This window comes from Phoca vitulina, unplaced genomic scaffold (assembly GCF_004348235.1).
Source record: "Phoca vitulina isolate PV1807 unplaced genomic scaffold, GSC_HSeal_1.0 scaffold30, whole genome shotgun sequence".
Classification (NCBI taxonomy): Eukaryota; Metazoa; Chordata; class Mammalia; order Carnivora; family Phocidae; genus Phoca; species Phoca vitulina.
The window spans coordinates 737035-809123 of record NW_022589733.1 but is presented as its reverse complement, the minus strand read 5'-3'; the positions used below and the strand labels follow the sequence as shown (position 1 = coordinate 809123).

Below are 72089 nucleotides of genomic sequence, written 5' to 3'. Positions count from 1 at the left end.
GGACAGACAGGTGAAGAGAAGAGTCGCTGCAGGACTAAGCCTAATCTCCTGGCCTCAAGAGCTGAACCTTGCCCACCATACCAGGTTGGACCACCTCTTTGGCTGGATATCTGTTCTTTCCTCTCCCCTCTGTGCCTGATCCAAGTCCTTGCTGACCACTGGGGCTGGTGTCCAGCAGCAGGAATGGGTCCCGTGAACTTTGCACAGTGCGAGAGGGCTCTGTCTTCCCCACTGGGGGACCCTGACCTCAGCCTGTCCAGCTCCAGAAAATAGGAAGGATTGGGTTGGGGGGATACACGCCTCAGGAGAGTGACTGACTGAAGCCACATTCCACAGGCAATCCTCTTCTGGCACCGTCTGTGCCTTCTGACACCAGGAAATGGGAGTTTTTGAGAATTTGTTTATTGTTTTAGTAAATAGCATAAATAAGTTTCCACCAAGCTCTGAACATTGGCTGGTCAGTCAGGATGGGCATGAAGCCACTCTTCGCCAGGGCTGTTCTTAGTGTGTGCCCTACGACCCTCACCTAGAGCAATGGTACCACAGGACCAGACACAGAGGGTCAAACTTCACAAACCACATCCACCTCCAGGTCCCATCCTAGTGTCCCGACCCTTCCCACTGCCCCCTCACTGTTCCTAGGCTACTCTGCACCGGGGGGCAGCGATGGGAGGAACTGGGCTTTTGGAGTCATAGACCATGGCTCAAGTCCATCCAGGGCTGCTGGGCCTGGTTGTGTGCCTTGTACCCCAAAACACCTGGCAGATGGGGTTCTGTTTCCAGCTGTGTGTCTCCAGGCCAGAGTTCACCCAAAGGTTCTGTATGGGCAAGTAGGAGACCCGGTCAAGGCCCTGCTGTTCCTCAGCTGTGTGAGCTCAGAAAAGTCATGGCAACTTCTCAGAGCCTTGGTTTTCTCGCCTGTAAAATGAGGGTAATAGTGACATTTGTTCTGCCCACCTGGCAGGTGTGGGTCAGCGACACATGGGACCGGACAGTGCTTCATGAACTACAGAGACTTTGGCCCATTCGAGGAGGCGCTCCCCCAAGGCCCTCTGTGGCTACATCCCGACCGCCGGGCATGCCAGCACCCTGGCCAGCTCCTCTCCTGGGACCTGGCAGGGCTTCGGGACCTCTCGATCCTTTTATTTCTCCTTCAAGACCTCTTCTCAGGTTGCTGTTAAATGTTTTGTTTTGTTTTGTTTATTGATTGATTTTTTTTAAAGGTTTTTATTTATTTGACAGAGAGAAAGACAGTCAGAGAGGGAACACAAGCAGGGGGAGTGGGAGAGGGAGAAGCAGACTTCCCCCAGAGCAGGGAGCCTGATGCGGGGCTCGATCCCAGGACCCTGGGATCATGACCTGAGCCGAAGGCAGATGCTTAACGACTGAGCCACCCAGGCGCCCCTATTGATTGATGTTTTAAAAATTATTGTAAAAAGAATCAAAAGAACTGGTTAAAAAAAATCCAAACAGCTTTCTGAGGTGGAAGACAAAAAGGAGAGGTCTCCCTCCTACACTGTTGGTGGGAATGCAAGCTGGTGCAGCCACTCTGGAAAACAGTGTGGAGGTTCCTCAAAAAGGTGAAAATAGAGCTACCATATGATCCAGCAATTGCACTACTGGGTATTTACCCCAAAGATACAAATGTAGGGATCCGAAGGGGTACGTGCACCGTGATGTTTATAGCAGCAATGTCCACAATAGCCAATCTGTGGAAAGAGCCAAGATGTCCATTGACAGATGAATGGATAAAGAAGATGTGGTATATACATACAGTGGAATATTATGCAGCCATCAAAAGGAATGAGATCTTGCCATTTGCAACGACATGGATGGAACTGGAGGGTATTATGCTGAGCGAAATAAGTCAAACAGAGAAAGACGTGTATCATATGGCCTCACTGATATGAGGAATTCTTAATCTCAGGAAACAAACTGAGGGTTGCTGGAGAGGGGGTGGGGTGGGAGGGATGGGGTGACTGGGTGATAGACACTGGGGAGGGTATGTGCTCTGGTAAGTGCTGTGAATTGTGCAAGACTGTTGAATCTCAGATCTGTACCTCTGAAACAAATAATGCAATATATGTTAAGAAAAAAAAAACAAGAAGAAGATAGCAGGAGGGGAAGAATGAAGGGGGGGAAATCGGAGGGGGAGACAAACCATGAGAGACGATGGACTCTGAAAAACAAACTGAGGGTCCTAGAGGGGAGGGGGGTGGGAGGATGGGTTAGCCTGGTGATGGGTATTAAAGAGGGCACGTTCTGCATGGAGCACTGGGTGTTATGCACAAACAATTAATCATGGAACACTACATCTAAAACTAATGATGTAATGTATGGGGATTAACATAATAAAAAATTTTTTTTAAATAAATAAAAAAATAAATAGCTAAAAAAAAACTAATGATGTAATGTATGGTGATTAACATAACAATAAAAATTTAAAAAAAAAAGGAGAGGTCTCCCTTCCCCAAGCCCCTCAGCCTTACCCTCCCGCAAGCCAGCTCCTGGCTTGGACGCCCCCACCCTGTCCCACTCACAGAAGGCAGCTTGCACACACACCACTGAGTGCACACAGCATCCCCCTCAGCATAGAACGCCGAGCCCCCTTGGTCATCTGTGGGCCCCAAGATGAGTCTGAACCCACCTGCTAGGCATCTGGGGCCGTTACCTGTGTCCTCCCACCTGGGGATCGAGGTGGGGGGCTGCTGGTTGCTGTGTCTCTGAGGGAGGGAGCTGACTGGATGGCTTGATGGCTTTTTCTGAAATGTCAATAAATCACAAATCTCTGCCCGATTCACCAGGATAGATTCAGTCACTTCACGAACTCTAATCCTAAGAAACATAGCCCCCTACCCAGCATCATGCCCTTCCCATGGCAGTTACCAAATATAAAGCCCCAGTGGGAGGCATCTGACTGAGGGGGTGGGCATGGGGGGGTCGGGATGGGGGGTGAGCGCAGTGTTCTCTGGAACTTCCTAGGAGCTAACCCGCTGGTGGTGGGGGCTGGCTTCTGGTCCCAGCCCTGTCCTGACTGTGACCCGAATGTGACCTTGGAGGAATCGCTTTCCTTCTTTTTACCTCAGTTTCCCCACCTTTACTAACCAACATTGACTGAATTCACTGAGCTCGGCACTTGGCTTATATTAGGCCTTTGAGTCCTAATACTCATTCTGTAAGGTAGTTACTTACTGTTATTGTCCCTTTTTTTGTTATGGATTTAGAAACTGGAGGCATGGAGGGGTCAAAGAATGTCCCTACAGATCACAAGACAGAGCCACAATTTGAACCTCAGCAGCCTAATGGCAGCCCCTGTGTGCCAACCCCTTGTGGTACATGCCTCGGGCTGCCCCCTCAGGAGGCCGGACTGGGGGGATTCTGTGGCCCAGTAGGAGCCTGGGGCCAACTTTTCACAAAGGACTTGGGAAATGGGGAGGAGAGAGATCCTGAAGAGCACCTGCTGGATTCCTGACATTCAGGGAGGCCCTGGAGCAGGGGGAGAAGGCAGGGAATCTCTCCATGCTGATTCACAGAGTGAGAGCCCCCAGAGGCATGGCCACAGGCTGGGGTCTAGAGCAAAGGCCAGGCCCTTCCCTCCAGCCCCAAGATGGCCATGGCCTCCTCTTTCTCAAAAATTCAAAGCCCCAAATGGCCAGCCCTGCCAGCCCTGTCCAGAGCACAGGGGTAGCATGATTGAGCCTGTGCCATGCTAGTGCATTGCTTGAGGGTTCAGCTGAAGACTCAGCTTCAATGCACTTTCCCTTCACTATGGTTCCCCTGCAGGGCATGGGACCTACAGACCCCCACTGCCAGGGGACCATCAAAACTAGAGGTCTGCCCTGCTGTCCCCCATCCCAGACATGGCTGGAAAGGGGAGGCCCAGGAGACCCTGGGCACCATGGTGAGGAGGGGACAAGACTGCAGTCTCTGCCACGCCACGTACTTCCTGGGGGACCCCAGGCAAGGTCTTAGCTTAGGACTCATGGTTTCAAGAGACAGAAACCCGAATCCAGCCAGCTCAAAGAAAAGGAGTTCTACTGGGAGGACACTGGAACTTCTTACCACCCATGTGCCTCAGGGACAGTTGGAAGGACTCAAATACCACAGGGTGCTGCCCACCCCTCCCCGCCCCATCCCTGCATCTGCCTTCCTGATTTCTTGCATGTGGGAAGAACCGGGCTGCCATGGTGCCAGCCTTCACCAGAGGGGGGCTTTTCCCTGCCTTTGTTCCAACCTGACAAGTCCCAGAGAAGGGCTTTGATTGGCTAAGTTCGGGCCAGCTACCCATTCCTGGCCCAATCAGGTCTGCCAAGGGCCACATGACAGAGGCAGAGCCACTGGCCCCATGTGTCTAATCATTGCCAGAGAAGGAGACTCACTAGGGACAAAGAAGCCACTCCAGTTGGCGTCTGGAGCACCTCTCTGATACGATCTCCTCGCCAGTGAATGAGGCTGATGTCAGGGCCTCGTGGGTGGCTATGAGTTATTGTTGAGATAGTATGTATGTAAAGTGTTTGGTGCCTGGAAGTACTCAACAAATGTTAGCTTTATGATTGCTGCTGTTGCTGTTAATAGGATTTGCTCTGGCCGAGGAAGACCTGAGGTTCCCACTGAGAAGGCTGTTGGTCCTGCCTGAGCTTGGTTCTCCTGAGACCACACCCTGGCCCTGACTTCATGCACACGGACATGCCTGAGGCAGGCAGGGAGGCCCTCCCTAGCTGCACACACCTCCCAGGCCTCAGCTGCACTGTCCATCAAACAGGACAATAATCCGGACTTGCTTTCCTCTGCTACAGTTGGTGAGGAACAAGCAGGACAACATGAGTGGAAGGGAAAATTGCAAAGTCTTATTAGCAGTTTATTATTGCTGTTATTAATTATCATCTCTAGAAAACTGCTGGGATTATGAGCCTGTGTTTTCTTCACGTTTTCTCTAATGACCATTACAATGGGGAAAGCCAAGCAGACTTAATTTGCTAATGCCAACTACTAAATTATGCAAAAGCAGATCTACTAATGAATTTCTCCCCTCTGGCTGCTGATGCTGATTAGTTTTTTTCTGGTGCCTCGTTGGAAGGAGAAGGAGGGAAGGAGCCCCGGTGTGTTCATCGTTGCTCCTCCACATCCATCAGCCTTCTGCCTGCACACGCCCCCGGGACAAGGGCCTCATAAGATGTGACTCCCCATCCTGAGAGGCATCAAGGGGGCAGAATTGACTTTTTGGTGACACAAGGTAGTTTTTGTCTTTTTCAGTTTGTAGAGAACCAAATAGCTTGTCTCATCAGGAAGAAAAAGGTCACTATTGAATTAATGTGAGCCCGCAAATGACTTCTCTCTCTGCTCTATTTCTGATGACTATTTATAGATCCCAGTCCCATCGTTGCAAATGAGAGACACTTTCCTCCTCCCCCATCCTCCACTGCTCCTGCCCCAGCTCCTGGAGCATGACAGTCATTGGGGAAGCTCGGATGAGGCTTTGGGTGCTGGAGCTCACATGCCCACACCCTCTCATCAGCTTCCTCCTGAGGACAGCTGCTTCTTCCCCTCCTGCCTGTGAGCTCCTCCAGGGCAGAGGCTGGGTCTGCATGCCCAGGGCAGGCCTCAAATCCATCTATTAGTTGTAGTTCTTCATGGCAAGCTAAGAAACACCTTTGGCTTTCCAGGCCAAAGAAGGTAATTTACCTGAAAGATCCAGGCAGCTTATAGATGAAGAGAAAGGGCTAAAAGAACTTTTCCAGCTTTGGAACAGCCTGGGGACCCAGGTGACAGGAAATGTATTCTTAGGGCACAAATCTTCTCCAGGTGTTTTTTAGGCCAGGTAGTTCAAATCCCATGGTACTCAATGTGTGACTGTGGACAAGTTTCTTAATCTCTCCAGGTTAATTTATTCTGTGAAATAGGGATCACAGAGCCTTCCTATAACCCAGATGCCAGTTGAAGCCTTGCTATTCTTTGAAATTTAAATTAAGTTTGTGGCTGAGGGTTGCTGGAGTGGAGGGGAGTGTGGGAGGAATGAGGTGGCTGGGTGATGGACATTGGGGAGGGTATGTGCTATGGTGAGTGCTGTGAATTGTGCAAGACTGATGAATCACAGACCTGTACCCCTGAAACAAATAATACATTATATGTTAAAAAATAAAAATAAAAAAAGTTAAGTTTGTGGGGGCCTCAGATCTCTTGTCAATGAGAAATCCGATATTTGCCCCCACAATCTGTGACTCCTTGGGGATGGTTGCCCTCAGGGCCACCTCCTGCCCCTGCCAGTGTCTGCAGTTTGAGTGAGACTCCTGCCTCACTCCCCAGTCTGTTCTTGTATCTCTGCTGAGTGCTGACCCCAACATGCAACTCAACCCCTCCCCAAACACTCCCACCAGACAATCTTTACTGAAGTAGAGGTGGGGGGAAAGGAGGTTTACACTGCCCATCACAAATACCCATATATGGATTAAATGATTTTGTAAGGTGTGTGTGTGCACTGTGAAAGAATTTAGGACAGTGGCCAGTACAGAGTAAGTGTGTCTAAGGGTTACTGATTATTACTAAGAAATCAGCCTCTTGCCATTTTGTCTCATAGTGCCCACTGTACACTACTCTTCTTCACTCTTCTCTACACTATCCACTCCCACCCAAAATCCCCTGGTATTTCTTATATAGAGCAATGGATGATTTCTTTGCTTCATTGTCACCTTCCAAAACAGGATATTACCTTCCACCTCCAAACCACTTTATAAAAGAATCTCCTCCCACAGCCAACTACATATTCAGTGGTGAAAAGCTGAAAGCTTTTCCTCTAAGATCAAGAACAAGATAAGTATACCCACTCTTGCCACTTTTTTTTTTTCAACATCGTATTAGAAGTCCTAGACACAGCAATTAGGCAAGAAAAAAGAAATAAAAGACATCCAAATTGGAAAGGAATAAGTAAAATTGACACTATTTATAGATGACATGATATTATATAGAGAAAACCCTAAAGACTCCACCGAAAACTGCTAGAACTAATAAATGAATTCAGTAAAGTTGTAGGATATAAAATCAATATGTAAAAATCTGTTGGTTTCTATACACAAATAACCAACGATCAGAAAGGGAAATTAAGAAAACCATCTCATTTCCAGTTGCATCAAAAAGGATAAAATGCCTAGGAATAAATTTAACCAAGGAGGTGAAAGACCTGTATCCTGAAAACTTTAAAACATTAATGAAAAAAATTGAAGACAACACAAATAAAGGAAAGATATACTATGCTCATGGATTGGAAGAATTAACATTTTTAAAATGTCCGTACTAACCAAAGCAAGCTACAAATTCAGTCCAATCCCCATCAAACTGCCAGTGGCATTTTTCACAGAAATAAAACAAATAACCCTAAGTTTGTATGGATCCACAAAGGGCCCCAAATAGCCAAAGAAATCTTGAGAAAGAAGAACACAGCTGGAGGTATCACACTCCCAGATTTCAAATCATAATACAAAGCAACAGTGACCAAAACAGTATGATACTGGCATCATCAGAGATAATGGAACAGAATAGAGTCCAGAAGTGTACCCACAGTTACATGGTCAGTTAATCTATGACAAAAGAGTCAAGAATATACAATGGGGAAAAGACAGTCTCTTCAATAAATTGTGCTGGGAAAACTGGACAGCTACATGTAGAAGAATGAAACTAGACCAGTTTTTTTTTTTAAGATTTTATTTATTATTTGACAGAGAGAGACACAGTGAGAGAGGGAACACAAGCAGGGGGAGTGGGAGAGGGAGAAGCAGGCTTCTCGCCAAGCAGGAAGCCCAATGCAGGGCTCGATCCCAGGACCCTGGGATCATGACCTGAGCTGAAGGCAGACGCTTAACAACTGAGCCACCCAGGTGCCCATGAAACTAGACCAGTTTCTTACACCATACACAAAAATAGACTCCAAGTGGATTAAAGACCTAATTGTGAGACCTGAAGCTATAAAACTCCTGGAAGAAAACATAGGCAGTAAGATCTTTCACACTGATCTTTAGACAACAGAAGCAAAACTAAACAAATGGGACTTCATCAAACTAAAAGCTTTTGCACAGCAAAGGAAACCATCAACAAAATGAAAAGGCAACCTACTAAATACAAGGAGATATTCGTAAATGATATATCCAATAAGGGGTTAATATCTAAAGTATATAAAGAACTCATACAACTCAATATAAAAAAAACAATTCAATTAAAAAATGGGCAGAGAACTGAATAGACATTTTTCCAAAGAAGACACACAGATGGCTGGCAGACACATGAAAAGATGCTCAACATCACTCATCATCAGGGAAATGCAAATCACAACCACACTTGAACACTAAGAGGCCATTGTAGGTTATTAATTGGCCTAATTTCAATATTATTGTGTCTCAGGGAATAGGGAGGCCCAAGGAGTGGGAGAGAGATGGGGGAATGACTGGTCAGTGGAAAGTCAGAACAATCACATTTATCGATGAAGTTTGCTGTCTTACATGGGTGCGTTTGGTGGTGCCCCAAAACAGTTATAATAGTAACATCAACGATCACTGATCACAGATCACGTAATAAGTATAATAATAATGAAAAGATTTGAAATATTGCAAGAACTACCAAAATGTGACACAGAAACATGAAGTGAGCAAATGCTGCTGGGAAAATGGCACCAACAGACTTGCTCGATGAAGGGTTGCCACAAATTTTCAATTTGTGAAAAACACAGTATCTGCAAAGTGCAATAAAGTGAAGCACAAAAAACAAGGTATACCTGTACCAACATCCTACAAAAGATGGTCTAGAACAAAGGAAGTCAGCGTCTCGCTCAGGAGATGTGCAGAAATTTGAGAGACCCTCTCTTTTACTCTTTGCCTCCCCAATCTTATTCTCTACTCCCCTGTACCCTCTCTCATTTTATTTTATCCCTCTTCATTGTTTCTTCTTGCTTTCTCTGTATCTCTCCTACTTTCTTTCTTCCTCTCTTGATGATTTTATCTCTGGGGCTGTGAGCAAACTTTTTTTTCATTTAAATTCAATTAGCCAACAAATTAAACAAATATGAGCCACAAATGTGAGGAAAGAAACAAGCGAGGCTCATCCACAATCCCCCACCCAGAGATAACCACAGTGAACATTTGGGCAACACCCCCCAGTGTTTTCTCTCCACGTGTGTGGATGTATATCCATGTGCTTCCCAACAAACTGGGATCCTATGTAGATGGAGCTCACACACCCTAGATACTCCAGAGAAGGGAAGGTCTGTGGAGGGGCTGGGAAAAGAAAGACTTTCTCCCCCTTGAGAAAGGGAATGAGAGCCAACCTGGGATCATTGCTGGCTCCCCAGGGCCTTGATCTTCCAGGACACCAGCCGCTCCTTGGTCCCCTTTCCTATCACATTGCTGTCAGCGGAGAGCTTAGCTGTGAGGGTCCTCAGGGACAGGGCCTGTGGCAGAGAACACATGTGCATCCCCAGCTCGGAGCGGGCTTCCAGGAGGAGGCAAAGTCTGCAGACACAGAGAAGCCTCTGGATTATGGAGCAGAGGTCAGATTAGGGTGTGTGTGTGTGTGTGTGTGTGTGTGTGGTGGGGCGTGCATGTATGTAATATGTTTGTGTGTGTGTGTGTGCACACTCACAAAGACTCTCAGGTCTAGTCCCAGCAGCCACTGTGTGGGCACTGCCTCAGCCACACAACTGTCTTTCCTTTAACTAGAATCTGGACTGATTCCCGTTCTTGGATGTACATCAACCTTTGATCCCACCCTTGGTTGAGCTGGGAGAGCAGCCTGGCCAGATGCATTGGGAGGACCTGTGGGGTTGGTGAGAGGCATTTAGGTTGTTTATAAACTTTCATAATACAAACAGTGCATTTCCAAAGTCTTTAAAGTATAAGAAACCCAAGTAGCCAAGATCATAGAATAATGTCAGACATTCTCCCTTATCCTGCCCCACTCCAAGTCCACTGGCTGCAGGGGTGACCACTAAAAATAGTTCAGTTAGTATCCTCTCAGAGTTATTTTTTACCTAGAAATAGAAGCCCATAAGAGATTTTTTCAACACACCAGTCTGTAGTGTTCTGTAACTTCCTTCTTTTATTTGCTCACTCACCAAGGCGGCATAATATGACTAGGTGGGGTAAAGACCATCAGCCTTTCTACAAACATCCATGAATATGTACAAGAGCTAGGCACTGCTCACCATCATGACCAAGAGAAGGCAGTTTCCTGAGTCAGAGGGCCCCGGGCTCAGAGCCACCCTCACCACCCCCCCAGCTGCAAGACCTTGAAGGATCAGTCGATCTCCCTGAGGAGAGATAGAGACTTACCTCTCACGCTGTCGTGAGGGTTAAGGTTTGGCAGAGTGCCCAGCACACTGAGGGCCCCAAATTATGGAAGCCACCATGATGATCTCAAAACCCGACAAAGCCCTGAGAACAGTGGGAACAAAGCCTTTTGTGGTCCAGAGGTGGTGAGCTTCTTTACCCCATCAAGCATCAGCTTGTTTCCAGTTTTTCTTCTGTTCTTTCATTTATTCCACAAACACGATCACTTTCTCCTGTATATTTTTCAAATCACTACATTTGAAGCATTGTTTGAAAAAGAGGCCAAACTGATGAACTCAATACTGAGTCACTCTGGGCAGCACGTGGGATCTCTGACCTTGCTTCCTGTCTCTAAATCAGAGAAAAATTAACCTGTCTCTGCACCTGCCCTCGGTTGCCTAGGGGACAAATAAGAAAGTTCCTATAAAAATGCTTTATAAACTCTGAAGCCCTACAGAGACCCCTGAGGGAATCTTGTGATGTACATGCTGTGGCCCTACTAGAATGTTCCTCCCAGGATGGCAGAGACCTTGGGCTCAGGAAATGCTTGTTGAATAATAAATGAAACGTCCCTCCTGAAAATAAGAAAATGAAGGCCCTAGGTAGGGTCTCTAGAATGTTTAACAAGGGAAGAGGAGGGAAGAGGGAATGCTGATGACACCCAGTGTGCTCTCTTGTCTTCTCGTCTCATTCTTTCCTTCCTTCCATCCTCCTTCCTTCCTTCTTCCTTCCTTCCTTCCTTCCTTCCTCTTCTTTTATTCAACACATACTCTGTCCCCTGATTTCTTAGGGGGAAGAGAGTTACAAGGACACTGACATCAGCTCATTTTTGTACACACTTCACAGTTTACAAAGCACTGGCCCATGATCACATCTATTTTCTCACTTGACCACTGAAATTCAAATTGAATGGAGCTGTCATGTGTTTCATTGGACAGCCTAATACCCAGTTTCTGGGAGACCTCCTTTGGCCCAAGCCCTGCACTCAGACCCTCCCAGTGACCCCTTCTCTGGTCTCCCTGAAAGTCTTCAGAAATGGCCCGAGCACCCACCCTGGAGAGAGCCCCATGTCAGACCATTTGGGGGTGAGATGAGCTGGCAGGGTCAGCTCTGGAGAACCTCCACTTGTTCAGTGGGAGAGAGGGGGACACATCCATCTGCAGCATCGTGACAAGGTGGGAAGTACATCCATTATACAGATGTGGAAACTGAGGCCTAAAAAGTTACACAGTCTCTCCAAAGTCACAAAGCACCATTTTCCCATTACTTCCACCATCCTGCTTTGTTCCTTCTTGTCCCCTCCCACTTCTTCCCAGGTTTCACTGCTGACCAAATCTCAATATCCTGAATATTTAGGAACGCCTGGGTGGCTCAGTCAGTTAAGCATCTGCCTTCGGCTCAGGTCATGATCCCAGGGTCTTGGGATCGAGCCCCATGTCGGGCTCCTTGCTCCGTGGGAAGCCTGCTTCTCCCTCTCCCACTCCCCCTGCTTGTGTTCCCTCTCTCGCTCTGTCTCTGTCTGTCAAAAAAATAAATAAAATCTTTTAAAAAAACAAAAAACGCTGAATGTTGGGAAGGAAATGCTGCTAAGTGCTTCCCTTCCTAGGGGCCATTCATTCTCTTTTTCAAACAGTATTTCATCAAGAGTCTTTTGTGTGTCAAGCCCTGGGCTGGATACACTTAAATCACCTGCAGTCGTGCCCTTGGCCCAACAAGGAAGTCTTCCCCCTCCCTCCCTCCTTCCCCCATCCCTTCCTTCCTTCCTCCTTCCCCCCTCCCTTCCTTCCTTCCTCCTTCCCTCCCTCCTTCCTCCCTACCTCCCTTCCTTCCTCCTCCCCTTCCTTCCTCCTTCCTTTCCTCCCTCCCTTCCCTCCTCCTTCCCTTCCTTCCTTCCTCCCTTCTTTCTTCTCTACCTCCGTCTTTCCTCCTCCCTCTCTTCTCACATTTCTTGAGCACCCTCAGAGAGGCAGGCCTTGCACTAGTTGCTGGGGATTCTCCTCTGACCTTAGAAAGTGCCGTCCTTGCTCCCATGGGCCTTTCAGGAAGACCCTCACTGTCAGGGAGGAGGGTATGTGCCCTTGGCTTTCTCTCCTCTTTGACATAGTTTCAGAGCAAAGAAAAAGGGAAGCTCTGCCCAGCGAAGCTCAGTCGGTTTTCTTCCCCTTGGTGGAGGGAGGAAAATCATTTCATAAGCCAGCCCGCCCTCTGGTGGCCACAGTTGGGGACCAGCCGTATTTATTTCTATTCACAAAAGCTTCTGGCAGAGACTGTGCCCTGGAATGTGGTCCGGAGGACCCAGCCCTCACTCTCCCGGACCTCCAGGTGCTCAAAGTCCCCTCCAAGACCACGTCCTCCCAGAACCGTCCACCCAGCTCACATCAAGTGTGTGTACTTGGTACTTCCCCCTTGTCACGATGCTGCGGATGGGTATGTCCCCTCTCCCACTGAACTGGAGGGGGTTCTCCAGGGCTGACCCTGCCAGCTCATCTCACCCCCAAATGGTCTGGCATGGGGCTCTCTCCAGGGTGGGTGCTCGGGCCATTTCTGAAAAATGGATGAATGAATTTCAGGGAGACCAGAGAAGAGGTCCCTGGGAGGGTCTGGGTTCATGGCCTGGGCCACGGGGCTTGGGGTGCTGAGGGTGATCTCCCAGAGGCTGGACATTAGGTTGCCAGATGAAAACACTGGACAGCCTAGTTAAATGTGAATGTCAGATAAACAACAAATGAAAAATTCAGTATAAGTATGTCCCAAATATTGCATGGGACCTAATTAAACTAGAAATGTGTTTGCTGTTTATCTGAAATTTGAACGTAACTGATGTCCTGTATTTTTACTTGCTAAGTCTGGCAGCCCTCCTGACCCTCTAGCAAAGGCCCTAAGGAGCCCATCTGGGCAAGGCAGAGAAGCTGGGACAGGCAGAGGGGCTGGTCGAAATCCGTTTGCAGCCAGAGAATAGTGATGCAAACTTCACATTTTTACCTGGAGTTTCCATTCTCATAATGGGGATATGAGGGGTTGAACACAAGGAGAACCTTACCTGTTCTCAAGGCTCTGGTCAAATAGGGGCGCCTGGGTGGCTTAGTCAGTCAAGCGTCAGACTCTTGGTTTGGGCTCAGGTCATGATCTCCTGGTTGTGAGATCAAGCCCGATGTTGAGCTCCATGCACAGCGAGGAGTCTGCTTCAGATTCTCTCTTCCTCTGCCTCCTGCTCACTCTTTCTCTCTCAAATAGATAAAATCTTTAAAAAAAAAAAAAAAAAAAGGCTCTGGTCAAATATCCCCAGGCACCAGTCTTCCCTGGAGCCCCTCCAACCGCAAAGGGCGCCCCCTCCTTGTCTTCAAACTTGTGTCTGCAGGACATAGCAGCAGACCCTTAAGGGCTGAAGTTGGGTCTCCTTCTGTGTTACCCCCAAAGGCACTTAGAAGGCGTCAATATCTGTGTGAAATGGATTAAAGAAAGTTGTGACCCAGTGGTGCCTACCTGTGCCGCTTGCCTGCTATTTCCCGCCTACCTTATAAGGTAGTGAATTGATGTCAAGTCCCTCGAAGGAAGCCTGGCAACAAGGCTTGCGCTGGAGAAATGGTAGCTCTCACCTTTAGGATTCCTGCGGGAACACTGCTTGCTGAGAGCTTACCACCGCTGACTTTTCTCTTGGAATGGTACTGCATTCCAATTCTTTCCCACATTCGAGGGCACCTGTAACAACCACAAAACATTTTGGGGAGATTTCCTTCACTTCCTGAGCAAGGGCTCAGGCTGGTCTCATGAACACGATGTGATATCATGTTCCCTCAGCGACACAATCTCTTGGCCCCATTTCCCCGTGACCATGGCCGTGTGTCATGTTTCTAGCAATATTAGATCCCATTTATAATGATTTATGGTAATTAGACTGGACAAGAGTTTGATGGCCATTAGGCCTCTCCATTTGGCTGAAAAGCATTTGTAGTGTCAAGCCACAGGAGACAATCAGCGCCAGCACCATTACAAAACATCCTTGTATTTGGAACCAATTTAGAGTGTCATTTTTGATATCACAGATTATCCATCTTCGGATGCCAAGTCCTTGGTATCTGTGTTCTCCCGCTCTGGTATCAGGAGGACAGAGAGAGGCAGCAGGTCTGCCCTGGGAACGGGCAGCCAGGCAGACACCAGCCCCCAGGAATCGCGTTCCCAGGGGATGCCGGGGGAACCTAATGCTTTCCCCCAGCATCATGTCACCTGTGGTTTACAGCAAGATACCAGGACAAATGGAAATGCCACCTAACGTTCTGCCTCGATGTCCCCTCTTCCTCCCTTCCTTCCCGAGTGAACAGGACAGCAGGATTACTATTGGGCCTGCACACACCAACACCACACACTGGCTATGTGGGGCTGGTGTTCGTGCCGGACCTGATGCTCAAGATTTGAGTATCACCCCGAGTAAAACAGGCATGAAAAGATAACAAATAAGAGTCTCTTGGGCAGTGTTTATGCCAAAATAGCTGGATAAAAAGTAAAAAATTAATGAACAGGCTAGATTTTAATTTTCCACAATAACAGAGAATACGTTCATCTGCATTTTTGCCACTTTCCATCTAAATGTTCTAACACAGATGCGCACTCTGGCTCTGTTTCAAATCACTTCAACTGGCCCAAACTAAACCCTGGGAGGCGGTTTCATGTATGTACAGTCTTTGAAGCACAAGAAAAGTAGAAAGACTCTGAAACCAGGAAGACCAGAAGAGCATGCAAGATTGAGGCCCAAGCCTGTTCCCAAATTCGCCACCCACCCCCTCCCCGTGGGCTCCTGGGTACCTCATCACCTCCCTGGCCCCCTGGGGAGATTTCTCTCCCTAGAAGGGGGAACACTGGGTGCCATGTGATTTGACTTTTGTTTTAATGAGAAAGAACAATAAGGAAGCGATTACTGGGCCCAGGAGCCCAGGGGCTGCCTGGGCCTGGCAGGTCCAACTCATTTATCCTCCTCTTTATTTAGAAACTCAGATTGACTTTAATGGTGACAAATAAAGTGGCTTCCAGGAGCCTCTCTTGACACAAATGGAGCCTGGGCACCCTTTCTTTAAATAGACATTGAAATATGCAAGAATGCCTATGTCATCGGGACGCCCACACACTAAGTTTTGAATCGTTAACTGCTCCTGGTAATTAGATTCCGTAAAACTCCAACCATCGCAATGTCACCATTTGGGGAGAAAAATTCATTGTTTTAATAACCATTGGTGAACTTAGGGTTTTATCTGCACAGAGAAAACCCATGAAACAGAAACTGGAGATAAGGATGGAGAACGACTTCGGTGTTTGTACGGGTGATTCTAGGACTTCCTTCTCCCCCTCTGGCCACCCCTGGCCTGGCTTGGGGAGTGTGCACAGGGGAATGACGTTGATGGTTTTAGAGGATCTGCTCTCTGCTTCTACCATGGCTGGGACAAGAAGCCACTTACAGGAGCCTCGGGAGGGCGCTGGCCCCAGCTGCCCCCTGGAGAGGGGGCAGAGACCTGGAGGGCCATCACTGCAGGTGTCCACCTGGCTGCCCTGGCCCGGAGGCTGGGGCCTGAGGAACAGGGGCTGAGGGAGCAGATTTAGTTAATTAAGTGCCCCCAGTGCTGGCCTGTGGCCTGACCTCAGCCTGTGGACTGCAGATACCAGGCATCTCCTCAGCCTCCTGCATACCTTCCCCAGGCACTTTTGTCCACACCCATAGCCAACCTTACTTTTGAGCCTAACAGCCAAAACTCCAACTGCCTTCTTAACAGCTCCATGGGAATGAGTCAAGCTCACCACATTCAAACCAAATTCAGTTGCTTCCCTGACCTGCCCCCACCTGCTCCCCTTCTGGTGCTCCCTGTCTTTTTTTTTTTTTTTAAGATTTTATTTATTTATTTGAGAGAGAGAGTGAGAGAGAGAGCACAAGAGGGGGGAGCGGGAGAGGGAGAAGCAGACTCCCCGCCGAGCAGGGAGCCTGATGCGGAACTCGATCCCGGGACTCCAGGATCATGACCTGAGCCGAAGGCAGTCGCTTAACCAACTGAGCCACCCAGGCGCCCATGTTTTTAAATTCTTAATAATTTATGAGCAACAGGCCTCACATTTTCATGTTGCACTGGGTTGACAGGGCACCGGCTGGCTGCCCTCCTTCCTTCCCTATCTCTTCCCCACTTCTCTGTCAGTATTTCCTGACCCCCAAATACTCTACTTGAACTCAAATCCTTGTATCAGAGTTTGCTTCTGGGGGAAGCCAACACATGAGCCCCTCATTCCCATTTCTCCAGAGTCTGTCTGCTGCCCTGTGTTTATCTTCACCTTGCCACAACACTCCCTGTTGCATGGACCACTGCAGTGGCCTGCCAACCATTCTCTCCATGTACACTTTGCTCCCTCCAATTCCTTCTCCACAGTAGCCAGAGTGGGTAAGATTGGTTGGTTGGTTGATTGGTTTGAACATAAAGCTAGCTAATCATGTCACTTTCCTATTTGAAACATATAAATGGCTAATTGTTGAAGCTGGGTGATGCACTAGGGGTCTGTTATTTTAACAGACAAAATCACTGTGGTCTGTGAGGCCCTGAGTGATCTGGTGACTCTTGTTTGCTTGTTCTCTGCATATCAGCTATTCTGGCCTTTCCTTTCCTCAGATGCACTGTGTTTCTTTTTGCCCCAGGGCTTTTGCACATGTTGTGCCCTTTGCTAGGAACGCCCTTTCTCTTCATATTCCTCACTCCCCTTCAATACTTCTTTGTCTGGTTATTTAACCTCTGTTTCTCAGTTTTTCCTCATCTTTAAAATAAGAATGGTAACAGTACCTACCTCACAGGGTTTCCTCATAAGATTATTAGGATAAAAGTGCCTGGCACAAAGCAAATACTCAATAAACACCAGCTATTATTAGTGTAAAAACAGTGCTGCTTTCTCTAGGATTTGAATAAAATTGACAATCCAGGAAGCCGTGTTTATTCTGTGGCTACAGACACCCCTGAGTTCCCTGTTTCTGCGCTCTGAAGAAGATCTTAGGTCAGTGAGGTGCTGTCAGGGGGTTAGCAGCTGCAGGCCACCTTCCCCAATTACGGTGAGAATCAAGTGAACCTTGAAGATATTGAGGGCCTATAAGCATGAAGCGTGATTATCAAATGCTTGGGGGACCCAAGACAACAGCTGTCCCTCAGTGAATCAGAAGCCTCGGGGCTTATGCCAGCCTGCTCGGCTGGTTGGGTGGCCACATATTTAAGCAGGTTCACCCTGAGGTTATCAAAACTCACCAGGATGTCAAACACTTCTCTGTGATTCAGCCAGCTTCTTGACCTGCTATGTTGTCATCTAATTATGCTTTAATTGAGTATCATCATGTCCACAGAAATCCCAAAAGCCGTCATGTGCTGAAGTTAGGAAGGAGAGGGCAGCCCACAGTTACTGCTATAGACTAAATGTTGGTGTCCCCACAAAATTCATATGCTAAGATACTAAGACCCAAAGTGATGGTAGTAGGAAATGGGGCATTTGGGAGGTGATTCGATCATGAGGGTGGAGCCCTCATGATGGGATTAGTGCCCTTGTAAAAGAGGCTCCAGAGAGCTCCCTTGCCCCTTTGGCCAATGTGAGGTTACAGCAAGTAGACTGCCATCTATGAACCAGGAAGAGGACTGCCATCAGAAACCCAATCTGTTGGGGCACCTCGGTGGCTCAGTCGTTAAGCATCTGCCTTTGGCTCGGGTCATGATCCCAGGGTCCTGGGATCGAGTGCCGCATCGGGCTCCCTGCTTGGCAGAAAGCCTGCTTCTCTCTCTCCCTCTGCCCCTGCTTGTGTTCCCTCTCTCGCTGTGTCTCTCTCTGTCAAACAAAATCTAAAAAAATAATAATAATAAAAATAAGTAAAAGAAAAAAGAAACCCAATCTGCTGGCACCCTGACCTTGGACTTCCCAGCCCCCGGAACTGTGAGAAGTAAAAGTTTGTTGTTTAAGTCTATGGTATTTTTGTTATTGCAGCCCAAATGGACTAAGATGGTTACCAAATACCCAATAAAGTCTAGCCTCTGTGCCAACTCTCTGAGATCTTTGGCATCTCATTGATTCACACCAAAGTTGTTCTTCTTAGAGGTTCTGATGCTTTAGAAGACTCAAAATGTGCTCAAGGTCACACAGGCAAAATTCAAAACCAGATCTGCCTAGTCCTAAGCTTGAACACTTTCTCCAAGGTCCAGTGTGTCCCAAACTCAAAATTCCTGGGTCCCATCCTCCCACCCTTAATTCAGTAAATCTAGGGACAGGCCTAAGAATTTGTATTTTAAAAGTTTTCTGGGTGACTGAAGATCAGCTAGGTTTGAGAACCATTTACAAAGAGCCACTGTATTCCCCAAATCCAAACAGAATGGCCCCCAAAGCCTCAGTTTGTGACCTTGGTCCAATTTCACCACTTGCTTTTAAATAAATGAGTTAACCAGTTTATTTTAGATCATGCCAGTCCTATTTCAAATCAAGCCTTTTACCATCCCAATATAGAAAGTCCTTTATTGACTAAATCTCTGCCCCAAGAGAGCATTTATTCTGTGACTACATGCGCTTGTAGACCCCTCTAGCCCTGTGCCCCCTCTCATACCATAACCTTCTAGAAGCAGAAATTGAGCATCTCTCATCTCATCTGCAGAGACACTTAACACACGCTTCAGCCCAGCGCACGTGGCTTGAGAGGAAAAGACCGCCTTGTTGTCCTTCAATTTTACAGCAACAATTTTGGCTCCTGGAGATTTGTAGGCTCCTTTCTGGCAGGAAGGTTAGACCAAGAGCTGCATTTAAGATACAGTTCTGTGCTCTCCACGGCATTAATAGACTGGAATCGTGCTGGCACTTTCTAGAGCAGAACCATCTCTGCCCTAAGAGCTGTGAGTCTGAACCAATTCAGGAGAGAAGTTGCTGCTTATGAAAAGGAGAGTTGCTGAGCTTATAAATGGATTTTTTATGAATTTCTTGCCCTGCTTCTGATTTCAGCACTGGAGCATGCGGGATTATGCTTCTAACAAATGCCTTTCCCAGTTCAAAACTTGGGCTTATGATAAGAACCACTTTTAATAAGTCAAGAAATCTATTTAAGCAGTGGTTTATTTTATACAGACTGTATTTATCTCTATTCAAAGAGTATAACCCTCTTGTGTTCCACCAACATCCACAGAAAGCCTTTAGGAACAATAACTTAATAGCTAAAATAAATGTTTAAATCTTCTGTTAAAAATAATAATAATATAGCTGTACATAAACATTAAAAATAGATTGTTGGCTCTCCTGATTTGTCTCTTTTCTTCAGAGTTGGCCAGAAGAGATATTAAAAAATGTCCCACAGAATCAAATTTTTTAAAAAACTGCTGAGAAAGGCAGACAAAATGATTACAGCAGTGTAAATGATGCCAAACATGTTAATGAAGAACAGAACTTAGTCAATTAACTCTTGTCTATACCATGTTAAGAAACCTGTTTGATCTCTTCCCACTGAATTGTGATTTTTTTTCTTTTCTTTTTTTTTTAAGATTTTATTTATTTTTTTTATTTTTGACAGAGAGAGAGAGCACAAGCAGGCGGAGGGCACACAGAGGGAGAGAGAGAAGTAGGCTTCCTGCTGAGCAGAGAGCCTGATGTGCGGCTCGATCCCAGGACCCCGGGATCATGGCCTGAGCCGAAGGCAGACGCCTAACGACTGAGCCACCCAAGCGCCCCGAATTGCCATTTTTCTTAATAGATTGATCCAATTTGCCTGATTGGCATCAACTGTATGTGTATCAACTTCTATTAGTGCAAGTGACTTAACCCCTGCCTGTATGGCACTAAGTGAATAATGGCTGGAGTGTGGGAGACTTGCTTGTCTGGACAACCCATCATTTGGCCCCATGGGCCAAAGTCACACCAGGTCACTAGGCCTTTCTGTTAGGGTTACCAGACAGAAACTCTATGGACATGAACCAAAGGCACACTGAGGAAGGGGCACAACCAAACCTGGGATGGGGGCAGGCAGAGAGGTTACTCCAAGAGGGGACTTTGTAGCCATGTCTTGAAGGATGAATAAGAAAACAAGTAGCAGATCATATTGTCTCAGGGACCAAATTAACCAGCTGAGGCATAGTCACGTTATATGCAAAAGAGCCCGTGTAGTGTTGAGTCTTCTCTCCTTACAAAAATCCTCTTCTCTTGAGGAAAGTGTTGTAGGCACACATCCTCAACTTCCTGTCCTCAGTTTCTGAGACTGCCTTTGCTAACCCAGTGGACTGCTCCACGTAGCACAGGACTAAGTGGGCAGCTGTCTGGTCAGCTCAGCTATATCCCTGCGCCCAGTACTCATTTTTAGTTCTCATCCTTCCTCCTATGTCAACCCACAACCACTTAATCCAGTGTCCTGTGCAGACATCCAGGGGTCTGCCAAGCCCTGGGGGATAGAGTCCTATGGAGGATTCTTTCAGGTAATAGGGATTTCTGTGGTCTGAGTCTTTCTTTGTCCAGGCATCTAGAGAGGGGTGGCTTCTTTTATCAGGGCTGCCCAAAGGCATTCCCAAATCTTTCCAGATGGCACTCTGTGTATGGTGGGCTCTTTACTTTAAGAACACTCAATTTATGAAAACTTGAGCTGACAAAAAAAAACACCTCAAGGGTGCATCAGGTTTGTTCATCCTGCTCAGCATCCAGGGTCCTTCTTCAACCTGAAGATTTATGTATTTCATCAAGTCTATTATTTTTCCTCAGGGTCATTTCTCACATTGCTTAATTAATCTCAAGTTCTCAGGGGCACTCATTCTTTTGATGCTGTGTCTGCTGATATTCTCTAACGGTGTATCAATTCCCCATGTGAGCTCATCTTTTCCAGGTGTGTGTGTGTGTGTGTGTGCATGCATGTGTCTTGTGAGCTCTGACATGTGAAAATGACACCCCCCCCCCCAGAGCAGGACTGAGTTTGCTTCTGTGGAATACCCAAATATTTCAACTGTCTATGATTAGTTTTTATGTTAATGTATCACTCTGTATTACAACAAACAGGAGGAATAAATTTGGGTTTCACGTGTTGAAATTTGGGGTTGAACTTCTCAAGTTGGTCTTTTTTCTTTCACCCAGAGCCCTGACAAGATAAACTCCCATGCCTGGGTAGGTGGGCAATGTTTTTGGTCCCCTAATCACAGAGGTGCAGCCATTCCAGACCCCAGGTTTATCCAGGGGTCAGGTTCAACCCCCTACCACTTGTGAGTGGAGGCCTTGTCTCCCATCCCACTGTGGCAATAAAACGTTTGGGCTAATATCCAGATCCACTGTCTCCTGGGCCATTGTGGCACTGACTTGCATGAGCATCGCTCTGATATGAGTTTTCCTTCATAGTTGGCACTTGGGGAAATTATTTTGAGCTTGGCCTTGGATTTGAACTTTAAAAAAAAAATATTTTAATCTACTGTTTACAGCAAAAGGGAAGTCCACATTCATTCATTATGTCATATTCTGGGACCCAAATTGGTTAATATTTTTAGAAGTGAGTTAAATTATGACCAAGAAAATGTTTGAGTCGGCCATATGGACCTGTGCAATTGTTACGTTGAGCTTCCTAACAGGCAAAGGGAAAGGGGAGATACATAAGGTTCTTTTATTAAAAAAAAAATTTATTGTACTTGGTGTTGTAAAGGCATATATTAGAAAGGACAGTTAGCATCAGTATGAACTCATGGGTAGCTTAATATATTCACAGATGGATAGACAGAGATGTAATTACAGATTTGGGTACATGCCTGCGTTAGTACCCATCTATATTTTTCCTAGATCTGCCCACTCAAAGAGCCTCAGTAGCAATGAGCACATCCTATGCTGAGATCTTGTTTTCTAAACACCATTCTCCAATAAAAGAAACCAGGGCCCTTTGGAGAACTGGCTGATTCTAGGTCTGGAGCAGGGAAAATACAAGGTAAGTCTGGAGCATCTTGTAATATCAGAACATATTCAAAAAAATAGAGTGGGAACTTGTCAAAGTGACACAGACACCAACCCAAAAGAGCTCCCAATGGCCAATGCTAGAACAATTTGAACAACAAAAAAGAATAATATTGAATTATAACCCAAAATATACAATAAATATATGAGTCCATAGTGATATAAACAACTGAAAAAATAAATAAGTAGAGGAGAAGAGACAAATTTTCCCTGCAGAATTTACATTGATAACCATCGCTCTTAGGAAGTAGAGGATAAAATCCACCCTTCCCCCAGAATGGGCTGCATTTTAATGATTTTCTTCCAAAGAAGAGAGTATGGGGGCGCGGGAGAGTAATCTTCCAATGAAGAAACCCAACAAACACTACCTGAACCAGGTAATCAAGTTTAACATCACCAATGATAAGTGATGTTGGTGGCATGTACCCTGATAGAATGTGATGAAAAGGGTACTTCACCTCTGTGATGTTCTTCCTAAAAACACATAATTCTATATCTGAGAAAAACATTAGACAAATCCAAATTGAGGGACAATCTATAAAACATATAGTCAGGGGCGCCTGGGTAGCTCAGTCGTTAAGCGTCTGCCTTCGGCTCAGGTCATGATCCCGGGGTCCTGGGATCGAGCCCTGCATTGGGCTCCCTGCTCAGCGGGAAGCCTGCTTCTCCCTCTCCCACTCCCCCTGCTTGTGTTCCTTCTCTCGCTTTGTCTCTGTCAAATGAATAAATGAAATCTTTAAAAAAAAAAAAAACACATAGTAATTCTCAAAACTGTGACAGTCAGGAGAAAACAAGAAAGATCGAGAAACTGTCATAGACCAGAAGAGAGTAAGAAAACAGGACAACTAAGTGTAATGTGATATTCTGGGTGTTACTTTGGAACAGAAAATGACATTAGTAGAAAAATAAGTGAAATCAGAATAAATTCTGGAGTTTAGTTTATAGTAGTGTACCAAGTTGGTTTCTTAACCGTGACAGATGTACCATGGCAACGTAAGATCTTAGGGGAAACTGGGGGAGGGGTTTATGGGAACTCTCTGTGCTATCTTTGCAACTTTTCTTTAAATCTAAAACTATTCTAGAACAAACAGTTTATTAACCCCACCCTCCCTCCAAAAAAAATGTGGCCAAATATTTGTTTCCTTCTGGGTCTCTGCTCAATTAGAGACTCACCATGGTCTGTTCCTTATTTGAGCATTTGGGTCTTTAACAAACACTATGGTAGGGTTGATGACTACTGGGTGCTCCCATTACTTGCCATTTATCAGGGTCCTTCCATTTATGCCCTTTGAGCCATTTTTCAATTCCTGTGAGCGTTTTTATCCAAGTTATATTAAAATAATTCATAAAATAACTTTGAAACATCTATCATGTGCTTAGGTACAAATACCTTTTTCCTTCATACATATATTTTATAATTCTGATGGAAAGAACTATATCATTGTTTGCAAGTGGTTTGAAGCCATATAATCCTAATATTTGTTATGCACGATCCTATTGTCTTCTAGACTTTGGCACTTGATTTATTATTTAATTTGAAAAAAGTAGAAAGTGGAATCCAGGGGCGCCTGGGTGGCTCAGTTGTTAAGCATCTGCCTTCGGCTCAGGTCATGATCCCAGGGTCCTGGGATCGAGCCCCGCATCGGGCTCCCTCTCCCTGTTCAGCGGGGAGTCTGCTTCTCCCTCTCCCACTCCCCCTGCTTATGTTCCCTCTCTCATTGTGTCTCTGTCAAATAAATAAATTAAATCTTTAAAAAAAAAAAAAGAAAGTGGAATCCATAATCCCTCATTTATCAGTTCTTGAAGAACAATAGAAATGCAAAGCAACAGTAGTCTGAGGTCTGATGGAAAGACTAATAATAAATCAATACTACATTTGCTAATTTGCCAAGATTTGGAGTGGATTTTTTTAGTTAAATGGAAATTATAAAAACAATTTTTAAATCCCATTAATATTCTCAAATGCATTTCCTCTGTACTTAGTGGCTAGAATGCATTCAGATTTTCCAAGGGTATCTTAAGTAGCTTTTGTCATGTCCTTTTCTAAAAGATGTGCACATTTTTTTAGTGAAAATTTTTCCTCTATTCTTATTCTCTGAAGAAAGGTGTCAATATTGCCACCATTTGGAAGTTTTTAAAAATTATTTATTTATTTATTTATTTATTTGAGAGAGAGAGAGCACAAATGGGGATTGTTTGGGGAGGGGCAGAGGGAGCAGACTCCCTGCTGAGCTGAGCAGGGAGCCAAGGGGCTCACTCCCAGGACCCTGAGATCATTTAGGGATCCCAAGGCAGATGCTTAACTGACTTGGCCATCCAGGCGCCCCTGGAAGGAGTTTTAATTTCTTACTCTCTTTCCTGGATTAAACATAATTCTTCTATTGTCTGTATTGATTTGATACATGCTACTGAAACTTGCCTATAGAGTCTCATGGTTTTGTTTTTATAACAAAAGGAGTGTTAACCAGAAAGTCTAAAATAGAAGTTGCAACCTGGTGACCCATAGGCCAAATATCCACACAGATTTGTTTTGGTAGGTCCCATATAACTTAAATTTTTTTTTTCACATAAAAATCTAGACTTCCATATTCTTTTAAAACAGCAGTTCTGGCAACATGGGACTCACATTTCCATCTGGCTACAATTAGCCAGACCTGAAAAGGGGCTTCCTGATCTAGTTGACGTGCAGGTCCTCCAGAATGCCATAATCCAAATGGTAAGACACTGAGTTTACCCCATTCAAGTCTCTCTGCAGCTAATTGAATTTCCAAGTCCTGATTTAGAATATCAAATATTCTCTTGGTCTAAATGATTTTCTTTGAAGTGTCATAAAGAGAAAGAGAACATAAAATAACTAAGCTATGAAGCAAAATGAACCTTGTGCAAACCTTCTGTAAAACCAGCTTAAAGTCATCACTCTACACATGTTTAAGATAAGTAATAAAGAAATTAACACCATTTTGTTTTAAGCGTGCTACCTTTGGAATAATTTTTTTTTTTTTTTAAGATTTTATTTATTTATTTGACAGAGAGAGACAGCGAGAGAGGGAACACCAGCAGGGGGAGTGGGAGAGGGAGAAGCAGGCTTCCCGCTGAGCAGGGAGCCCAATGTGGGGCTCAATCCCAGGACCCTGGGATCATGACCTGAGCCGAAGGCAGATGCTTAACGACTGAGCCACCCAGGTGTCCCTGGAATAATACTCTTGAAGCTGCCAGCCAAAATCTGGGGTTCTTGGTACTCATGGCAAGAAGTAAAGCTACTTCCTAACCAGCACCCACTTTTGCAGTTGCCATGGGATGCTATGCATTCCTAGTGACTTCAGATTACATGCTTAGACTTCCTAAATTTTAAGGGTAATTGTGATTGGAAAACATCAATTCTCAGATGATGTAGTGTGATCAACGGTATTGAAGGAGAGAAAGAGAAGAGTACCTTTCCTGCATCCTTCACCGCAGTGATAGCACAGTTAGAAAGATGTGAGACTTTGCTGGTAAGAAGACAAAGCCAACCCGGAGCAGAGCAGCACCAACACAAGAGAGATGCATAGTCTCATCCCAACTTCTCAGACCATGTTGGACATTGACTTTTTTCCTTTTTCAGAGAGGGAGGGAGGGAGGAGGGGGCTGGGAACAGAGGGAAAGAAATCTCACAACCCTGAGATCATGACCTGAGCCAAAATCAAGAGTTGGACACTTAACCAACTGAGACACTTGGGTGCCCCTGGACATTGACTTTTTAATGTCTATGCCATGATGAACAAAACTGTACATATTTTCACATTTTCCTGAAAGCTTAATCTATGATAATACTATACAACAACAACAACAAAAAGGAACTGATTGTTTTTGGCCTAATAGGATGTACATCCTGCTTTTTCTCTATTTATTATAATAAAATTCATTTTGTCTTAAGTATTTCTAAAATTATCTGCCACATCTTAGAGCCCTGAATCAAGAGTCATATATACTATGTATCAGACTCATGATTTTTTATATCCCTCTGTCTAAAGTCAGCAGGAGTTGGTGGAGATATATCTGGAAAGTTGGTTTGAAGGCAGGAAATCACAAAGGCCAATTGTCCAGAAAGTAAAGAGGACCGGTATGACCTGGGGAGACATAGGTGGATACCACCCATACCCCCCCCCCAACCCCAGCCCCAAATTGTTCATTTCCTGATATCAAAAACTTGATCCAGGACACTTTCTGGGCCTGGCAGCTCAGCCTCCTTCCTGGGCCTTCTCAACTGTTTTCCTTAGGGTTTCTGTCCTCAGGAGTAGACAAAGAACAGATTCTCCCGCCCTCTGGTTCAGGCTTACACCACACACTGCCCCTTTTAACCCTCTGAAGTGATATAGAAAAAAGAATGCCAAACTTGAGTAAACCAAGCCCTCTGGAGAATAATGCAGACCAAGTGGAGCATTTCTAATGGATTTTTCTTTACATGCTGTAACAGGAGGGGGCTGATGTGCTGTGGCCAGCTGGGGTCAGATGTAGGTGGAAAGGAAGGCCAGCTGGGCAGTGACAGAAACCTAAAAGCAATGCTAACAGAGCAATAACACTGCAGCAGACTAATGACTTCTTCTACCTCTTTGCTCTTCACCCCCTCCCTATCTCCATCTATCTCAGACTAAAACAAAAGACTGAGAGCTGATAGACTGGGTGGGGGGTAGGGGAAGAGAGGTATAGGGAAGGTGATGAAGGTTTACACACAGTGGAATCTAGATAAAGGGGGCCCAATGCTGTCCAGCAGAAAGTGCAAAAAGAAACACACTAAATCCCAAAAATCTAAGAGCAGATAGGCTTGTGACCTATTTTGTGGGAAAGTTGCAAAACCACAGAGAGGAAATGGCCACATAGGGGTCTGGTAGGATGTGGCTGTGGAGAGAGTTACTTCCCAAACCCAGGCACAGCAATGGAAACAGAGGCAGAATGGCCCTGACACCATTCACTAATAGTGTGGACCGCACTATGACACCAACAGGACCAGGCAAACGGAGGGAGGGAAGGATGGCTCATGGACACCTGGTGAGCAACACACTTCAATTCCTGGTATGACAAAAGCCCCTAAGAGCCTAGACACAACCACAGGAAAGGGAAGAACTGCACATTTCTATAACCTCAGTCAAATAGGGGTCTTGGTAAAAATTGAGTTGTAGAATAACAGAAAAGGCTGGGGTTTTTTGTTTTTGTTTTTGTTTTGTTTTGTTTTTAAGATTCATTTATTTATTTGAGAGAGAGAGCACGCAAGCAGTAGGAGGGGCAGACGCTCAATTGTCTACTTTATAGTGAGGTCTTCCCCAGCTACCCTATTTAAGATAGTTCTCCCACTCCCAGTCCCATGCCTTCCCAGCCCTCTTTAGCCCCATTCTCTATTTTTTCCTTAGCTTTTTATTTATTTATTTGAGAGAGAGAGCACGAGCATGGTGGAAGGGCAGAGGGAGAGGGAGAAGCAGGCTCCCCGCTGAACAGGGAGAGGGAGCCCGATGCGGGACTCGATCCCAGGACCCTGGGATCATGACCTGAGCCAAAGGCAGACGCCTAACGACTGAGCCATCCAGGCACCTCTTTTCCTTACCTTTTGACACTATTAAATATTCTTTGTTTTTTGTATTTTTCCCCAAGTCCTAACTGAAACACAAGCTCTGAGAGCAAGGAATTTGCCATTTTATTCATGAAAGCACAAAATGTATCCCTAGTCTCCAGTAGTGTCTACCACAGACTAAGTGCTCAACAAAAATTTGTGGAAAGATGGAATGAAATCACAACGACTGGATGTTGAAAGGACACACAGATGGGTTGCACAAAATTGCTAGAAAATCTCCATATATGCTCCCTGCTATGCATCTGAGATAAATCCTTGTGCTATATAGATGATACAAAGGCAAATCAAGTGGCTGTTCATTAGGAGAGATCCTATGCTTGGCAGGCATAGATTTTACCCTCATATACACCATGTCTACAGGTCTCACTGAGATTTTGAAATAAAGGTGGTTGATATTCTTTATAGCATGGCTGATGTTGTAAAGATTAATATATGTAAAATTTTGTCTTCTCAGAGTGACCTGTTTAAAATACTCCACATATTTTCTGAGGTGACAAATAGTTCAAAAGATTTAGGAATATTTAGGAAGAAAAATGTCTGCTAGGCAGAGTTCAGGACTTTCCGTAGAAGAATCTGAATAATAATTGCTGGGGATGGACAGTGAGGGAAAGGTTTCCATTGTCTTTCCATTATCAGCTATTGTAGGGGAGGTGGGAAATGAAAGAGGTCCAGAAAGATTTAATCTTATTGTCCTTCAAAACTGTTATCCAGTCACCAAGTTGGATTTGACAAGTAGGTTAGAAGCCATTTCATTAGCTGGTTTTAAGAGTTGGAGAGGCACTAAATAACATGAGTGGATGGAAATGGAAAAACTGGAGTTCAGGGTGAAATAAGCGAGAGGTTGTTTGTGATGGGAGCAACTGGAAGAATGAGGGCACTATACGTATAAAGGTGGAAGTGCTGGGGCAATGGGGAGGTAGAGGCCTGAGTGTGTTCAGGGCCATTTTTGTGCTTTATAAACTTCTTAAAACAGCTAGAACATGAAAGCTCTTAGTCAAGAGAAATCAAACTTACTACAAAGTAAATCCTCAAATGCACAACTTATAACTGATAGGGAACATATTAATAATAAAAGGTCAATGGGGCGCCTGGGTGGCTCAGTTGGTTAAGCGACTGCCTTCGGCTCAGGTCACGATCCCGGAGTCCTGGGATCGAGTCCCGCATCCGGCTCCCGGCTCAGCAGGGAGCCTGCTTCTCCCTCTGACCCTCTCCGCTCTCATGCTGTTTCTCTCTCTCTCTCTCTCTTAAATAAATAAATAAAATCTTAAAAAAAAAAAAATAATAATAATAATAAAAGGTCAATAGGAATCTAAAGGAATTTTTACTGAATTATAACATACGCAGAAAAAGCACAAGAGTAGATGCTCCTGAGCAGAGAACCACAGTCTCATTTGTAATGTGTATATTTAACACAAAAAACTTTGTGTTTATATTATAAACAAAAAGATTTAAAAATAAACTCTTACGGGCGCACCTGGGTGGCTTAGTTAAACGTCCAACTCTTGATTTCAGCTCAGGTCATGATCTCAGGGTCACGAGACCACCCCCCTTCTCCCCCTCCTGTGTGTGTGTTTGCACTCTCTCTCTCAAAACAAAGCAAAACAAAACAAAAGCTCTTACGGAAGATGCTTGGGAACATAATACATTGGGAAAAATACATTCACTCTGTAAACATGTATTCAGTGTCTAGGCCAGGTATTTTGTTAGGAAACAAAGACAAAAGCCACAAACTCTACTCATTAAGAGCTTAAAGCCTACTGGCTAGACATTCAAGTTGCACATAATCCAGTGTGGTAAATGCTAGCATGCACAAACTCTAAAGTTAAGAAATTGATTGGGGCATGCATTACCTTTCTTCAGGGGTTTTTATATTTTTGCTTTATACACATGTAAACAGCATTTCAATGCAAACTCAGTCTCCCCTGAACTCTTTCAATGAGGCCTGACTTTTTGACCTCCGTACCATCTCTGCTTTGTCCAATTTAAACAAGAATCTTGATAAATCAGTTAACCAGAATCCCCCATCCTCCATATCTGATCACCCTTAATATGTAATCAGGTTCCTCATCCTCCACTATCCCCCAGATGATGTCTAATCATTCTGGCCTGCCTTCAGCAAGAATCCTGTTAGGTCAGTTCAGCCAGAATCTTCCCTTACCTCTTAGTAATTTTCATTCCACTGACCCCACCCTGCTCCTTGGCTATAAATTCCCACTTGTCCATGCTCTATTTAATAGAGTTGAGCCTAATCTCTCACACTGCAAAATTCAATCCCAGTGGTCCCTATACCTATCACACATGATAGTTGCCCCCCCCCCCCCCCCCCCCCCCTCCAACCTTCTTTCCCCCCCCCCCCCCCCCGCCCCATTAAAATCTTCCTTTCCACGCTTTGGCAAGCAAGAGAGATACAGTTCTTGCTTCCATGAAACTTAGAGAAAAATGGGAAGGAAGCTTTAAATTACTTTCACACTCAGAATAATGAAGGATAGTTGGAAGAAAGGCAGGCAGGGACAAGAGGCCCTGCCCTAAGAGGAAACCACCCTTAAAAAGACTCTACATGCCTTGGAAGGAGCCCTCCACCTTTTCCCACCCAATAGGTAGATGACAAAAATCTGATTGGATGACAGGCTCATGGAGGGTGATTTAATCAGATTAAAACAGCCACCAACAAGCCCATAAAAACCCCTAGACTTAGAAACTGGTGGTAACCCTCTCAGGTTCCCTCCCTCTTTGGGAGCTTTGTACTATCACTCAATAAACTTTGCTTTGCTGCCCACCACTCTTTGTCTGGTCTACCTCTTCATTCTGCGAAGTGGCATGACCAAGAACCACAGGCACTGAAGGAAAAGAAATCTCTTAATAAGAACACTTATAGCACAACGTAAGAACAATGGTCTTTGGTCTGCACTAGCTACAGATAGCATTTCCCTTATCATTATAGAGCATTCTGGAACCTAACAATTATTCCTTATCTCCCATCTCCAAAGAGCAATGGAATCCTTCATATCAATGGTAAACCACATTCACTTGTCAATGTCCATCCAACTCAGGAATCCAATTGCTGGAAAACAGGCAGTGTTGAAGCTTTATGGGACATGCATTTGAGAAAAGAGGCCATGTCCATTCAATAGTACCTAGCAAGAGTGAGTATCCAATAAATGTTAGTTGTTGTTACTGATGACCACCTCAGCAAAGGAGAGCAGCCACAACTTGTAGGGATTCCCAGAGCAACCTTTAGGGGAGTTGTCACAACTAACATTTAGAACTTCATTAATCCTGCTAAGAAAAGAGAAAAAAGAACTCTTAAATTTCTTGCAGGAGTTAGGGTGTGGCACTTCACTCCAGGCCATCACCGAAATGATGGCTTTCTAGATAAGGCGGGCTATTCATTCATGGCCCTTCTTAGTCTGCTAGTCCATTAATCTGGCAGGTAAAAAGCATTTAAATGGCTTTCTTTGGTTTGCTGAAATAAAATTTCAGAATGTGTTCTTCTTTCTAAGGAGACACAGTATTTTAGCATGGTTTCTTTCAGAGGAAAAGAGGGCTTCCATTGCCAAGACCAAAATTTCTCTGGATTTCTTCTGTGTATTTTGCCAGTTTGACCTGAGTAGCTTGTTTCTTTAGTAGGGAAAATCCACTAGTCAAGTCCACGGCTAAACCACAGCTCAAGTAGTCTCCATTACCGCTGACCTAGAAACTGTAATTCAAAGCTAGTGTTCTTTCAATTTCAAGGTATCGTTCCCTGAATCATAGGAGAAAGCTAATGACTTCAAGCTCAAATGGCAAACGCTGATGCTGATGGCTTTATATAGTCCCCTGGGAACTCTTTAATTCCACGATATTTGAAATTAATGCCTTCTGTCCTAAAGAAAATTTGAAAATTTCTTTTGATTAAAGCAACTTCCTTTAAAAATTAAACTACCAAAAATAAATTCAAAACTTGATTCAGCCTTATAGAATGCCCCTGAAGAACTGGATCTTATTTTCTAAAAGATGGGAAATAAATAACTTCTAAGGCACTTTCATCTCTGGCACATATACATATCTTAATTACCAGACAACAAGTCAAGTGTCTATTAGTAAAGAATTAAATGAATCATGGTACAGCCTTCACAATGTATGTTCCTATAAAAAATTAGAAAAAAATGAAATAAATCCCTATGTACTGATAAAGAGGAATTCTCAGGATTCATTAGGTGATCAAAGCCAACGCAGAGCAGTGCATATAGTATTCTATTTTTCATATTAACAAAAAGATAGAATATAAATTTGGGGGGGTGCCTGGGTGGCTCAGTTGGTTAAGCAGCTGTGTTCAACTCAGGTCATGATCCCAGGGTCCTGGGATCCAGATAGCATCAGTCTCCCTGCTCTGCAGGGGGCCTGCTTCTCCCTCTCCCTCTGCTTGCTGCTCTCCCTGCTTGTGCTCTCTGTCAAATAAATAAATAAAATATTTTTAAAAAAAGAATATAAATTTGCATTTGTTTGACTTGTGTCAAGACACAGTGGAATGGTAAGTTAAGAATTATAGGCAATGTGGGGTGAGGGAAATGGGATCGAAAGGACAGGAGTGGAAGCAAGATTTCTCTTTGTTTAATTTTATATAGACTTTGGAATTACATAAATGTATTGATACGAACATTTTTTAATCTTAATTTCCTTGTTAGCAAGACATCTACATTCATGGACTCATATGTCTAAGAAACATTCAAATTGAGATAGATAAAAACTGAAAAATAGTTGATTCTGAAAGTCATGTAATGAAATTTTTATATGGTAGATTAAATCAAATTCTTTTTTTCCTTTTTCATTTGAGAACCTGGTTAATCCCTCAGATCCAGAAATTTAGAAGGAAAGTAATAGGACTCTTGATTAGGTTAGAATTGCAAAAATATCTGGTATCTTTTAATATAATTAAAGTTCTGTAATAAATCATCCTAGGGTTTATGAAGCATATCATAGCAGATCTGAAATGGTTTCAAAGCAATATTGGCTGGTACTATAAGTTTAAACTCCTGTGGATTGGTTCCAAAATTATCATAAGGTTGAAATTCTTCCTCTGGAATTCACTGTCCATCAAAATTCCTGTAAGTTCATCCCCTTCTCTGAACTTACTTTTGCCTTCCTGTTCAAATAAAAACCTACAGGCTACTCAAACTGTGGCTATTTTTCCTCCCTACTCCAGGGCCCCCTTACCCGCTAGTCCCTAGACTTTGAATGCCACCAGAGGATAACTGCTGCAAAAGTATTCCAGTTCTGACCTCTTCCCTTGAGTTCCAAGTGATTCAGTCTGATTCCTTAGCCTACATCTCTAGTTAAATATTAGAATTTCAAATTTAACTCTGCCAAAATAGAATACTTGATTCATATAACCACCAAATCTGCTTCTCCCCTTAAGTCTTTTTCATCTCTGTAAATGACTCTATCACCAGCTTAGCCTCAAGTCAAAAATCTAGAAGTCATCTTGTTTCTCTTCTTTTTGATATCCACATCAAAACCATCAGCAAGTCCTATAGGGCCAGGATCCATAATCCATTGATAGTACCACATTCATGCTAAAATCTCACTATCAAAATTTATCATCTCTCCCCTGCATACTCTCAAAGTCCTTGTTCCATTCTCACTAATGGTCTCCACTTTGCTAAATCCAATCCTGGTGTGGTTGAAAGATTGTTGGAGTCAGAGTATTAGAAGGAATGGATAGTCAGGGAATGGGATTAAGGACCATTTGGCAATGACAAAGTTATAAAACTATGGGAGTGAGTAGTTCCAAGGGAGTGGAGGACAAGATCATTGGATGTCAGTTCAAGAAACTGAGAGGCCAGGGTGTTGGAAGGATCGTTTACAGGTATATCTCAAGCCAAATATTAAGACAGTAGTGGAGTTGGAGAGAGTGAGCCAAGAGCTAAAATTTTTAAGAAATAAGGGAGAGTGACTCTAGGGGTCAATAAACTGACAATGCAATATGGAGTAGTAGGTAATATGGTCTAATGACTAGATAGTAAAAGCTTTATGTTTTTAAGAATTCAGGAGGGAGGAATATCTGGAAACAGCTATGAGGATCATCCATCTTACCTCCAGGATTTACGGATAAATATATAAATCCATTCATTCCTCTTCATTTTTACTGTTACCATCCTACCTTTCTCTTTCACTCTCCTGGGTCCCTGCAATTAAGTTTCCTAATTTGTTTCCTTAATCCTTATTTACCAACATTTTATTTTGTGTATCTTTGATATTATGATTTGTTTTACCTTGATGAAATTCACTAAGAAAGAAGGTGCCTGATAAGGAAAACTGAATCCAAGATTGACTCCCTTGATGACTAAATCAGAATTGAATGAGCTTTCTGTATTCTATTCATTCTTTGCTTTTTTTTAAACTATGACTTTTTTTTTTTTCTGATTAAGCAATGTTGAGATCTCTTAGCACTATATCTAGGAGAAAGATTTGACAGTTAAATGCCACTACAGATTCTGGATATTTTTCCTAATCTATATTATCAATTGTTTAATAATTGTTCTAATGCTTAAGGCATGGAAATTTTATTAAGCAAATCCGTAACTTCAGAATATTTTACGAACTGTTCTCCAGAACAAAATTATATGTTCTTCATGTGTGAAACTGACAAAGTATTAATATTCTAGAAATGTAACCTACTGGAGCAACTAAAAGTATACACAAAAATTAGACTATAAGGCTGTTCATAGAAGCACGGCTTACAATGTTTAAAAAAGTGTAAACGGGGGCGCCTGGGGGGGCTCAGTCGTTGAGTGTCTGCCTTCAGCTCAGGTCATGATCCCAGGGTCCTGGGATCGAGCCCTGCATCCGGCTCTCTGCTCAGCGGGAAGCCTGCTTCTCCCTCTCCCACTCCTCCTGCTTGTGTTCCCTCTCTCCCTTTCTTGCTGTCTCGCTGTCAAAATAAATAAAGTTTCTAAAAAAAAAAAAGTGTAAACAATGTAAGTGTTCAAAAATAGAATCACCTTAGACTATTTTAAAAAATACAGTGCCCTTAGGGCAGATGGGTGGCTCAGTCGGTTAAGCTTTCAATTCTTAATTTTGACTCAAGCTTCTGACTCTTGATTTTGGCTCAGGTCATGATCTCAGGGTTGTGAGATCAAGCCCTACCTTGGGCTCGCACTGGACATGGAGCCTACTTAAGATTCTCTCTCCCCACCTCTACATCCTCCACTCTCTCAAAAAAAAAAAAAAAAAGTACAACACCCTGCCCTACTTCTCAATTCAGTCAGGACTTTTGGGAGGAGAGACTTAGGCACTGCCATTTTTACAAAGCTCCTCCAGGGGTTCTAACTGGCAAACATTGCTCCTTGAATGTCTAATAAGCATCTCTAATTTAACGTGAACTTTTCTTTTTATCGCACTTCCATTCCATCCAACTTTTTTTTTTTTTAAAGATTTTATTTATCTATTTGACAGAGAGAGACACATCGAGAGAGGGAACACAAGCAGGGAGAGTGGGAGAGGGAGAAGAAGGCTTACCGCGGAGCAGGGAGCCCGATGTGGGGCTCGATCCCAGGACCCTGGGATCATGACCTGAGCCGAAGGCAGACGCTTAACGACTGAGCCACCCAGGCGCCCCCCATTCCATCCAACATTTAATTCTATCAGCTCCAAGTTCAAAATACATCCAGAATCCAACCAATCCTCACCAACCCCACCTCTTCTCCCAAGTCATCTCTCAGCCTGGGTTTTACTGCAACAGCTTTTAAACACAGCTATCAGGGTGATACATTTAAAATGCAACTTAGTGGGGCACCTGGGTGGCTCAGTCGTTAAGCACCTGCCCTCGGCTCAGGTCATAATCCCAGGGTCCTGGGATCGAGCCCCACATCAGGCTCCCTGCTCTGCAGGAAGTCTGCTTCTCCCTCTCCCACTCCCTCCGCTTCTGTTCCCTCTCTCGCTGTGTCTCTCTCTGTCAAATAAATAAACAAAAAATCTTTAAAAAAAAAAAATGCAACTTAGTTTAGGTCTTTCCTCAGCTCACAATCTTTTAATGGCTCCTCATTACATAATAAAAGCCGAAGTCTTTATAATGGACCTGATTGTGTCTCCCATAACTTCTGTGATTTCACTACCTCTCCTTCCACTATCTCTGTAACTTGCTGTACCCAGCCATATTGGTCTCCCTCCTCTAATAAACAGGCATGTTCTGCCTTAGGGCCTTTGCAGGCTCACTGCCTGGAAAGTTTTCTCAAATATCCTCACTTCTTTTGGATTGAAATTCAAATTCATCTTATCAATTAAGTCTTCCCCAAATACCCTAAATAAAAATAGTATCCAACCCAATACTTTTTATACTCTTTATCCCTTTTCCTTTTCTCCAGAGTATATATTACTATCTGATATACTATACACTTGTTTATTGTCTATCTTCCCTACTAGATGTAAGTTCTGTGAGAGCAGGGATTTTGTTTTATTTATGACTGTATCCCTAACCCTGAATAGTGTCTGATACATAATGGGTCCATAATACATACTCGATGGTGAATGGTGGGGAAGAGCAGAGGGAGAGGGAGAAAGGAATCTTAAGCAGGCACCACACCCAGAGTGGAGCCGGATGTGGGGCTCAATCTCCCAACCCTGAGATCATGACCTGAGCCAAAATCAAGTCAGGCACTTAACTGACTGAGCCACCCAGGTGCCCCTAAACATCCATTTTTAATTTACAAGCAAATTGGACCTTTACAATGTGCTAATTGACATGGAAAGGTCTGACATGACAGGGTTTGACAGGTTAGCAGTGGGGCTATACACCATATACAATCATATATACATATGTGTATATATATGTTTGTTTATGTGTATATGTATATGAATATATGTATGCATATGTGTATACACCATATACAACCAGTTGCTCCATCACTTAACAATCTAGTTTAGGAACTACAAGGAATTTAGTGATCCAAACCTCACAATTTTTTCTTCACAGAGTACCATCATCAATTCTGTAGTCCTAATATCTTCGTAACAAGAGCCATTAGCACCTTCTTGTATCCCCTGAAAAATATTTAAACTGGCATCACCTGCCCTATACATTCAAAACTAATCAGATAAAAGGCTGAAAGGGGCACCTGGGTGGCTCAGTCAGTTAAGCATCCAACTCTTGGTTTCAGCTCAGGTCATGATCTCAGGGTCCTGAGATGTAGCCCTGCCACAGGCTTCCCGATCACTACGTGCTTGAAATTCTTTCACTCTCCCTCCCCTTCTGCTCTCTGCCCCAGCCCCATTTATGCATGCGTGCACGCACATGCTCAGGCTCCCTCCCTCTCTCTTAAATAAATAAATAAATAAATAAATAAATAAATAAAATTTTCTTTAAAAAGAAGGCTGAAAACAAAACTGTCTGAACTGACTAAATCGTACATACAGGGCTGTCTATAAAGTAATGGATTGATTACGTCGTTTGTATTGTGTTAGTTGTGAACAGTATAAAGGGCCTTAAAACTATTAGAGTTCATATACTTCCTCCCTAGTCCTTATCCACCTCCTCCCCACCTCATCCCCTCACAATTACGTAAGTACACAAAATTTTAAAAATTTTTAAGAAGGAATTGAATAACAATATAAGCCTGGCAGAAATCTGAAATCACTCCAGCCTCAAACTTTAAATCATTTGCCTAGAGAGAACAGCCCTCAGATGACTGTGACTCAGCATTTTATGGTGCCTGAGACATGAAATGAGATAAAGGTCTTATTCCCTTCATGGCATTAGCTAAATAAGGAGCTAAAATTAAAGAGCTACCTTAAAAACACAAAGTCAGTGGCTGAAATGTTACAGTGCTCACACTGACACAGATTTGACTCAATATGTAATGACAGGGAGGAGAGTATATGCCAGTTGAAACACACAGAACTGTTCTGAAATAACTTGTTGACCTATAAAATTAGCAAATAACAATACTGATCACAATTAACACTCAGAAATGGAGAAAATATTATAAATAAATGAAAACAAAATTAAAATATGAACTACGGTGCTGGTTTAGGGACAGGTAAAAAATAACTTAGAGCTAAGTTATTCTTCACTAAAATATCTAAATATCTAAAAGTGAACCAAGTGAGGACTTTTTTCCTCTTGTAAAAAAAAAAAAAAGAAAGAAAGAAAGTTGAGTAAAACTGAAACAAACAGAAAAGTCCAGCTCTTTTTGACTCTTTATGAGCAGAAAGATAAAATAAGGTAAACTACATAAAGGTTGCAATAAAGACAGTTTTCAGTTCATATTCTCATGTGGAGCAGGAACTGATGAATGAAGAATAAAGCATGGTAACTGGCAAGCAGGGAGATCTGGAGAGGTGAGATCATGAAAAAGGACTGAGGGGCATTCCATATAGGCAATGGAGGAAGCTGGGGAATCCTGCTCAGGAAACCAGGTATTTAAAGGAATAAAAACAATGAACAGACATATGGCAACAGCCTATAGGCAAATGGGCAAAAACCAATTGCTAATTCTTGGCTTTAGCTCCTGTTCTAAGTATGTTATTGACTCTTTTAATTCCCAAAACAAGCCAATGACATAAATACTATTAAACCTAACTTTACATGTGAGGAAATAGCCTCAGAAAAATTAAGTAACTAGCTCAAGGTCACATTGTTAATAAATGGCAGATCCAGGCTACCAACCCACATGATCTAACTCTACCACAACTTTACACTGCTTTTTATGAATGTCTCAATATGTGAAAAGGAAGTGGGGAAATGGAAATCACTGAGGCCTTTACTGCATTCAAAACCAGACCTTGTGGGGTACAGAAGAATGAATTTCCCCTAAGTAATCTACAGCCTATTAACGGAGTTCGGACTCACACCAAAATACTATTCAAACTGCACATCAGACACGACTAGGAGAGGCACAACAAGGGTAGTGGAAACTCAAAATGAAAAAAGTGGTGTTCATCAGGTTGTGGAATCAAATAAGACTTCACTGAAAGAACAGCATTTTTTATAGGATTTGAAGAAAAGGGAAGAGTTAGGTGGAAGGAGTACCATGACTTCCCATGAGTTACTCCCCAGGGTTTTCAGGATAAATTTCAAACTCCTTGGCATGGTACTCAAGGCCCTCCACAACTACCTTTGGAGGAATGCCAAGGAAGAGAGATTATTCTGCAATGATTATGCCGGAGTCTTTACTACCAGTTCGGGTTCCAAAGGATCAGAACATCTTACTTTTCTGTCTCCATAAACCGTTAGTGAGTTGGAGGCAGGCACAATGGCTTATTCTCTTGTAACCCTCCCCTCCCCCAGTCCAGGTGACTGTACATCACAGCACGTGGTGGGTGCACTGCAAACATTTTCTGAAACGAATGTCAATCAATGGGCATCAATCACCAGGTAACTCTGTGTCCGGCCAGGCTGCCTTATACCCTCTAGAGCCATGGTGTTGGCTAATTTTAAAGCTATCAAGTTAGAGACTTAAACACGTGATCCAGACACAACGGGTCGGCCTTAGTTTGGACCCGGATGCCACAAACCAATTGTGAAAGGTCATTAAGGCAAGTGATAATCCGAACATGGACAATGAATTAGATGGACTCAATTTCATGAAATGTGATTATGCCTTAAAAAGGCATGTTAGGTATATACATTTATGAATAAAATGGTTTCCCTTAAAACAATGGAGATTAGGGAGTATGGGTGGGAGGAGATAAACAAAATCGGTAAGATGTAGCTAACTGTTGTACTCTTCGGTGCAACATACTACTTTTAGTGAATGTTTAAAAATTTCTTAATACAAAACACACACGACAAGAAACAAAGACACACACACACCCAGGTGCTGTTTTTCATCTTAAACCCCGAGGGAACCAGACGCAGAGGGTCCACCTGCGGCATCTCGGATTCGGAGGACGACCTCTGCGGGGCTTCCCGCGGGGGCCCGGCCTGGTTTTCTCGCCCGCCGGACTCGAAGCTGACCGAGGGAGTGGCCTCTTCATCCCCTCAGCACCCTCCATAAACGCCTTTCGCAGAGAGCCGAATTCTTGGAAAGCGCGGGTCACAGTTCTCTCAGTTTCTACGCTAGACCCCCGCCCCGGTGACTGGACCCTGAGGAAAAGCGAGCCTTCCGCCGGGTCCTTCACCACCACGACCCCCAACGGCCGGGGCCGAGGGTTCAGGGGCGGACACCGCGCAGCGACGTCACGGCGCGCCGTGCGCCGGGTCAAAGTTCAGCCCCGCCCCTCTTCCCCCTCGCTGTCTTCCTTGGCCTGCGCTGCCGCCGACGCCGCTGTGGGCCTGACTTCGCTCCGTCCGCTCCGTCGCCTTCTTCCCTAAGCGCTGCCCGGCCGGCCGCCATGGCAAACGTGGCCGACACCAAGCTATACGACATCCTGGGCGTCCCGCCCGGCGCCAGCGAGAACGAGCTGAAGAAGGTAGTGGGGAGCGGGACGGCCGGGCAGGGTGTGAGGGGCGCGGGCCTGCTTGGCTGAGGCGGCCAGGCCGCGCTACGGGGCTGCCCACGAGCCGGCGCCGGACGTGGCGGGCTCAGGCTGGGGGGCGGCGGCGGCAGCGAGACCGGCCTCGGCTGACCTTGGGCCGTCGGCCCCGCCTGCCCGCAAATGCAGCAAATAAAACCCGCCTCTGCGCAAACACGACGAGAACGCTTCTTTCCTCCCTCCCCCGGCGGGCGCCGGAGGCCGGGCGCTCCCGGGAGGCTGCAGCCTGCGCGGCCCTCCCCGCGCGGAGGTCATCACCCTGGAAAAACAGGTTGGACAGAGGCGCGCAGCGCATCCCGGCCTCGGGGGAGAAGTTGTCCACGCCGCGGTCGTCGGCTTCGGAGCCGAGTCCGGGCTGGGTCTAGGGCCTGGCGGGAGGGTTGAGGCCGCCCCCGCCGGCGCCTCCGGGCGGTTGGGGATGTTTCCTGGGTGCCGCAGCCGCAGGAGCACCTCCCACTCTTCCTCCTTCGCCCACCGCCCCGTGGGTCTCTGTTTGGGTGTATTGTTCTGTGGGCAGGTAACCTAGATGTTTCTGTACTCGGTTCAGGAATAAGTCGTGGGTACCAGCCAAACACCTGAGTGTACACTAAAAATAAATATAAGGCCTTATTGCTGTCTGCAGTGCTGCGAATCTTTGATCTCAGGATTTCAGAGCACTTGCGGCATTTCACTGAGCCCTACTCGGTCTTCACCGAGCTTAGAGTATCCAGATTTGTAAGCTGAGAAAAAATGAGACTGCTCCTTAGGCATCGGGACGGGTAGAGTTGAGAGTAAAATGGACTTCCTGTTACCTTACCGGAAATGCTAGTCTGTATTATATAATTCATGTGTCTGTGAATAAAGACTTAAGTGCAGTATATTCTAGCCACCTAAATGTATGCAACTTTAGGAAGACTGAAGTTACTCCAGTTAATTAATACCCTGATTAATCCGCCATATGAAAAAATAAAAGGAGCTTCTCTTGATGTTTCAATTAGAGGGAAGGCAGGAGCCATCCTGAGCAGAGGTTCTTACCTTAGCTTAATTTTTAGTTAAAATATTTCGCAGTTTTAACAAACTTAACAATCATGTCTTTAGCGTTCATTAGAGTTTTCTTGGTCTGGTTACTGGCCATCAAAGACATTTGACAATAGTGAAAATATGAAATTTTTCGATATTTTGTTTTTGGTTAGTGAGTAAACAGTATTGAGGTGGATAAATTAGTAAACAATACTGAGATATTTTCTCAGCTTACGAATCCAGTTTGTCAGTCTCAATGAATAAAAGATGTTTTTGGAAGGTTTGATTTTAAAACATTGCTTCTCAGAAAAATGGATATTTAGTACTCAAATCTTTAAATCAGATTTTGTATGTAACCTTTTTTTTTTAATTTTCTTTTTTATTGAAGGCATACAGAAAGTTAGCCAAGGAATACCATCCTGATAAGAATCCAAATGCTGGTGACAAAGTAAGTTATTTGAGACTTTGCCCCATGAGGTTTGTTTTAAATTGCCCTGCTTGAAAAAAGTCAAGAAAAGTCCCATCTCTTACCATAGAGCCAAATTTTTACATGGAGAGTATTTTGGTTTTGTAATGGGAATGCTAACATTCCAGGCAGTGGTAGGTGGGAGATAGGACCAGAATCAAACCAAAGGTAATTTATAGCTTTTGTTAGAATAATTGGATTCCAGATTCCTGTAGCCTTTGCCCTACCCCTCTATTTGAAAATCCAGTTGTTTTCCTTGTTACTTTTTTTTCTTTTATAGTTCAAAGAAATCAGTTTTGCATATGAAGTACTGTCAAATCCTGAGAAGCGTGAATTATATGACAGATATGGAGAACAAGGTCTTCGGGAAGGTAGCGGTGGAGGTGGTGGCATGGATGATATTTTCTCTCACATTTTTGGTGGGGGATTGTTCGGCTTCATGGGCAATCAGAGTAGAAGTCGAAATGGCAGAAGAAGAGGAGAAGACATGATGCATCCACTTAAGTGAATATCTTTTTTTCTTTTTTAAAAAAATATTAAGTACTATTTTTTCAAATAGTAATGCTTAGTAAAGATAAAGGTATCAAAAACGTCCTATTGTCAGAAAAAAAATCTTCCATCTCCTTACTATCCTCATTGGGTGACTAAATTAAATTTGATAACCTGGGTGTTTGTATTTTGCTATAGATCTTAAAGGATGGTTGATATTTCTACAGAGGAGGCAGATGGTTTTGTTATATTGGTCTGAAGCCGCTTGTTACTACGTGATTTAAAATTTCAATTATGAAGATTATTTTCTTTTTAAGTATTTAAATTTTCCAAGTTACTTTTTATTTAAAAACTTAACACAGTGAGTGACTCTGACTAGTTTGTTTACATGTTACAGTCACTCATTACTTGATCTTCCATGTGAACTCTCCTAAATTGGTTTCCGTGGAGCTTGCTGGCTTCTAGCCTGACATTAACCTGCCAACATATGAATGGTGTCTGACCTTGGTCTTAGACTGTGAGCCCATGAGCCCTCTACAGTATGAAAATAGCTATTTTACTTTGCAAAGTTTGTGAGGTCTTTTATCCTCTTTTCATGAACCAATAATGGTTTTACTAGCAAATGCCATAGACTTTCAAGTGTTTATTTAAGATATTTCATATTACCTAATTTATATGTTTGAGTAGATTAGAGGAAGTGTAAACTTCTACATTGTTTGGATCTCATTCTTAAATTTGTATTTTAAAAGACTTTATCCTCAGAAATTATCATTTGGATATTATTCCAAGAGTAATAGTTGTACAGTGTGATTAGTTTTTTTTTCTTTGATACAAAAGTAATTTAAGAAGTAAATAAGATCAAGAAAGTACTTGCTGTGTCTTAAAAAATTAATATATACTTTAAAATTTTTTTCATCGTATACCGCAAATGCTATTTTCTTTTAACATTATTTAAAATTTACCTATTAGAAGATTTCATTTTGGGGCGCCTGGGTGGCTCAGTTGGTTAAGCGACTGCCTTCGGCTCAGGTCATGATCCTGGAGTCCCTGGATCGAGTCCCGCATCGGGCTCCCTGCTCGGCAGGGAGTCTGCTTCTCCCTCTGACCCTCCCCCCTCTCATGTGCTTGCTCTCTCATTCTCTCTCTCTCAAATAAATAAAAAAAAAAAAAAAAGAAGATTTCATTTTGGGTGTCTTTATAATATTCAATTCCATTCAAGCATTCACCTTTTCTAGAGGATGTTGCCAATTTTTTTCTGTAGTAAATAGCTGCTTTGAGTATCTTTATATACAGCTTTGTCTTTTCTTGGCAGAAATTCTCAGGCAGGCATCAGTGTTTTGAGCCTGATAAATACAACTAAATTGCCTTGTAAAGGATTGTGCCAGTTTAGCACCATTGGTGGAGAGTGCCAGCTTGGCCAGACCATTACCCACATTTTTCCTTCATTGGCCATGTTTGTTGAAGTGTGTGTTTTTCTGGCCTCTTAGGTAGTGGTTTTGCATACTAAGTGTAATTTAATATGTAAGGAGGAAAAGATCTACCTCTTCGTTTTATGTAGATGATTTGGTTAAAGATTGTTATGAGTATAAAAGACAGATGCAGCCAGTTGCTTTTGTCTGATTAAGCTGTAGCTATGTTATTATTTGAAAGTGTTGGTAATGTTTTGTCCATCAGTGTTTTATTCTTATACTGCCTAGAACGTATAAATTTAAGCTTGAAATAATGATTTGGGGAAAGTTTGAATGCCACAATATAAATAGTATAGGTGCTTTGCAAAATACTTTTAACAGTTGTTCCTCTATTTTAAAGTAAATCTTCACTGCTAAAGGAGTTTTAAAAACACAGAAGGGTAAAACCACATTAAAAGCATTGCTTTCAGATCCTAAAAGAATAGTATTTTTGAGACTTGATATACATAGATTTTTTTGAGGTTAGTTTGAAAATGAATGGTCCTGTAATTCAAATATGCTATATAAAGGCGAATTGGGTTTTATCAGTTACGCATTTTTAATAGGCTTTTAAACTCTCCTTTTTTTTTATTTATTTATTTATTTATTTATTTTTGATGATAGACCCCTTTGGAAATTTGGTAAAAGTTCAAATATATAATTTTGATTATAAGTCTGTGGGTCCTTAAGACCTCTTAAGCTTCTAGGCTCCCTGTTGAAAACCTTTCCCTCCTCTCTGTCACACTGCTGATAAGGTTACTTTTGTTTTGTTTTTGAGACATACTCTATCTAAGTTGCATATAACTCCCATAAGTTATAATATAACTTTGTCACTTTTCTAAAAATTGTCCTTGGGGGGAGCAAAGCCTTTAGTAGAGCATGGACTCTGGAACCAAGCTGCCTATGTGATTAAGTAAGGCAAGTTAACCCGTCTGTTCAGTTTTGTCTTGTAAAATGAGGATAATAATTATACCTCATTCAGAGGGTTGGATTAGATGGAGGGCCTCCTGCCTGAGGCCAGAAGAAGGTTGTGATGCTTGAGTTTGTTCAGTTATCAGCTCTGTCAGAAAATGTAGCATAACAAATTGTTAGCCTGATCCTGTAGGTTGTGGCTTTGAGCACCATGGATACTGTCCATAATCATAAAAGTCTTCTGCTTATTTGAGCCACAAAATAAAACTTCGATCAGTTGACTTAATTAATGTAAGATGATTTTGAATTCTTTAAAAGGTTATAGTGGAATTTGCTGTATCAGCGGTCATTTATATCTTGTATTTAGGAGAACTTGGCAAAATTTGATTGGACCTAATTCTTTTCTCCCCAGAGTGTCTTTAGAAGATCTGTATAATGGCAAGACAACCAAACTACAACTTAGCAAGAATGTACTCTGTAGTGCATGCAGTGGGTAAGTGTGTGTTCAGGTTTATGAAATAAATTTCCATCTGTTCTTTCAGTGGCACTTTTAGTCTATACCAGGTAAAAATTGTTCATGATTTAAACTACCCAACACAGAACATTTTCTGATACATTTGAAAGTCAGTTTAAATAGTAGTCATTGGGGGTTGAAGATGAAGGTAAAAAGCACATTTCCTGTTGGTCATGGCCAATGGAATGGTCCGTGGGCAAAAATCTAATTTATGTATTTGCTTGCTTTAGCCAAGGTGGAAAGTCTGGAGCTGTTCAGAAGTGTAGTGCTTGTCGGGGTCGAGGTGTACGCATCATGATCAGACAGCTGGCTCCAGGAATGGTACAACAGATGCAGTCTGTGTGTTCTGACTGTAATGGAGAAGGTATGCATGCCAATACTTCTCTGCTTTTATGTTGAAATGGATTAGAAATGCAGGAATTGGAGAGGCTTACAATTTTTCTTTTTTAATATGTGTTTGTATTCATCTTATTAAAGAAAAGATACAGAGTTCTAAACGAAGAATGTGAAAATAATTATTCTATTATGCATAGGCCCAGTGAACACAGACAGTAAATTTATATTATGTTCAATGAAATGTTAGTCTTTAGTTCCGAAAGGATGGGCAAAGTCCTTTGTCCCTTTATATTATTAAAGGTTATATTTGATAAAGAGGGAGACAGCAAATTGTTTAGTTATTCTGATAAGTGGAAGATTTTACTGTAAGCTTTAGCTAGCTTTTAAGGATAGGTAAGGGGAATTGAAGCTTCTCACAGAAGTAAATACTTTAGGTTTTGAATGACTTTGAAATACTTAGGCTCAGAGTGATTTCTGAAACTACTACTCACCTCTGTCCTTGTAGCGCTTTTTAGCCATAGACAATATATAACCAAATGGGCATGACTGACTTCCAGGTAAACATTTCTTATAAAAACAAGGGCATACCCAATTTGGCCTGGGGTTTTAGTTTACCAGACCTTGTTCTAGAGCAGTGCCATCTAGTAAAATTTTCCTACAATGATGGAGATGTTCTATATATGCAATGTTGAGTATGGTCACCACTGGCCACCTGTGACTATTCAGTACATGAAATGTAGCTAGTGTGACTGAGGAACTGAATTTTTAATTTTAATTAATTTAAACTTTAAATAGTCACAGATGGCTGGTGGCTACCATATTGGATAGCACAGTTCCAGACCATCTTTTTCCAAATTACTCCAGGAAGTGGTGAAATAATGGAGAAACTGCATATTATATTCCCCTCCTGGAAAGTCTCAGTGCACCTTACCTTATTAAAGCCTCCTAACAGTTCCTGCTATCAAGAAACCAAAGTTTACTGAAATCTTTACCCATGTGCCATTCCATTATGAGAAACTGGTGTTTTGCAGAACATACTTTTTGAAAGCAATGTTCTAGAAATAGTCCCTGAAGTCATTAATTATACATGTTACCTAAGCATTAAAGTGTGCCAATAATCAGCCAGTAGAAATCAATGCTATTTTTTCACATGTAGAACTTCAGTTTTACTTTATTATACCACTAATTAAATGTTTCAGAAGAACACATAGAAAAGAAGCTGTGTTGTCCTAAACGTGGTATGGGGGTACTCAGTGTCAGCTAAAATTTAGCCATTTCTTAATTGGTTTTGGAAATTTCTCAGTGATAGCGTACCTAAATAAAAGGAAGATCCATAATAGGACATCTGAGCAGGGGTTAGTCTAGGAAATAAATAAAATCACCTACCAACTATACAATGTAATAATGAGCCATAAAAGATATTTAAGTTTTTATTTGGGTTGTCTCTGTCAGCAGAGTTAAACTTACTTGAAACCAAGCCTGAAAACAAAAAAGGAAGTAGCACTTGTAGAAGCTTCAGCATCTGACCACCCATTTTTTTTCCTTGAACCTTAGGCTTTGTTTTAACTTTAGGAAATAGAGTCAGGAGCCAAGACAGTATTGTTTAAGATACATTACATTTCTCATAACGTTTCTTTGAAATAGAGGGAACCAGGTAGCTGTGTCCTTCAGGTAACCTGTAGTAAGATGTGAGTTTCTGTTATTAAGAATGATAATTTAAACAAAACTTTAGGGGCACCTGGGTGGCTCAGATTGTTAAGCGTCTGCCTTCGGCTCAGGTCATGATCCCAGGGTCCTGGAATTGAGCCTCACGTTGGGCTCCTGGCTCGGCGGGGAGCCTGCTTCTCCCTCTCCCTCTGCCTCTCCCTCTGCTCGTGCTCTCTCTCTCTCTCTCTCTGTCTCATATGAATAAATGTAATCTTTAAAAAAATATATAAAATAAACAAAAATAAATAAAACTTTAGATAGCAATTAAATGCAGAACATTTATTTAATGAATAAAAACATTATTAAGACGTATCTTAAGAGTGCAATGTAGTACTCTTGCTGGAAGTTTTAATGTTACTCTCTTTCTAGGAGAGGTAATTAATGAAAAGGACCGCTGTAAAAAATGTGAGGGGAAGAAGGTGATTAAAGAGGTCAAGATTCTTGAAGTCCACGTAGACAAAGGCATGAAACATGGACAGAGAATTACATTCACTGGGGAAGCAGATCAGGCCCCAGGAGTGGAACCAGGAGACATTGTTCTTTTGCTACAAGAGAAGGAACATGAGGTAATTTCCTTTTTGTTTGTTTGTTTGTTTGATTTTTGTTTTATTCAGAAATGGGCCTTGTGGTCAAGATACAGGTTTAGATCTTTTTGGGTTCTTTGGAACAACATTGAACATAAATGAAGTTAAGTGGTTGGGCTGAGTTTATAAGAACTGACTTGCTTAGTAGACCAAAGCAGGTGCTTTCAGAAGCACTGAAAAGGAGTCAGTTTTGGTTCCAGCTCAGCCATTGATTAGCACTATAATCTTAAGTAATCCTGTTGTGGTTATACCCCAGTTTCCTTGTATGAAAATAAGGGCATTGGGGCGCTTGGGGGGCTCAGTCGTTAAGCGTCTGCCTTCGGCTCAGGTCATGATCCCAGGGTCCTGGGATCGAGCCCCGCATCGGGCTCCCTGCTCTGCGGGAAGGCTGCTTCTCCCTCTCCCACTCCCCCTGCTTGTGTTCCCTCTCTCACTGTCTCTCTCTCTCTAATAAATAAAATCTTAAAAAAAAAAAAAAAGAAGGGCATTGGACCAGATTATCTAAGGCAGCTTATTTTTCATTGTGAAACTCCTTTGATAGGGGGTGAGTGGTAGATAGGGCTTCAATCTTCAGTGCTGCTCTCTAGATTAGTTTTTACATATTGGGTTAACCATGTGAGCTTTTCTTTTTTTTCTTTTTTTCTTTTTTTTTTTAATTTTTTTTAAGATTTTATTTATTTGCGAGAGAGAGAATGAGAGACAGAGAGCATGAGAGGGAGGAGGGTCAGAGGGAGAAGCAGACTCCCTGCTGAGCAGGGAGCCCGATGTGGGTGGGACTCGATCCCGGGACTCCAGGATAATGACCTGAGCCGAAGGCAGTCGCTTAACAAACTAAGCCACCCAGGCGCCCACCATGTGAGCTTTTCTTAAAAGGTTCTGCAGTTTAAGAAAAATTATTTTGGCGGCAGCTGGGTGACTCAGTTGGTTAAGCATCTGCCTTCCGCTCAGGTCATGATCTTGGGGTCCTGGGATCGAGCCCAAATCAGCCTTCCTGCTCAGTTGAGAGTCTGCTTCTCCCTCTCCCTCTGCCCCTCCCCCCACCCCTGCTTGTGCTTGAATATGCATGCTCTCTCAAATAAATGAAATCTTAAAAATAATTATTATTATTATTTTGGATATATATTGTATGTTATGTACAAGGCATAATTAATTGGTCCAACGATCTGGTCTAGCGTATATTATTTTGATTATACCATTGCATGTGTATTTTTTTTTTTTTTTAAGATTTTATTTATTTATTTGACCGAGCGGGAGAGCACAAGCAGGGGGAGCAACAAAGGGAGAGCGAGAAGCAGGTTCCCTGCTGAGCAGGGAGCCTGATGCAGGGCTCAATCCCAGGACCCTGGGATCGTGACCTGACCTGAGCTGAAGGCAGACAGTTTACCGAATGAGCCACCCAGGTGCCCCCACACGTGTATTTTTTAATGTGCTATAGAGTATACTGGGGGCATTTATTCTTGAAGACTGTATCTGGAGCTATTCAGGAAACCTCTTTAGTAATCACCCAGATTCTGATTTTTGACAGGGTTCTGGCATTGTACTTGACCACATTGACTTGAGTTTCTCTGAAGGTCCTTATATCACAAGTCAACCACCTTTTTAGTTTGTACTGAAATTTTCTCCCTTTTGGTGGTGATTTCTACAAGTAAGGTAAATTTTAAAAATCACTTAAAGAATCTAATAGAGAGTAAAGCCATATTGAGATGTAGATTCTGGGAATTAGATTGGTTAGATTAATTCTCTAACTAGATTGTGGCTTGCTCTCCTATACTAACCTTTCTCAGGATAAATTTCTTACCTCAGCAAAGCTATAAATTACTATATATATATATAGGCCCTTTGTGGATATTGCCAAACGTACAAATAGCAAGGGCTTCCTGCTTGCTAAAAAATGGTAATTCCTAGAATTCTGCTTTAGGGTCTTGTAGGTTGAAATATTTGTAACCCTGTAGTTGTTTTCCCCCAAAGATTTATTTATTTATTTGAGAAAGACCGAGTTGGGCGGAGGGGCAGAGGGAGAGCAAATCTCAAGCAGACTCCACACTCAGTGCAGAGCCCAACATGGGGCTTGATCTCACAACCCTGAGATCAGGACCTGAGCCGAAAGCAAGAGTCTGGACGCTCAACTGACTGAGCCACCCAGGAGCCCCAAAAAGAGCTGTAACTCTTTTAAAAGATTCTCTGTTACCTGGCATTGTAGCCATTTCTTCATTTGTTCAATCATGCCTTTCATGCACAACACCATATAACAAGGCAGAAAGGCAGAAAGATAGCTAGGTAATTGAGATGTTTATAATATGCTTGGGTATAAACTGTATTGTAAGACGGTACAGACAACATGTGGGTATTTTCATTGATCTATCATTGGAATAGTTTGAGGACAGTTACCAAATGGTGTGTGGCATGCAGCAGCAGGAGGGTAATGGAGAAGTTAAGAAGTAATGTTTATTTGGAGGAGAGTTTTTGGTATGTCAGACTGGTGGTGAAACCTTTTTTTATCCTACATTCAGTCTTTAGTGTTGCTACATAATTGAGTTAGGATTTTTAAAATAAGATTACTGAATTTGGAGACAAGGATTTAAGTTCTGACTCCCCATTTAGTACTAGCTTTGGGCTCCATGGGCTTGGCTTTGCTTTCTAAATACAAAGTAGTCCTCCCTCAAGGATAATGTAGAATCAGATGAGATCTGATTCTCAGAATAAACTGCTTTTCTTTCTTGGGGCTGTGGGGAGGCGTTTGGAAGAAGGTCACCTCTTAAAATTGTTGGAAGTGGTGGAATTGCATGGAATTTCCAACAGACAGCAGATGTAACTGTCTAAAGTAGAAAATAGGAGATGTTAGAGGTTAGAGTGGAAGTTCAGCTGGTGAGAGGTCAAAGGATGTTACTTCATGGTTTTACTATGACCAGTAAAGTAAATTGGAGCCCGAGATTTAGGCTTTTGTTTAATTAATACCACTGAAAATATTAACCTTTCTTTTTTTTAAGGATTTATTTATTTCAGAGAGGGGAGGGAGGGCGAGAGAATCTCAAGCAGATTCCCTGGTGAGCACAGAGCCAGGATGTGGGCCGATGCCATGACTCTGGGATCATGACCTGACCTTAGCCAAATCGAAACCAAGAGTCGGACACTCAACCGACTGAGCCACCCAGGCACCCTGAAAATGTTAGCCTTCTAAGAAAATTTGGCTAGTCTCAACTAGTTCATGAAAAAGCTTGTAGTTATTTTGTTTGGGGCTTTTTTTTTTTTACTCCCAAAGTTTGTGCTGAAGGAATTGTCAGGCCATGAGATTAGGGTGGGTGCTATAGCTAAAACATATAAATCTCTCTTTTTTTTTTAATATTTATTTATTTGACAGAGACACAGCGAGAAAGGGAACACAAGCAGGGGGAGTAGGAGAGGGAGAAGCAGGTTCCCCGTGGAGCAGGGAGCCTGATGTGAGACTTGATCCCAGGACCCTGGGATCATGACCTGAGCTGAAGGCAGGCGTTTATCGACTGAGCCACCCAGGCTCCCCACATAGAAATCTTCTGATCAAAAAACATTTCGATTTTGAGAGTGCTTTATATCATGTGTATTCATCTTTCAGTACAGGCATATGTCTGTTTTGGTGATAATGGCTACAATTGTGCATTTGCACAGGAAAGAACCACAGTATCTGGTGATGTTAGTCCCTTCTCTATGTTCTGTACTTTGTTTTCCAGAAATTATTGCCACTTTAAGTCTTTTACTGTCTGGTTCTTGGTAGTCCCTCCTCATTAACCTGATTTGTCAGAAATTCCCTGAATGTCCTTGTTTATTCTCTGTTCAAATTTTAGCATCAAATTTTCTAGCCAACTCACTCCTCCGCCAGTTCCCTGCCCCCCAAAACAACCCTGATATCATCTTCAGTTGGAATCACTTTAAGTTGAGCTCCCTTCCAAGAACATGGTGCCTCTTGTTCCCTACTTCTGATGTAGCTTTAACCAAAGGATATTTGGTTATAGATGGTTCCTGGAACAATAATACTATAAGATGTTCACAAACACTAGCATTTTACAGTTATGAAAATATTTAAACATTCTGTGTTAAAGAATCCTTACTGAATTTAATTTTTCCACCCACTGTGAGAAACACTTGAGTAAATGCACATAGGTAATATACATTCTGTGGTTCCCAACTTCAACATACATTAGAATCACCTGGTATTAAAACTACAGATTGGGGCGCCTGGGTGGCTCAGTCGTTAAGCATCTGCCTTCAGCTCAGGTCATGATCCCAGGGTCCCGGGATCGAGCCCCGCATCGGGCTCCCTGCTCCGCCGGAAGCCTGCTTCTCCCTCTCCCATTCCCCCTGCTTGTGTTCCCTCTCTCTCTGTGTCTCTCTGTCAAATATAAAAAAAAAAAAAAAAAATCTTTAAAAAAACCCAAAAAACTACAGATTGCTGGGCCCCACCTCCATGGTTTCTGATGAGTAGGTATGGGCTGTGGCCCAAGAATGTGCATTCCTAACAAGTTTCCTGGTGCTGCTGAGGCTGCTGGTCCAGGACCACTGATCAAGATAATGGTTTGAGATTAACTTTCCTTCATGGGTAAATTTAGGAGGATAATTTGGGAAAAGAGGGTATCTTCCAGATTTTCACTTTTCCCTAACTAAACTGGCCAGGATTATTCTTTTTCTTTTCTTTTTTTCTTTTTTATTTAAATTCAGTTTAGTTAACTTACACTGTATTATTAGTTTCAGGGGTAGAATTCAGTGATTCATCAGTTGCTTTTTTTTTTTTTTTTTAAGATTTTATTTATTTGACAGAGAGACACAGAGAGGGAACACAAGCAGGGGGAGTGGGAGAGGGAGAAGCAGGCTTCCCGCGGAGCAGGGAGCCCAATGCGGGGCTCGATCCCAGGACCCTGGGATCATGACCTGAGCCGAAGGCAGACACTTAACGACTGAGCCACCCATGCGCCCCTCATCAGTTGCATATAGCACCCAGTGCTCATTACATCAAGTGCTCTCCTTAATGCCCATCACCCATTATCCCATCTCCCCTCCAGCAATCTTCTTCCCTTTTGTTGAGTCTCTTACGGTTTGCCTCCCTCTCTATTTTTGTCTTATTTTTCCTTCCCTTCCCCTGTGTTCATCTGTTTTGTTCTTTGGAGGAGAGACTATTTTGTATTGAAAAAAATCTAGGTGACCTTTCATTGCAATTTTGTTTCATCTTAAATTTCAAAAGCTAAGTATAGATATTTGTAAATTCTAATAAGCAAAAATTATAAGTAAGGTATGTGTGAAATTGGATGTATTTTTCCTACACGTTGAAAGCTCAGAAATATACTTGATGTTTATTGAATAATCTTTGCATTACCTAAGCCATAGACTAATATTGTAATTAGTCACTGTTAGCACTGCTGTTTGATTTATATTCATCTAAGCAAATTTTGAATTTTAGGTGAGGTAATACTTACTTGTACATGTGTAAAGCATGATATTGAGCCCATTTAGTGGTTGAGCTTTTTATGTTGAACTTGGGCTCTCCCCTTCCCCTGTTACAGTCATGTCTGGGGAGCACTTCGAAGATGAACCTCTTCTACAGAATCCTGCTGGCCTGTCTACACCTTTTTTTGCTCAGAGGCAGGGTCAGGAAATGAGCCACAGTTGCAGAATATCTCTGGTTCTGTTTTTTGGAGCCTCAGCTATGCTTTATTAGAGCCAGTTTTCTCAATTCCAATGCTTTCCTTTTTTTTTTTAAGATTTTATTTAATAATTTGACAGCGTGCACCAGCAGGGGGAAGGGCAGAAGGAGAGGGAGAAGCAGACTCCCCACTGAGCAGGGAGCCCAATTCAGGGCTTGATCCCAGGACCCTGGGATCAGGACCCGAGCCGAAGGCAGATGCTTAACCAACTGAGCCACCCAGGTGCCCCTCCAATGCTTTTCTGATAGATGTTTCTAGCATATTACATGAGAATAGCTAGGTTTCTTTATATAAATTTAGGGAATTAGGGATGACAACAGTTTGGCTTTTACAATGAATGGTAGAATTAAGGTTTTGAAATCATTTCAAGGAACACAGCACAACACGGTATGGCTTCATAATTTTTTTTTTTTAATGTGTTTTGTGTGCTTTATTTGTAGGTGTTCCAGAGAGATGGGAATGACTTGCACATGACATATAAGATAGGACTTGTTGAAGCTCTATGTGGATTTCAGTTCACATTTAAGCACCTTGATGGACGTCAGATTGTGGTGAAATACCCCCCCGGAAAAGTAATTGAACCAGGTAAATCTTGATTTTTGTCTAATCCAGGATTCCATGTGGTTTTGTTTTTGTTTTTGGGTTTTTTTTTTTTTCCAGTTTGTAATTTTTTTATAGTAGGTGACTCTCAAAAGAATTATTGAGCACCTTTCTTCTTGGGTAAAATTCTAATAATTTCCTTTTTACTTACTCAAATAATAGGATGTGTCCGTGTAGTTCGAGGGGAAGGAATGCCACAGTATCGTAATCCCTTTGAAAAAGGTGATCTCTACATAAAGTTTGATGTGCAATTTCCTGAAAACAACTGGATCAACCCAGACAAGCTTTCTGTAAGTGTTCTCTCTAAATATAAGCAACAAATTACTTAAAGTTTAACAGTGAGGTGTTTGTCACCTTTGATTTGTTTTTGGTGCTAAGATTTTTTAACATTTGAGTGATTGTTGGGCCGTCCTGGTGATTATTAAAAGCAAAGCTTGGTGTGCCTGGGTGGCTCAGTTGCTTAAGCATCCAACTGTATTTCAAGCCCCATGTCAGGCTCCTCACCGGATGTGGAACCTGCTTCAGGTTCTCTCTCTCCCTCTCCCCCCACCCACAATCTTTGTCTCTCTCTTAAAAAACAAAACAACAACAACAAAAACAAATCTTGCTGGTGTAAATGTTGATGGTGCCAAGCAGGGAATAGTAAAGAATTAAAGCAGACTGGATGTAAGTTGGTGGTGGAAGGATTGGGACTCCGTGGACACCAGATCCCTCACCTAAAGAGGCAGCCTTTCAGCTTAGCATTAGTCCTTCCATGCAGGAAGGCATGTCTTCTGTAAAATTTTCCAGCGTTTAAATGTTGGCAGATACCTCTGGTTTTTTGTTTTCTAAGCAGTAGTTGGGTTGTCAAAAGATGTCTGCATATTTGATCTGTGGGTCATTAGTTTGTGATCTCTGGCTTAAAGTGCACTAGATTTATCTATTTTAACTCTCAAAGAAGCATATACCTTGGATTGTATCCAAAGGGAAGTTGAAGATAGCTCACAAACTAACCTTTTTGTTTTGTTTTGATTTTCATAAAGGAGCTAGAAGATCTTCTGCCATCTAGACCAGAAGTTCCAAACATAATTGGAGACACAGAGGAGGTAGAGCTTCAAGAATTTGATAGCACTCGGGGCTCGGGAGGTGGTCAGAGGCGTGAAGCCTATAACGATAGCTCTGATGAAGAAAGCAGCAGCCATCATGGACCAGGAGTGCAATGTGCCCATCAGTAAACTCTGCAAACAAATTGCACAGGTGGATTTTCTTTCCACATTTGCCCGGTTTGCTTTCAGCGATCCAGCTGGAGTGTCTGGTCAATCCAGATGAACTGATGGACATCTGTTGGTCTATGTGTAACTTTTAAAATTGGTATAGTATCTACAGAGTGTATAATTTAAACTAACCACAAAGCTTTACATCTTCATTTTGACTGTTCTATAGCAGAATAAAGCACTTGAAAGGAAACAAGACTCCCTTTCACACATGGGTTATAAGTTTCAGTCCTGGTATCTGTGCTTGATTTTTATCAGTTTTGTGTAGATTTTATGTTTCATATTTTAAATCCAAATCCCACATTGTAAAGTTTGTGTACAATTTGTCCTGAAGCTTTGTGTTTGGCTGCACCTGCGTAAGCTGCTACAAATAGAATAAAGAATTTCATAGCCTGTATCTATCATTTAGATGCATGGAAAAATGGGCTTTGCACACAATGGGTTTGGAGCTGACTGGGAACAATGGAGAAAAAAATAACATTAGCTGTGGTTGTAAAGTCCTCCCCCCCTTTTTTTTTTACCATCTTGTGAAAGGTTTCTGAAACTCGATAATAAAAAGCAGTTGGTATAAATTATTCTTTGTGTCACATTTTTAGAAGGAAGAACATACTTTGAACTGTAAAATGTATCCTTAAACTGGAGAATGTATCCTTCATTCTGGTTCTTAAGCAGCCCTTAAAAACCCATTGGCCTGAAGCCTATGCCTCAGGTACGTGCCCATTTTATAGTTTTAAAAGGCAAAAAGAAAGTTTGATATGTTGGTAGAAACAGGCTTTATTGGCTTCAATTGATGCTTTGTACAGTCAAGGACATCAGAGTTATGTAACTCGTAAGTTATGATCCTGAGCGTTGGGGCCAGGTTAATCTAGCCTCTGTATCTCCCCACCACCACCCCCTTTTAAAAATAAGGTAACAGCAAATCAATATTAGAACCATGTCTGCAAAGAACCTGTTAAAATGCTCTGTTTTCATTAAATGTTAAGTTAAAGATTCTCTGTCTCCATTAAGTTGAATATTTGAGATTGGGGGAAGCACTGATAACTAATGTTTTATAGAAAAGTAAGACTCAGGCTGGTATGAGAAAAATCAGGTAAAACTACTATGAAGAGCATGTTGTGTTGCTCTTCTTTCCATCTTCTATTACCTTCTTTTCGTTCCCAGAGTAGATCTTTTTAGAACACACTTTAATTTTAGGGAAAAGAGACATTAGTTGTACGTTTTACATCTGTAAAAGAACAAACAGGGAAAACTGAAAGCTAAAATTTAAAAATGTATTATGCCATCCCTGAGCCTAAACACAGTACTTGTAGTTTATTTCTAGGTCTACCAGAACCTGAGTGGGGGGCGGGAGGGGGGAGTGGGAAGTGTCCTGGCATTAATCAAGGCCTGTGAGGTTAAAATTATTGCCCTGTCCTCTCTACCTCCATTGTACAAAAAATACTTTACAACCAGCCTGGGCAAGGTTCAAGAGCATCGTAGTTTTGTATCCAAGGTTACTTCCCCATAATCACTTCAAGGGTAAGAAATGCAGTAGCAATATAAAGTTTGTAGCCTTTCCAATAAAGGTTTATAAAACATTAGAGTTGTTCAGTGTAGTCTTTGTTTTAATTCTACCCAGGTGTCCTGGCCATAGTGAGAGCCAGACGGAAGGAGAATCCAACCCCATTAAGACCTGTGACTGCACTCGGTTGTGTTCTGCTTCGCAGAATCAGCTTGTGCAGAATCAGCTTGTGCAGAATCAGCTTGTGCAGCAGCAGCCGCACAGAGGATCTTTTTACCAAATATTGAAGTAACTCCTGTGCCATTAAATCTGCCTTTTAAAAAAAGGTGTAGAACTCCATGGTTTCCAGTGTACTTACAGAGTTTGCCACCATCACCACTATCTAATTCCGGAACATTTTCATCACCCCAGGAAAAAAACCCCAAATCCATTAGCATTCACTCCCCAGCCCCTAGTACAGGGACTACCCTAGTTTCATTTTGTATAAAATGGAGTCATAACATCATGTGGCCTTGTGTAAGCTGTTCGTTTAGTATGTTTTCAAGGTTTATCCCTGTCATAGTATGGATCAGTACTTCATTTTTATTGTCAAGTAATCTACCGTGTAGCTAGCAATGCCCTGTGTTTGTTTACCCATCCATCAGTTGATGGTCATTTGGGGGTTTTTCCATTTGAATAATGCTATGAACGTTCATGTATAAATTTTTGTATGGACATATTTACAATTTTTTTAGATCTATACCAGGAATGGGTCACATGGTAAGTGTTAATCTTTTGAAAACCTGCCAAACTTTTCCAAAAAGACTGCACCATTTTACAGTCCTACCAGCAGTGTATGAGATTTCAATTTTTCCACTTTAACTGCCAACGTCTGTTAGTACCTGGCATCCGAGTGGATAATGAAGTGGTTTTTATTTGCATTTGCCCAGTGTCTCATGATGTTGGCCACCTTTTCATGTGCTTACTGGCTATTTGTATATCTTTGGAGAAATGTATTCAAATCCTTTGCCATCCCATACTTTATTCAGATTTTCTTATTTTTTATCTTTTTCTGTTCCAGGATATCCTGTTATACTTAGTCATACCTGCGAAGGCTCCTCTTTGCTATGACAGTCCTCAGACTTGTTTGGTTTTGATGACCTACACAATTTTGAGGAATACTGGTCAGCTATTTTGCAGAATGTCCCTTGGTTATATGTATAAAGTTTCCCACAGTACTAGTTACAGAAATGAGTCAGTATATTGTTGAAAAACCTGTCTCCTCTGATCATAACACTTCTGACACTACCTGGAGTTAGTGCAGACCCCGCAGGTTAAGGGCTCAGTCCCACAAGACTGCCCCGACTTCAGGTGTCAATCACAAGTCCCAGGTTGTCACCTACACTTCTGACCAACTGCTCATCAGCGGTACCCACAACCCCCTCCTCAGGTTCGATAACTTGCTAGAATGGCTCACAGAACTCAGGAAAACACTACTTACTAGATTGCCAGTTTATCATAAAGGATGCAACTCAGGAACACCCAAAGGGAGGAGATGCATAGAGCAAGGGATGTGGAGTTTCCATCCCTCTGAGCACATCCCTCTCCCAGCACCTTGATGTGTTCACCAGTCTGAAGCTCTTCTGGACCCTGTCCTTTAGGGTTTCTGGGGAGGTTCCATTACATAGGCACAACTGATTAAATTCATCGGCCATTTGTGGGTTTTTGGGTTTTTTTGTCTCATTAAACTTTCATTTTTAATGGGTCTCAAAATTCAGTGACAGATTTTGGTCAAGTTGTTTCCATTAAAAAGTACTGATTTTAAAAACTAATAACCTAAAACTGCCACACACACACACACACACACACACACACACACACACCCCAAATGGTTCCCAAAACATTGTCCCTGGTTCTACAATGCATTGTTAGCATTAACCAGTCTTTTACTGTTAAATGATGTCATCAAAGCAGTGGACAAGAAGGCCGCCGGAGCTGACAAGGTCGCCAACTATGCCCGGAAAGCTCAGAAGGCTAAATGAGTATTATCCCCCATACCTGCCACCCCAGTCTTAATCAGCGGTGGATGAATGGTTTTAGAACTGTTTGTGTCCTTGACCATTTGTGATTGAACTTAATCTCAGCCTCTCTTACCTCCTGGAGGTCAGGACGGTGAGGCTGGAAGTTCCAACCCTCTAATCACACGGTTGGTTCCTCTGGTAACCAGATTCCATCCTTTGAGACTCATCTCATTGGCATAAAATCAGGTATGGTTGAAAGGGTCTTGTTATGAATAAAAAAGACACACCTCCCACCCCTATCAGGAAATTCCAAGGGTTTTAAGAGCTCTGTGCTGGGAACCAGGAATGAAGACCAAATGTGTATTTCTTACTCTACCACAATATCACAGTGTCATCTGAAACACCGCAACACACTGCTGCATGTCAGAACTCTGTCAAGGCACATGCATAAAACTTGTTTCTAACAGGCCTACTCGCACGAGTCAGGCTAGCGTTATTTCAGTGAAACACTGAGAAAGCTTGTTCCCACCATCTGCCTACCATTTGCTTAGCTGTGGAATTCCACGATGATACATGTATGGTGATAGTAGAATTGTAAACCCATACCCACATGAGAAACAAGTTTATCAACTAGTGTACAGTGCTAAGAATAGTTTCTTTTTTTAAGATTTCATTTATTAGAATGAGAGAGAGCACATGAGAGGGGGGAGGGTCAGAGGGAGAAGCAGACTCCCTGCCGAGCAGGGAGCCCGATGCGGGACTCGATCCAGGGACTCCAGGATCATGACCTGAGCCGAAGGCAGTCGCTTAACCAACTGAGCCACCCAGGCGCCCATGGATAGTTTCTTTTAATTTTACAGATGTCATTTCCAAAGTGACAGGTTAGTAACCTCATCCCCTTCAGGGAGATTGTTAATATGTTGTAATATTATAATGTTAGATTGTGTTGTTTGTTCTGCATTTCATCCTAGGAACCACCCCCACCACTTCTAAATGATGTTTTTAAATCTGCATACATTGAAGTTCACTGTGCTATGAAGTTCACTGTTTTGACAAATGCATTGTGTCATGTATCTACTGTTACAGTGTCATATGGAACAGTTTCACCACGCTAAAAAAGTCCTATTCAACCTCCCTCTCCCCCTCCTGAACCCATGGCAACCTCTTCTTACTGTTTCCCACTTTCCAGAATTTCATATAATTAGAGTGGTATAGTTAGTATGTAGCCTTTTCAGACTGGTTTTCACTTAGCAATATGCATTTAAGATTCATCTATATCTTTTTGTGGCTTGATAACTCATTTCTTGTCGCTGAGTAAGATTCTATTGTATGGATGTACCACAGTTTATCTTTTTTTTTTTTTTTAAGATTTTATTTATTTATTTGAGAGAGAGAACAAGTGGAGGGGAGAGGCAGAGGGCAAGGAACCAACATGGGGCGCAAAACAAAACAAAACAAAACAAACAAAACATGCAGCGCGATCCCAGGACCCTGGAATCATGACCCGAGCCGAAGGCAGGCGCTTAACTGACTGAGCCACCCAGGTGCCCCCACAGTTTCTTTTATCAAGATTTTTGATTTGCAAGATTTTTTTTGCCATTTCATGGGTTGTCTTCCCTTTCTTGATAGTGTCCTTTGAAGCACAAAGATTCTTAATTTTTAAGTCCAATTTATCTATTTTTTTCTTTTGTTACTTGTGCTTTTGCTGTCATATAAAGAATTTTAACTAAAATGTATAACACTGGGGATGGAACCTTCAGTGTTTATTTTGGTACAGTAGCTGCTTTTTTTGCATATAATAATCATCTGGTTCTGGGGAGTAAGAAGGACATTGTAGATCCTACCTGATAACTGATATTTTTACCTGGGAAGCCCACACGAAGTTACTGTTAACAATTGTTTCAATTAGGTCTTATGTATTTTGCTGGAAGTACTAATTATACTGACTCATTTTCTTGCCTCTCTTTGCCAACCCATTTACTTATGCCACACAGAGTAAGTTAGATCCAGAAACCTAGACTTCCTTTTTTGGCTTGCTACTTTGCAAGTCTTATGTTCTTTCAGTTTCAAGTAAACACATTTTATATTAATATAAATACTGGAGTTTGATTACAAAGAGATGCATGTGATCCTAATAATTACTCCAAAAGTCTTGTGATTAATTCATCCCCCGTTGCAAGGGATTTGATAAGATTCTGAAACCCACATAGTCTGGTGCAGACTTCTAGAGAATGTTGTTAGTATAATTCCTGTTTGTTTTTAATTTCTGAAAGTTCAGTTAAATCTCTGGTCAAAGTGAACCAATTGCCAGGACCACCATAAGTCAGGCTAAAGAAAAGGACCTGAGGAAGCTCTTTAGCAGTGGTAGGTTGAAGACCTTCACTAGTGATGTATTTTACTCATCTATGTGTGAACAGCTAATCCCCTCTTGTGATCTACAAATTATTTTCTGTTAGGAAGGCAGCACATGATCATTAAAAAATGAGATTTGAAAAAAATGAATAATCCACTTCTCAAATCCCCTACTAATGAGACTATCAATACAAATAGATTGGTCTTTATTCTTTAAGAATTTCTTTTAGTGCATACAGAACAAAACTTCCCATCTTTAGTCCTCTTGCCAGATGCACTTTTTTTTTTTTTTAAGATTTTATTTATTTATGTGACAGAGAGACAGCGAGAGAGTGAACACAAGCGGGGGGGTGGCAGAGGGAGAAGCAGGCTTCCCGCTGAGCAGGGAGCCTGATGTGGGGCTCGATCCCAGGACCCTGGGATCATGACCCAAGCCGAAGGCAGATGCCTAACGACTGAGCCACCCAGGCACCCCTTCCCGGATGCATTTTTACCATTTTCTCATGTGTGTGTATGTGAAAATGGGATAAAATTTATTTAACAACTTTTCTTTGGTCTTTTTATTCCTTTGCCATATTTGCATACTGATACATAATGATCTAAGTCTTCTTTTCAAAGACCTCACAGTTCTGATGTTTGGATGAACCACCACCCAATTTTCTACTGGTAATGTTGACCTTTAAAAAAGCCAGTTATTTTACCAACAAATTAAGTTTATTTGGGAAATAGCAGAAGAATTGCAATTTGGGACACACAAGCTATGGCAAACCATAGGCAAGTCTGGAGAAAAAAGACTTTATAGAGAAAAATGAGGAAGCTAAGAGGGGTTGCTTTGAAAGAAAATCTATTGGAGGAAAGCAAGAGTTCAGGGTGGTGGTAATTTCTCATTGGCTGGGTTGGGGCAGTTTCTCACTAGCTGCGCTGTTGCTGGGCAATGAGAAAATCTTCCACCCTCTTGCTGGGGTAGTAAAGTGAACTTCGTGCTGAGGAATGTGAAGTAAGCTATGACAGGAGTTTGTGTGCGAGAGCTCCCCCTTCAGGGTTTCCTGACTCCATTTTTTTTTTTTTTTTTTTTTAGTTTATTTACTTATTTTTAAGTAATCTCTATACCCAACCCCAAGATCAAGAGTCGCTCACTCTTTTGACTGAGCAAGCCAGGTGTCCTTCCCAGACTCCATTCTAAATGAGGTTTCCCATCATTAATTTTCACAATAGATACTTAGATTGCTTCCAATTATTTCTTTTTTTTTTTAAGATTTTATTTATTTATGTGACAGAGAGAGCGAGAGCAGGAACACAAGCAGGGGGAGTGGGAGAGGGAGAAACAGGCTTCCCTCCTAGCAGAGAGCCCGATGTGGGTCTCGATCCCAGGACCCTGGGATCATGACCTGAGCCGAAGGCAGACACTTAACGACTGAGCCACCCAGGTGCCCCCTTCCAATTATTTCTTATTACAGACAATCATATGGATAATAACTTCATAAATATGTCTTTGTGCATTTGTACACAAAGCACAGATTACAAAGTTAAGCTTCTAATGCATAGAACACTGGCACATAGTAGAACCTAAATAAATATTTATTGAATGGAAGGAGTGCCTCTTGATCTTTGAACCTAATCTAAAATCTGGAAGATAGGAAATAATGACCTAAATCTCTGAAAAAGGACTCTAGAAACATAATATATCTCTGTTAGAATTGGAGGTTGGGCCAAAATGAGTTTCTCAACTCCTTCAGTACCAAAAATCTCATGCTGAAATATTTTACTTGCCAAATAAGTTTATGATTACTTATTTTTTACTTTATTAAGGCACAATTTTCAGTCCTGAAAGCTATGATGTAACTCACTGTAGAACCAAAATCCATAAAATGGGGATCTACATTTAAAGTATACTTAACTTTAGAAGACACAAGAGTCAGTCAGGAGAATGTCTAGGAATGCCACTTCCTGAGACACCATAGATACTCTTTCAGTGAAACAGCCCCCCACCAAGGCTTATGTACTAATCCTGGTATCACTGGGAATTGGGCTTCCCTCACGGACAATTGATTTAAGCTAGACTCAAGTCTCCAAGGTTTTGGCCTTGCTTAGGCATCTAAAGGTGGATTGAGGGTTGAGCTATTTCTTTGAAGGCATAGTTGATACCTTGCCCCCGGTGCTCTCAATGACCAGGCTTTTCAAACAAGCCTGTCAATATGGGTATCAGTGGCACGACAGACATGCGACACTTCATCCCATTCTCTTTCTCATCACATTGGTCCAGGGATGTCTGTCTTTCTTTCTTTCTTTCTTTCTTTTTTAAGATTTTATCTATTTGACAGAGAGAGACACAGCGAGAGAGGGAACACAAGCAGGGGGAGTGGGAGAGGGAGAAGCAGGCTTCCCGCTGAGCAGGGAGCCCGATGAGGGGCTCGATCCCAGGACCCCAGGATCATGACCTGAGCCGAAGGCAGACGCTTAACGACTGAGCCACTCAGGCTCCCCGGGAAGTCTTTCTTTTATAAACTTTTTTTAAAAAGTATTTATTTGAGAGAGAGCATGAAAGAGCATAAGCAGGAGGAGCAACAGAGGGAGAGGAAGAAGAAGACTCCCCACTGAGCAGGGAGTCTGACGCGGGGCTCAATCCCAGGACCCTGAGATTGTGACCTGAGCAGGAGGCAGACCGTTAACTGACTGAGCCACCCAGGTGTCCTGGTCCAGGGATGTCTTGTAGCTAAAGCTCCTTAAATTCTAGATCCTCTCTGCCTTGATCCTAGACAGTTGATAGCTGGGTACCCAGAAAGACAGTGTTGGATCTTCCCTGAGTATCCCAACAATCTAGAGATGTCCACTGTAGTGGCCTCATTACAGGAATTTATGCTTTGGGTGCTTCCTTTCTTGCTATCAAAGAGAAGAGATTCAACTATAGGTTAGGCTCTTGTCACAACTTATGTTTCAGAGAAGAGGAAGTTCCAAGACTTCAAGGATGGAGAAGCAGTGTTCCACTGGCCAGCTCTGCCGTCTCCTTTAGAAACCTTCTGACTCCTTATCATTAGAATAGCTTTAGTCTCAAAGAGTTTGTCCACAGAGTTTCCTTGTCCTTCCTCATATTTACGCGCAGTGGACTAATGACTACACTTGTTCAACACAAGATTCCTCAAACTATTTAATATTTGGTCCACATAAAATCCTTAGAACGCCTTTGCCAATGGTGTACATGTTTATCTGACTAAGACATTTCAAAACATGAGTGTGTAATGGTTGATTAATGTTCTGCTAACACTGATCAGTACATACTTACATCTAAAACATTTTGTGATTGTAATTAACAAAGACACACCAGTCATAAGAAACAGTGAGGCCCCTCTGGAGGTGGGAGTAGTCCATAATAATCTTATATCATTGGAAGTCCAAGAGTTTTGATCCATGGACAATCATGGTTCCAGAGGACTGCCTAAGAAATTAGAGCTGGCACAAAGGAAATCAGCTTATAAAGAAGTAAGACCTCAGCACGTAGGCTCCCCAGCTTGCAGTCTACCCTTCTTTAAGGTCCTGAGTTTGAAGTCCCGATATAGTAGACCCACAGAGAGAAAGAACCTCTCTTTGTTCTATCCACATAGACTGGATCCCTAGCCCAGCTAATCAATATCCTTCTCCTGTGTTTGCTTGAAGAGGACAGAAAATGCAGACTATGTCAGGAGCATTAAAGGCTTATAATGGGCATTTTCTATAGTTTGGCTACTTTCTTTCAATCTCCTCTGGGTACTTATACTCTGGTTTTCCCCTAAAACCAGTGGTCAGCAAACTACAGCCCATGAGTCATATCTAACCTACCACCTGTTTTGTAAATAAAGTTTTATTGGAATGCAGCCATACTCATTCTTTTACATATTTTATATGGTGCTTTTGTGCTACAGTAACAGGGTTGAGCGGTCACAACGGAGACCATATAGTCTCTAAAGCCTAAAATATTTACTGTCTGACCCTATGCAGGAAAAGATAGCCTATTTCTGCTCCAAGAGACCACTACCTTCCTCAGTCTCAGTTCTTGTGATTAGAGCCAGTTTGGGTTGGGTTTTGTGTCACTTGGCAACCAGTTGAGTCCTACCTGACATAAGGGTGGCCCAGCACAAATCTATCTCCTGGCAGAGACTAAGACCAGGCCACCAGAGCAGCAATGGTCCTTTTGTATCGTAGATGGATGGGAACTATGTTCCTTTGACCAGAAGCTGCCACTTGTTTTCCAGCAACAGGATCAAATATTTGAAATTGGGGGTTTCCCCCAAAATCCCAGGTGTATGGTCACCATCTGGTGATGCTTCATTGACATATATATGTATGTCAGTGTATGTATATGTATATATAGGTGTATCTGTAAATATATATACACCCATGTGTGTATATATATCCAGTATAAAAGGATACACATATATACATATATATTTGGTGAGAGCAATAGAGCTGTGGACTAACAGGTTTAACAAGGTGGAAGCTTGCTGCCTCCACATCCCAGGGTGTCACAACAGCCAACCAACATCATGGGATGATTGGTACGTGCCAGTGTTTTCATGTGTTACATCATATGAAACCCACACCAACCCTGTAAGGTAGAAATTATTATTGCCCCAGTTGATAGATAAAGAAACCGATCTCAGAGATATTAAGGAATTTCATAAAGGTTACATAGCCAATAAATGATGAAGACAGGATTCTAATTCAAGTCCAAACTCCAAGGACTTGCTCTTCAACCTGATGCTACACAACCAAGTCAGCAACCCCATAAAAGTAGCAACTCTCTCTCCACACTACCAGCAAAAGTCTCTAGTGGGGCTCTCGTCATCTTGTGTGGGTCATATGCCATCCATAAACCCATCTCTGGGAGCAGGGTTGCTGGGCCTGGGTCCCATGCCCAACCGTGAGCCTGAGACGGGGCCATGCTCCCCTAAATTCCATGACCCAGACAAGGCCAGTGCAGCATTTCCATATAGAAAGGAATGGAAGGTGATAGCATTTTATTTTATGGGTTTGAGAAACATCGCTTGTCCACATTTGTTGGGGGTGGGTAGGGGGTCGGCGTTGCCTCTGCTCCTGGTCTTGGTGCTTCTGTCCTTTTCCAGTGTCATCTTTGACCAGCTGAGATGTCGAGAGGTCACCCCTAGAGCACCTTTTCGGACAGAGAAATGTGTATCTATCAGGGCTGGGACTTGTAAGCAGCACCTGGGCCTGAGGCACTCTGAATTAGCATCTCAACAATCTCTGAGCAAAGTCAGTTGTTAAACATCTGTTCCCTTTTTAAGTTTTTCTTTTTTAGATTTTATTTTTAATCAATCTCTACACCCAATGTGGGGCTCAAACCCGCAAACCCAAGATCAAGAGTCGCACGCTCCAGCAACTAAGCCAGCCAGGCGTCCCTCAGTTTCCTTCTGATGGAGTCTGATTGAGCCTTCAAAGCCAGTCAAAATGTCAAAATAACCACAAGGCTTATGAGAATGTACAGGAATGTACGAGAAAGAATCATCTGAAGGCTGAAACCAATGAGTAATAAGGAAGGAAACAAGTTCACATTGCACTAGATTCTGGTCACCTCCCCATGCACCACCTCCTCTCACCCCCTCAATACTCAGGATCTCCAAATTGATATAGTCATATAATTGGCATATGTCCAGGGCCTCTGTTAAGAGTTACTGGGTACCAGGCATTGTTCAGGAGCTGTATGCCCAGCTGCTTGACACTTTTTTTTTTTTTAAGATTTTATTTATTTGTTTAACAAAGAGAGAGAGAGGACAAGCACAAGCAGGGGGAAGGGCAGTGGGAGAGGGAGAAGCAGGCTCTCCACTGGGCAGAGAGCCTGACATGGGGCTCGATCCCAGGACCATGGGATCATGACCTGAGCCGAACGCTTAAACGGCTGAGCCATCCAGGCGCCCCTTGACACTTTCATCTTTCAAAGCTGAAATAGGAAGTTGGAGACGGGCTCAACTGCTAAGTTTGAGGGTGAGGGTTTGCTTTAAAAAAACAAAAAACAAAAAAAAAAACACTGCTTGTGGGGATCCTATAGGTGACCAGCTCCCCCTGGTGCTTAAACATTTTTTTCATCTGGGAATCCCTGTTGAGGCCTTTATCTTAGGGAAATGATGGCTGTGCAACAAGATTCAATACAAGAATGTCCCCTGAGAGATCATTTATGATTATGAGAAATTGGAAATTACCCGAAAATGCCCCATTAAATTTTGCCACATCCATTCAGTGCATCATATATACTTGTTAAAGCACAATGTTTTAAAAAATGTTTTATGACATGATGTTAATTATATAATAGAAAATGCATTCAATATGGTACTGTTTTAAAAATATATGCCCGCATAAGTGTTCTGATAGGAGGTACACAAAGTTGAAAATAATGATTTTCTTTGTGTTTCACATTTATGTATGTTTAAAAATGTTTTTATTGGGGCGCCTGGGTGGCTCAGTCGTTAAGCGTCTGCCTTCGGCTCAGGTCATGACCCCAGGGTCCTGGGTTCGAGCCCCGCATTGGGCTCCCCGCTCTGCGGGAAGCCTGCTTCTCCCTCTCCCGCTCCCCCTGCTTGTGTTCCCTCTCTCGCTGTGTCTCTCTCTGTCAAATAAATAAATAAAATCTTTAAAAAAAAACAAAAAAAAAGTTTTTATTATGAAAATATACACCCAGATAGAATTGTATAATGAACTGCTCGGCACCAATTGTCCCAATTCATCCATTATCAACATTTGGCTGTCCTTGCTTCACCTATTCTTTTTTTAAAAACTGACCTCTCGGGGCGCCTGGGTGGCTCAGTTGGTTAAGCGACTGCCTTCGGCTCAGGTCATGATCCTGGAGTCCCAGGATCGAGTCCCACATCAGGCTCCCTGCTCAGCAGGGAGTCTGCTTCTCCCTCTGACCCTCCCCCCTCTCATGTGCTCTCTCTCTCCTCTCATCATCTCTCTCAAATAAATAAATAAAATCTTAAAAAAAAAAAAAACTGACCTCTCTTCTGAAGTATTTTAAAGCAAATATCAGATATCACTGGATTTTATCCCTACATAGTTCAACATGCATCTTTTTTTTTTTTTAAGATTTTCTTTATTTATTTGACAAAGGGAGAGAGAGGGAGAGCACAAGTAGGCAGAGAGGCAAGCAGAGGGTGAGGGAGAAGCAGGCTCCCCGCAGAGCAGGGAGCCCGATGTGGAGCTCGATCCCAGGACCCTGGGATCATGACCTGAGCCGAAGGCAGACGCTTAACGACTGAGCCACCCAGGCGCCCCTCAACATGCATCTTTAAAAAGGACCTTTCAAGGTGCCTGGGTGGCTCAGTCGGTTAAGCATCTGACTTTGGCTCAGGTCATGATCTCGGGGTCCTGCGATCGAGCCCCATGTTGAGCCCGCAACAGGCTCCCTGCTCAGCTGGGAGTCTGCTTGTCTCTTGCCCTCTGCCCCTCCCCCCACTCTCTCTCAAATAAATAAAATCTTAAAAAAAAATAAATAAAAGAGACGTTTCTTATGTGTTTACAATGCCATTATCACACCTAACAAAATGAACACCAAACCCTTTGCATTCTGAACTACCCAGATTATATTCACATTTTCATGAGTGATTTTCTCTTCTTCTTTTTTTTTTTAAAGATTTTATTTATTTGACAGAGAGACACAGCCAGAGAGGGAACACAAGCAGGGGGAGTGGGAGAGGGAGAAGCAGGCCTCCCGCGGAGCAGGGAGCCCAATGCGGGGGCTCGATCCCAGGACCCTGGGATCATGACCTGAGCCGAAGACAGACGCTTAACAACTGAGCCACCCAGACACCCCTCTCTTCTTTTTTCTTATCTATGTCTTCTAATTTTTTTATGATAAACATAACATCTATTATATAGAAGCAACAATTTTAAAAACTGAAAAATCATTTGATTTATACATTCCTTCCCCCCGCCCCAGGAATACACTGATTACATTAAGCAATTAAATACTAAATCTGATGGGATACCGCAATGCTCTAATGACAAATAAGGGTTTGCAAATTTTTAGCAGTTTAATGATTCTTCAGAATTTTTAAGAATTCTTCTCAAGGATTTGCCACCTAAAGTATTCAGGACAGAACAACATTATGGGGGAAAATCCTTTGTCTTTAAGAGAGATGCAGAGACTGAGAGACAGAGACCAAGAGAGACAGCGAGAGAGAAAGTGAGAGAGACTGATTTCTATGACAGACACGAGGTAGGTACAGTGCTATCTCAAGGTTACGCCGCAGGTAACTGCTCCCTGCTCAAAATACGATCCAGTAAATTCCACTGCTGGGTGTTTACCCAGTGAAAACAGAAACACTAATTTGAAAAGCTGTATGCACCCCTATATTTACTGCAGCATTATTTACAACAGCCAAGACATGGAAGCAACCTAAGTGTCCATCCATAGATGAATAGATAAAGAATATGTGATATATATACAATGGAATATCACTCAGCCATAGTAAAGGATGAGATCCTGCCATTTGCTACAATATGGATGGACCTAGCAGGTATTATACTAAGTGAAATAAGTCAGACAGAGAAAGACAAATACCACATGATTTCACTCATATGTGGAACCTCAAAAACAGAACAAATGAACAAACAAAAAACAGAAACAGACTCATAGATACATAGAACAAACTGGTGTTGCCAGAGGGGAGAGGGGTAGGAGAATAAATGAAATAGACGAAGGGATTAAGAAGAACAAACTTACAGTTATAAAATAAGAAAATCACAAGGATGGAAAAGTACAGCATTGGGAATATAGTCAATAATATTGTAGTAACTTTACATGTTACAGATGGTAACTGGTAACTACACTGATTGGGGTGAGCATTGAGTAATGTATAGAGTTGTCGAATCACTCTTGTACACCTGAAACTGATACAATACAGTACATCAACTATACTTCAATAATAATAATAATAAAATTCCACACGACCTACCTTTAAACAGCTGGTACCAGCTCCAGCTTGGGTTCCCGCTCTGACAGAACTGGCTACAGTTGTGGACGGCTGTGGTCACACCCTTTCCTCCTGCCGGGTCTCTTTGCTAAAAATCAAGCTGAGTAGCTTGAGCATCTACAATCCGTATCTAGTAACTCCTTTTCCCCTCTGTATATACGAAGATGTGGTTTGTCTGCAAGCAATAGAAACTTAACTCCAGCTAACTTGGGCAAAAGGGAGGATTTATTGGCCCTTAAAATACAAGAAATCAGAAGTGCAGAGATGTAGCTGAGTCTTTGGGCCATGGACTCTCCTCTCTGATTCTCTGTGGACATCGGTTCTGATGAAGACCACTTTTCCTCCATGAAACAAGATCCATGTTGTCTTTGGGGCTCAAGTTTCATGGTTTTGTTTTTGGGTTTGTTTGTTTTAATAATTATAGTTTTTGGAGAATTAGACTCTGTGTTTCGAGTTAGAGAATGGACTTCCTGACCCATCCAAAGACCAGGGGTTTGCAGACTTACCTAAGAGTAAGGCAGCTCCCTTACTTGGGGGAGGGAAGAATATTCCTAGGGAAGAATAGAGACAGGGTGAATCTGATTAGACCATGCTGTCCATCACTATACTACATAAGGCAATTTCAATTGCTACTTCCAGTTAATAGTGTATCTTGAATGATTTTTCATGTCGGTAGATATAGATATACTCATCTGGATTAACTGTTACATGGTATTCCTATACTCCTTTGAAGAGATACACCAATTCCTTATTAATGGAAACTTAGGTCTTCCCACCCCTTTTGCTATGACCAACAATGCTGCCTAGAACATCCCTGTACATATATCTTTTACTTGTGAGAAAATGTTCTAGGATAAATTCCTACAGGTGGAATTTTTAGATCAAGGGACATATGTATTGCCCCTGCCCCAGTTAAGCCTGTTGAGTTATAATTTACATACAGTGAAATACACACAAGTCCTAAGTGGACAGTTCTGTATGTTTTAGACACATGAATACACCAGTGTAACTCACGGCCCTATGAAGACATGGAGTAGAACTTTGTTCCAGACTATGAGGGAGTAACAGGGACTGGATTTACCCTATTACCTTAAACAACTAAAAAAACTGGAGGAAAACCCCACGTGAAACAATAGCTTGCAGACATTAAACAATAGGCAGCACGAGATAGTGTTCCCTGAGAGATGGGGAACGAATGAAGTGAGCTGTGGGGTGCCCCAGCTTTCTGCCTAGAGAGAGGTTTTAGGTCACAGTGCAGGGAGGGGAATCCCAAACAAAGCCTTCTTACACAAGGCTTTCACAGACAAGTGTTTTTATTTCTCTAGGGTAAATTCCTAGCTAGGAGTGGAATTGCTGGGTCATAGAGTAGATGTATGTTTAACCTTGTAGGAAGCTAACAGTTTTCCAAAGTGATAGGATTGTTTTTCATTCCCACTATCCAGATTGGGATTGTCTCACCTCCTTGACATTTGGTAGTGTCAATCTTCTTCATTTTAGTCATTCCAGTGGTATTTTAGTACTTTTAATTTGCATTCCTTTCAAGTACCAATGATGTTGAGCATTTTTTCCATGTACTCATTGGCCCTTTGTATATCTCCTTTTGTGAAGTGTCTGTTCAAGTCTTTTCCTCTGTTTTTAAATTGGGTTGTTTGTCTTGTTACTGACAATTTGAAGTTCTTTATATGTTCTTGATACAAGTCCTTTGTGAGATTTATGTTCTGAGAATGTCTTTGCTCTCTCTGTGGCTTATCTTTTCATTTCTTAATGGTGTTCTTTTAAAAGCAGAAGTTCTTAATTTTGATGTGGTTCAATTTATCAATTTTTTCCTTTTATGATCTGTGCCTTTTTGTCCTAAGAAATATTTACCTACTCAAAGCGGCAAAGATATTCTGACATTTTCTTCTAGAAGATTTATAGTTTTAGCTCACATTTTAGGTCTGTGATCCATCTCAAATTTTGCTGTGGCACCATTTGTTGAAGAGAATTTTCTTTCCCCTTGA

The 72089-nt window shown here is 42.6% G+C and overlaps 1 protein-coding gene and 1 long non-coding RNA gene across 2 annotated transcripts; one reads left to right on the top strand and one right to left on the bottom strand.

Annotated features, from left to right (window-relative positions):
- Window positions 1–13512: 13512 nt before the first annotated feature.
- LOC116644572 lies at window positions 13513–39724 on the bottom strand. The gene is made up of 3 exons (XR_004301784.1): window positions 39641–39724; window positions 13822–14006; window positions 13513–13548 (listed from the first exon to the last, which is right to left on the bottom strand). It is a non-coding gene; the product is annotated as an uncharacterized LOC116644572 (long non-coding RNA).
- DNAJA2 (DnaJ heat shock protein family (Hsp40) member A2) lies at window positions 39683–56266 on the top strand. Its single transcript, XM_032424245.1, has 9 exons — window positions 39683–40239; window positions 41690–41749; window positions 42048–42271; window positions 45029–45109; window positions 45361–45494; window positions 47543–47739; window positions 53867–54011; window positions 54189–54316; window positions 55049–56266. The coding sequence occupies exons 1-9, from the start codon at window positions 40162–40164 to the stop codon at window positions 55238–55240; spliced, it is 1239 nt and encodes a 412-aa protein (XP_032280136.1). The 5' UTR covers window positions 39683–40161; the 3' UTR covers window positions 55241–56266.
- The last annotated feature ends 15823 nt before the right edge of the window (window positions 56267–72089 follow it).

What these genes read in the sequence shown, in the direction of transcription:
- DNAJA2 (XM_032424245.1), top strand. Translation starts at nt 40,162, where the DNA reads ATGGCAAACGTGGCCGACACCAAGCTATACGACATCCTGGGCGTCCCG. An exon ending in GACATGATGCATCCACTTAA is followed by an intron (nt 42,272 to 45,028) that starts GTGAATATCTTT and finishes TTTTCTCCCCAG; the next exon opens with AGTGTCTTTAGAAGATCTGT. An exon ending in CTCTGTAGTGCATGCAGTGG is followed by an intron (nt 45,110 to 45,360) that starts GTAAGTGTGTGT and finishes TGCTTGCTTTAG; the next exon opens with CCAAGGTGGAAAGTCTGGAG.